Source organism: Pseudophryne corroboree, chromosome 2, assembly GCF_028390025.1.
Source record: "Pseudophryne corroboree isolate aPseCor3 chromosome 2, aPseCor3.hap2, whole genome shotgun sequence".
Classification (NCBI taxonomy): domain Eukaryota; kingdom Metazoa; phylum Chordata; class Amphibia; order Anura; family Myobatrachidae; genus Pseudophryne; species Pseudophryne corroboree.
The window spans coordinates 911,951,602-912,023,690 of NC_086445.1; positions in this window are offsets into that span (position 1 = coordinate 911,951,602).

The window sequence follows — 72,089 nt, forward strand, 5'->3', positions numbered from 1 at the left end:
GCTTGGAAGATATGCTCTGGGGGCCACTGGCTTAACGTGTCCACCTGCCCACAGTTCTGAGGATTCCTGGCCATACCCCTTTGCCCTCCAGACTGCCTTTTCCTGTAGGGAACACAAATTTTGCATTTCGATTAATTGTTGTGTGTTGATCATGTTAAATGTCATCAGTGATGTGATGTTCGTTTGTATGGGGGTGCTTGCTGCTGATTTAGCAGCTTCATCTGCCCGGCTGTTACCAACTGAAATTGGGTCTTGATTGTAAGTGTGTGCTTTGCACTTGATAACAGCCACTCTGTCTGGCTCCTGTATTGCTGTCAGAAGCCTTTTGATGTGGGATGCATGCGCTACAGGTGTGCCAGCTGCCGTCATGAAATTTCTGAGGCTCCATAGGGCCCCGAAATCATGCACTACTCCAAAGTCGTACCTAGAATCTGTGTATATATTAGCTGACTTACCCTTGGCCAATTCACACGCTCTGGTTAGGGCGACCAGCTCAGCAACTTGTGCTGAGTGCGGTGGGCCCAGGGGTTCAGCTTCTATGATACCTTCATCATCTACAACTGCATATCCAGTGCACAAGTCTCCCGATTCTGTCTGTCTGTGGCAACTACCGTCAGTGTAGAAGGTAAAGTCTACTCCTTCCAGTGGGTTGTCACTGATGTCAGGTCTCGCTGTGAAAGTCTGATTCAGGTATTCCATACAATCATGCGTATCAGTGTCTGCACTAAATCCTCCTTCCCCAACATTCTCATCCTCCACCCTTTGTGCCTGTCCAGGCACACTTGGCAAGTAAGTTGCAGGATTTAGTGAGCTGCATCTCTTAATGGTGATGTTTACCGGGGCCATCAGTGATTATTCCCACTTTGTAAACCGAGCAGATGAGACATGTCTGGTTTGGGCTGAGTTCAGTAAGGCTGATACTGCATGAGGTGTATGAATGGTCAGGTCATGTCCTAACACTACGTCCTCGCTTTTACTTACCAGCAAAGCTATCGCTGCAACACTTCGCAAGCAAGTGGGGAGAGACTGCGCTACAGTGTCCAACTGTGCACTGTAGTAACCTACTGGTCTGCTGGCATCATCATGTCTCTGAGTTAAAACCCCTGCCACGCACCCTGCACTTTCTGTACCGTACAATTCAAAGGGCTTCTCATAATCTGGCATACCTAATGCAGGTGCCTGTGATAGGCACTGTTTGAGTCTCTCAAATGCCAGTTCAGACTCATCTGTGTGCGAGATCCGTTCTGGTTTGTTCGAAGAGACCATTTCTTGCAAAGGTAAAGCCAGTATAGAGAACCCTGGAATCCAGTTTTGACAGTACCCACATATTCCAAGGAAAGTGTGGATCTGTTGCTGCGTTTGTGGCAGAGTCATGTCGCGAATCACCTGTATTCTATCAGCAGTGAGGTGTCTAAGTCCTTGAGTCAAGCAATGTTCCAAATATTTGACCCTGGTCTGGCACAACTGCAACTTATCCTTTGAAACCTTGTGTCCCATTTGGGAAAGATGAAACAGAAGCTGTTTCGTGTCTTTCAAGGACGATTCGAGTTAGTCAGAACACAACAATAAGTCATCACAATACTGTATTAGTACTGATCCACTCTCAGGTTGAAAAGATTGTAAACAGTCATGCAAAGCCTGGGAGAAAATACTCGGGCTGTCAATGAAACCTTGGGGGAGACGAGTCCAGGTGTATTGTACTCCCCTGTATGTAAAGGCAAAAAGGTATTGGCTGTCAGGGTGAAGAGGGACAGAAAAGAAAGCAGAACAGAGGTCAATGACAGTGAAGAATTTTGCAGTAGAGAGAATTTGCATGAGGATGACAGCTGGATTGGGCACTACGGGGAATTGGCTCTCAACTATATTGTTTACCCCCCTTAGATCCTGCACTAGCCTGTAACCCCTCCCCCCACTCTTTTTCACAGGGAAGATGGGACTATTGGTGGTGCTGGACGTCCTGACTAGGATGCCCTGCTGTAGCAGCCGCTCTATGACAGGGTACACTCCTAATTCTACCTCTGGCTTCAGAGGATACTGAGGGATTTTTGGAGCTATCCTACCATCTTTTACTTGTACTACTACTGGAGCTACATTCGCCATCAATCCAGTGTCTTGTCCATCTTTGTTTCAAAGGGAACCCGATATTTGTGAGATCATTTCCTCTACCTTTGATGGACACTTGTCTATAACAGTAGAATGCGACATTAGCCTTTGAGGGGTGTCTAATATATCTTGCACTTCTTGAGCGTGGTTCTCAGGTATATCCAAGAAGACACCCTCAGGAGTTCAATATATGACACACCGCATTTTACACAATAAGTCTCTGCTGAGTAGATTAGTCGGAGCCGATGCAGCCAGCAGAAAAGAATGTTTGGTTTGCAAGGGCCCTATCGTAATCTCTGCAGGTCTACTCAAAGGGTATTGTTGCACTGTTCCTGTGGGTGGTCTTCTGTTTGCCGGCGGTCGGGCTCCCGGCGCTCAGTATACCGGCGCCGGGAGCCCGACAGCCGGCATACCGACACTTATTTTCCCTCGTGGGGGTCCACGACCCCCATAGAGGGAGAATAAAATAGTGTGGCGCGCGTGGCGAGCGCAGCGAGCCCGCAAGGGGCTCATTTGCGCTCGCCAAGCTGTCGGTAAGCCGGCGGTCGGGCTCCCGGCGCCGGGATGCTGGTCGCCGGGAGCCCGACCGCCGGCCAGCCGTAGTGAACCCGTTCCTGTTCCTCCCATTTCTCGAATCATTTTTCCCGTGGTTTTTATACCTGATGTGGAATTCAACACTGACCTGACCGCCCCTGTATCTACATGTAATGGTAATGGTATACCAGCTACATCAACCGTGACCTCAGGTTCACTACCAAGGCTAGCAATCAATTTCACTGGCTGCAGACTACAGGTGTGGCCCCACCCTATTGTGTATGAGTACCCTCTCACAGCGCATTGGGAGCTACTTTATGTGAGGGGGGTAGCTGTGGTTTTTCGGAGGCCTGCCAATCTCTCCTTGGTGGGTACCTCCTTGTTTCCCCTCTATGTGGCTCATAATCTCTTCTATATGGTCACTGATCCCAATTATGTGAATTGTAGCGAGGTTCGTTTTCTGGTCTAGGGGGTCGGTATACGTTATGCGTACCTTTATTCCTACAATACTGGGCAAAATGTCCTTCCTTTTTACAAATGTAGCATTTTCTAGGTCTTTTCCCAACCGCAGGGTTCTGGGTTTTCAGCAGATGGGGTTTTGCTGTAAGAGCCTGTATACTTACCGTCATCAGATTATCCCCCTGTAACTCCCTGTGCTTAGTGATATTCCAGTCGTGCTCGATAGCGGACTCTCTCAATGCAGCCACCGAGATACCTCTCCAGTTAGGTAGAGAGGTTTGTACTCTTGATCTCAATGCCTCCTTTAACCCGTCCATTAATACAGTAACAGCTACCTCCCTGTGATGTGCATTATCTTTAATGTCCTCGATCCCAGTGTATCTAGCCATTTCCTGCAGTGCTCGATGGAAATATTCGGATGCCATTTCACCTTCCTTTTGTCTTATGGAGAAAATTTTATTCCATTTGACAACAGTGGGGAAATACACTCCTAGCTGCAGATTGATTTGCTTTACTTTCTCCTGATTGTATTCATCAGTGAGAGGTATGTCTGCATCTAACTTACTGTCTGCTATGAATTTCGTGGTGTCAATATTTGAGGATAAACACACTCGTAGCACTGTTCGCCAATCTTTATTTGTAGGCTCATGGGCGTTACCTAACTCTTTAATGAATCCCTGGCATCCGACTAGATCTTTCCTGGGATCGGGAAATTCAGACATAATTGACCTTAACTCTGCCTGGGACCAGGGACAATGCATAGCAATGTTCCTGATGGGAGTTATTCCCTGAGCGTCAGTTCTCCCGTTGGGAACGGCAATCACCCTGACAGGATTTAATTCAATTATGTCCTTCTGGTTTGATTCTACAATGTGGGGAGCCATTGTTTCTGCATAGTGTATGGTACCGTACTTACCTGTGGACACGACTTCACTTATCCCTCCGCTAGGGGGCCTTGCTACAACTCTTGGTGGTTGGGCTGTGTCCACCTGAGTATTTTATATGGTGGCTGCTAGAGAGAGTGCCGACATCGTGCTGGGATCATCTTCCTGCTCACAATCCTGGGGAAAATTTAAAACAGGATACAACTGGCAAGGGTTAGCGTTAGTATCAATCACATTATTATCCTGTACTAATGCGCCATTGCTTGTATCCACTTTCTCCCCAACAATATATGGTGGTGATGGTGCAGTCGCCATTGTTTTCCCGCTAGATTTGGAACCTGCTGCGTGAGCTAATTCCCTTTGCATCTCCCCCTCTTGCTGCCATAAATGTAAACAGTCTGTATGTCTAATCCTTTGTTTTCTGGATTTTATCAGACATATCCTTATCCTTAAGTTCTGCAATACCTCCGGTTCAAAGCTGCCCACCTTAGGTAATGGTACCCTATCTTTGTCAGTCATACGTAACCATTCATTGCAAAAAGCTTCCGTGTGTGAACCATATTTCTCACACATGATAAACCTTGCAGACCCTCTTGGTCGCAATTCTGACCTTTTCGGTCCTAACTCTTCTGCCTGAACCCTGCACAAACGTCTCTCACTTGAGCAACTGGCTCCCATATTTGTGGGTCTTTTTTAATAACTAAATAAATTCCCACAAACACCAAAATACTCAATGTAAGTAGACGGTGGAAGTATCTCCGAGCGCCTTCCACGCGCTCTCGCCCACGTTGGGCGGTACTACCATACACTGTCGATAGCAAAGGCAGTGTACCCAACTTAGGGCTCCTATCAGACCTTACAGCACCGTAATTTCTTTCGGTGGAAGTTCTGTTGGAATATTTTCCTGAGAGAGGCAGCGAAAAATTCCTTTTCGGTATCTTTCAACTGGAATTGTTTGTAGGGTGAAAAACAGAGAAATTAGATTACTATCCTTCACCCTTTCCAGTGAAGCCCACCAGGGAGATTTCCCGACGTTGTCAAAGAAAAACCCCTTTGTCTATAATATCACGTCTGCTTATGCTCTTCCACAGCGCATATGACACAATGGTATCACGTTGTGCTGTGCAGAACACGCGGACATTCGATGCAATAGCACAGCCTATAGATACTAGTTATCTATATGCCCTACGATTGCTGTAGACCACTTAGCCTAGACCACTCCAGACCACTTAGTTGTAAGGGATCAATAAGACCACTTCAGACCACTTAGTTTTGATCACGCAAGGTAGCGAACCCTACGCCACCGGGCCTCTACTAACCCAGTGTTACCACTCCAGACACTTAGACCACTTAGTTCTTGGGTTCAGCTCCACTCGCTCCGCTTTCACTCACTCAAATACACTTTGGTTTTTCTGTACAGAAAATTTTAATTCATTCAGATAGGCGGCTTTACCCCCAGAGGCAATACAGTTTAAACAAAAGTTTTATACTAATCTGCTTTAGAAACCGGGTCGTTTTGTGCTATTGTAGCATGGCTACTGTCCCACCTTTTAACTAAACGACACTATTGTGTAATTTGTACTTAGCGCCCGCACTCTTACGCACTTTGCGTAAACACGCGACCATGCTTGTCTTTTACGCTGCGTGCGCAGTCCTGTACTTTGTCCGAGACACGTGTACAAAACCGTACGTCCGCAATTCAACAAACCACACAGTTCTATAAATGTGAGCAATGCTAACTATAATCGCTCACAAGCACAACCCACGCTTGTTCTGTATAACCTTTAACGACCGGGCCAGACTTGCATGTTATGCTTTATACTTACTTCCTTAAACACTGTTATTTTAGTTTTAACTATATAGCAACAAATGTATCCGGTTTCACACAGATCTAAATGAATCTAGCAATCTGAGTCCTATGGCAACAATGTGAGAGGGTATGCAAAGTATGGGTGTCTTTTGTTTACGCTTTTTGACACCAAAAAAAACAACAGATTTTTAAATAGCTTTTTTCCTGTTGTATTACGGGTTCTACCAGCACCTCTGCAAACCATACAGAGCAGACGTCATCTAATCAGCACACAAGTAGGGTTTTCAGTGTATACATCGACCACGAAAAGGTTACATAGAATACTTACTGTCCACCCTTTGCTGATAGATTAAGTCTGCTATGACCTGTTAGGCTGTGAGTATCTGGAAAATCAGATGAGCGCCCAATTGTAAACGCTGATTTACATACAGGACTAAAAGCAACACTTTAAAAAGACATTTCATACACTTTAAATGAAGCCGCTGCGGCCGCTATACTTAATCCACAACCTACGTACTTATTACACCATTAGCGTACAGAGTCCCGTACTGTGTACGGACTTTGCGTACAAACGCCGTGCTGGCTGTACAAAGTACACTCAGCGCGTACACACCCAAAGATACACGTGAACCCTTAACAGCTATGCATGCGATAGTAATGCACGGTACCAGATTGAATTTAAAATGCCGGGTTCTGACACCACAACATATTATTACTGAAAGGGGGTTACAATAACAAAGCAATACAAGACAACAGAATAATGGCTACAGTCAATGGTACATACTTGTTTGGATTTCGCCGCGCTACCCAGTCTGGTCCTCGGTCATCTAGATAGATAACTTTTAGAGTCTTGTGTGACCAGGCCTTCAGCTGGCTCTTTTTATACAATCTTCCAAAACTTAACACAATGGATACTGTAATCTCTTTGTCCACTGGACACAGGGATAGTCATTTACAGTACAGGAGAGGTCATAGGTTGGTTTGAATAGGTGGGCGATGTCTGTTCAAGATGCACTTGTGGGTGGTCTCCTCTGGGTTCCCGCTGCATACTTAATGTACAGTAAATACAGTTTATATCTATATTCTGCTCCTGCACATAACTATTCGCAGGAACGTGCGATCTTCTGCAAACCAACACCGGAATATTACCTTTAAAATACCCTACTGCTGGATACCAAACACCACCTTATAACCTTGTTCTGTCCCCTCCTATCCTGTAAAGGTAAATCCCTTTGTTCTGATACCATTTAAACTGTTGTAACTTGCTGGTGTGATGCAGGGAGACTATGTGTACATTGTGCACTATTTGGATTAAATATGTAATGTGTTTTGATAGCTTTTCCATGCGTCCACAACTCTACCGTAAATACTCATACCACGCGCTAATGTGCAGGACCGCTGGAGCGACCATACGCAAATTGCGAATATGCGCACGCACAGCAGAACAAGTACACGCACAGAGGCCATCTGTGTGTAGTTTGTACGTGATGTGTGTACTTCAATATTTTTCAACTTCGACAAGGTTGTAATATCCTTGCCTGATTTTAAACCTGCATTTGTGCTATACAGTCTGCGTAAAATAATCTACATTATAATTAATGCCAGCGTAGGCCATCGTCAATCTAACTTTTTCCTCATCTTTGAAACCTTAGTTTTTATTTCACAGTAACAGTTAAGTTATCTTATCAAAGATGGGATTTCACTTTAGGCTATGTGTTGGTGCTGTGCTGTTGCCAAAGGGTGGATTTGGAGCTGCAGCTAAAATCTCAGTCATTTCTTTGCTCTTCCCCATTATCATAGCAGGAGAGGTCTGTTGCAGGCAGCTAGATGCGGCTGAATCCTCTTTTGATGTGATTACATGATGTTGTAAGTGTTGATAATTCCTTGTCAGATGAGTCTCCGCTATTATGACAGCTGCTAAGTTATCCAGCGCTGCAATATTCCTACCTTCATGCGCTATTAAAAATAAATTATGTATCAGCACTATAAAATACTATCTGGGGTCAATATTTAGAAATCTGTGATTTTATGGAAAATGTACAAAGACTGGAGTCTGTCATTTAGTAGAAAGATTTAATTTGTGAGTTTTAGGTAATTGCGTATACTTATAGGGTAAATTTACTTGCGTAAAGTATAGAGAATTTTTAATCTGTCAATAAGAATAACTAGAGATATTTATAAATCTGACATATCCAATTATTTTTCTCCTACATGCTGTTTTTTGTTTCAGTTTTGAATACATTTTTTTTATATAACGTTGTATAACTGTATGACGATAAATTTTTTATGAAGTTTGATGCCATGTCAAACTTAATCTTAAAAAACAGAACTGTTATTTTCAGCGGCCAATAGTAGTTACTGACCTGACGTATCAAATTCTGTTGATAACACGCCAAATTAACCCTGCCTCACATGCTCGCTGCCTAGGTGACATCCCTGAACTATCTTTTGTATCTCACATACAATCTGTCTATAAATCATGTTACATACATCTACAGTAAGAAGCATTTCCAGACCAGAATATGACCATATCTCACACAAGACGCTGTAAAAACTATAATAAATGTATTTACTGTATCTCCAGCATTATAGTCTGCTTCCACTAAGCAGACTTTCACCCCTACAATCTATTTTGAATGCAGCTGCTAGGCTGATCTTCTCACTAAATGATCATCGTCTGCTGATCCGCTCTGTCATTTCCTCCATTATCTGTATTTTGACGAATTCTATATAAAATACTTTTACTTACACATAAGGGTATTAACCAAACTGCACCAACATAGATCTCTTCGCTTATCTCAAAATATCTCGCAACCTGACCTCTCCGCTCTGCACAAGATCTGCTTCTCCTATCTATGCTCATTACCTGCTCCCATTCACGGTTACAAGATGTTTTTCGGGCTGCACTCACTCAGTGGAATGGCCTCCCACACAATAAGACTTTCCTCTAACATAGTAGGTTGAAAAGAGGCAAAATGCCCATCGTGTTCAACCTGTATTCTGTATTAAGTTGAGTTGATTTTACTGTACCTGCTGAAGAATGTTTTTATGACTAGTTAACAACTATAAGTCATGTTACACCTGGATTAACAACGTCAATAATTTCAATGTTGTAGCCTTGGATATCCTTATCAATCAGAAATTCATTCAATCATTTTTTAAATGCATTTACAGAGTCCACCATTACCACTTTCTTTGGCAAGGAATTCCAAATCCTGATTGCCCTAATGGTAAAGAACCCTTTCCTCCGTTGCGTACGGAATTTTTTTTCCTGCAGCCTCAACGAGTGACCACGTGTTCTAAACAGAGTTCTTTTAATAAATAATTCCTCTGATAACTCTTTGTAGTTCCCCTTTACATATTTGAAGACATTAATAATGTCTCCTCTTAGACGCCTCTTTTCCAGTGTATACATATTCAACCTAGTAAGCCTTTCCTCGTAATCCAGTCCCTCTAGCCCTTTAATCAATTTAGTAGCTCGCCTTTGAACCCTTTTGAGCTCCCTCTCTAGTCTACAAAACTTCAAGCGCTCCCTGAAAACTCACCTATTCAGGCAATCTTATCAGATTCCAGAACCACCTACATAACCTCCATAAGCTATCTTACATAATTACATCCCCTCTGTACAGTCCACACGTGACGTAATGATACATATTTTCTCTTCCTTCACTTTTGCATCCTCCTGACTCAAGCCAACATTCCTGTGTAGCTGGATCATACAGCCCAGCAAGAACCTCTGTAATATTGCAGGACCATTATGCAATATGTAGCACCTATCTTTGTGTATCAATGCCTATTTCCCTATAGATTGTAAGCCCTCGAACAGAGCCTTCTTATGTCTATGTCTGTTTGTTATTACCCAGTGTTGCTTTATTACTGTTTGTTCCCAATTGTAAAGCGCTATGGAATATGCTGCGCTATATAAGTAACTGGTGTTATTATTGATAAAAATCATCATCATCATCGTGACTACTATCTATTTGAACTTAGGTAGGTGCTAAAGTAGGCAGGAACCTATTGGGGCTGCAGCTAAATGCTCACTCAGCAAGGAACACCCCCACTCTATCTTTGATATTTCAGGGAAACTGTTTTCACTGCTGTAGACGTCGCCATTTTGGTAAATTCATGCTCTTCATCATAAAACTGAATAAAATTGCATGAATATGATGTTACAAAATGACATTTATACTTCAGTTTTACACAATGTGGTTCATATTTGACTCGTATTGACATTGGGATACAAACATCTACTGTACTCACTGGTCATCTCTAGACTGGGCTACTGTAGCCTTCACTTACTGGCCTCCCTGTCATCCGCCTCTCTTCACTCCACTCTGTCCTCAATGCTGCTACCTGGCTCATCTTCCTCTTCAAAACCACTATGAATGCCTTCCCGCTCCTACAAGCCCTACATTGGCTCCCCTACCCCTTCAGAACCCAATCCCAATTCAGACTCCTCACACTCACTTACAAAGCCCTCACCCAATCCTCTCCTATTTACATTTCACAGCAGTTAAAAGAATTAGATCTTCAGCACTTCAGATGGTATGGAAAATGTAAGTCCTTTGTCATGGAAGAAAAAGGATGTCTTCAAGTTTTGGAACACTTCTGTAAATGTGACATCACCACCCCTTTATTCTTTTCATCTGCTGCTACACTCTGTCAGTCCCAGCATTGGTTACCTGTATTCTACCTTATCCAATATAAAATACTTCTACTTACTCATAAGGGTATTAACCAAACTACATAAACATACATGTCTTCACTTATCTAAAAATATGTTTGAACCCCCCACTGCCCGTGCAAGATCTGCGTTTCTCAAACACACTCTTTACTTGCTCCCAGTCAATAAGACAGGACTTTCAGGGCTGCAACCAGAGGCATCAGTACGAGGTGGGGGTCAAGGGAGCAGAGGCAAGGGTACGGGGGAGCGCTTACCTCTGGATCCCAGTGTGTGGCTTCACCTTTAAAAGCAGTCTGCTGCCGCAGGGTGCCATGTCCCATCTTCTGTGCTAGCCAGGTATCTCTCTTCACAGGGGTGGTCTTCAGTATGCCGAATGTCGGGATCCCGGCACACAGTATACCGGTGCCGGGATCCCGACACCCGGCATACCGACAGCTATTGTCCCTCGTGGGGGTCCACGACCCCCCTGGAGGGAGAATAAATAGCGTGGCGCGCGTAGCGAGCCACGGTGCCCGCAGCGTGGAGAGTGCAGCGAGCCCGCAAGGGGCTCCTTTGCGCTCGCCACACTGTCGGTATGCCGGCAGTCGGGCTCCCGGCGCCGGTATGCTGGTCGCGGGGAGCCCGGCCGCCGGCATACCATACTACACCCCTTCACAGATGCCTTACTGGGAGGAGGCGTGGCTGTGGTCCAGGGATGTCCATCAGGCTCAGCATGGCCACACCTCCACCCCTGCGTACCCTTAAGAGATTGGCAGCCGGTACGAGGTACCGCCCACCACCTTGCAGCCTCTATTAATTTATGCTGCACCGCTGATCGCTGTACTCGGCAGTGTGGAAGTTCCAGCTGTTACCATGGGGCAAGGAGAGCTGGGAGCGCGATATCACATCATGAGTCACTCCCTGCCCTGGGGCTGCTGTGAAGAGGAGCATGCTGTCACTGTGTGTGCACTTAGGTGAGAGCGGCTGGCTGCTAGTGAACAGGGGCAGGCTGACTGACTGAGAGGCACAGAGTGAAGGAAGTGAAGAGGCAGCTGAGAGACAGGCTGAGAGACACAGTGAAGGAGGGGGCAGGCTGAGAGACACAGAGGGGAGAATGGGGGCAGGCTGAGAGACACAGAGTGAAGGGAGGGGGACAGGCTAAGAGACAGAATTAAAGGGATCAGGCTGAAAAACATAGAGTGAAGGGTGGGGGGGTCTTGCTGAGAGATAGAGTGAATGAGGGAGCCGGCTGAGTAACGTATAGTGAAGTGGCAGGCTGAAAGACACAGAGTTATTGGGGGTGGCAGGCTGAGAGACACAGAGTGAATGTGGGGGCAGGCTAAGAGACACTGATTTAAAGGGGGCAGGCTGAGAGTAGCAGGAGGGAGATGACGGTGTGGCTGAGAGACGCAGGGAGGAATACGATGGTGTGGCTGAGAGACGCACGGGGGAGATGGTGTGGCTGAGAGATGCAGGGGGAGGATGATGGTATGGTTGAGAGACACAGTGGGGAGATGATGGTGTGGCTGTGAGACACAGGGGGAAGATGATAGTGTAGCTGGGAGATGCAGGGGGTAGAAGGTGATACAGGTGGCATGAGTATGGTTGAACCTCTGTTGTATAACAATGACTTTGGTTATATGCCTACACAAACAGGCATCTTCTGGACTCTGTGATTTCCTACATGAATAGTGAATACCGACTGAAGATGCTGTCTTCCCAGGGAGGATACATTTCTTCAGAGGTTTCCCATTGTGAGAAACCACCATATAGGTAAAGTGCATTTGAAATGGAAAGGAATGTTACCAGAGTGACGAGAAATGGGTGTTGTGTCATGTTGACATGCCGCCATTTTCTGTGACCATGCCCCTTGTGACATGTGGTCACGCCCATTGATTGGGGCACCTTTGGTTTCATCCAATCTATACAGTTTACATCTTCATATACATATATTCTCTATCTACACTCACACAACCTGCCAACTCCAACATAGCTGTGTGATCATGTAGGCCATCAAGATCTGGCAAGACGAATATGCAATAGGTAGCACTGATCCTTGTGTATCAAATGTCTAGTTCCCTGTGGAGTTTAAGGTAAGAACCTCTTGCCTCTCTATGAGACTGGGTAATAACAGACTTACAAGTCTGTTATTATCCAGTCTCATTTTATTACTGTTTTGTTCCCATTGTAAGATGCATCGAAATATGTTGTCGCTATAAAAGTAAATATTATTATTATTATTATTATTATTATTATTATATAATTTTGCCAACAAAATATTGTTTTACTAGATCTAGTACCCAGCTGTCCTGAAATTTTGGTAGATTTAGAAGAACATAAATTGTTGTAACACAATGGGAACACGTTAGCATTTTGTCACAACGTGACCTGTGTACGGATAGGAATATACAGTATATAATGAGGTGTCATCCTATGGAAAGTGACAATGGAGGAGGGGGGCAATGGGAGACAGGTTTAAGCTCTGTAACATAAGAGCTGGAGGGGAAATTTATAGATTCTGAAGTGGAGAAGCCTATTCATTTTTATTTGCAGATGTAGAAAGCTTAATTTTTCCCTTCGGTGTAGTATACTAGGATGTATTGTGATATTTTGCACCAACACAACCATTGAATCTTATTAAATTGCTGTTGTATTCTGGGTTAACACTGGAATGGGTTGTGATATCCTAAGGAGCAATAGCCGAGGATGAAACTGTAAAAACACTTACAATGTCTGAGAGACAAAACACAATGAAGAGTCTTGCTGATGATCAGGTTGAATTTCCTAATTTGGCGCTAGAGAAAATGCATTCATTCCACTAATAAGGTATCAGAAGGGACAATAGGTAAACAGCACCTAAACCAAAATAATACATTCATCCACACGTTCCAGTGTCTCAGACAAGTGCACAACCCTGCCGCACCTCATAAACACAAGCTGGCAATGCCTCCTTAGCAGGGATCTCTGCATTATCTCACTGACAAAGTCTTATGGGTTTTCTGTTAGCAATGATCACTTACATCTGAAAGATTCTTTTAAAACACATCTGCTGTTAAAATGCAATTAAGGTATTTGTATTAAAGTAAGAATAAAACTCGGTAAAGAATACTGTTAATAATAAGCCACTCTGGATGTGTCTGCACACAGTAAAATAATCCACAAAGATCATCTTTGGCGACTTTCAAGAAAGTACCCTAACTAATGTGCGGGGGGCATGGTGCCGCATTCTTGGCATTGTGGCTACTCCCGCTACTATTCAAACTGCTATTGTCAGTATTTGGCAGCGTGGGCGGGCATAAGATGCTGTCATTCAATGTGAATCATGTCATTCATTCTCCTCCATTTAAGTCGGGAAGTGAGCAGGCATCAGGAGACTAGCTTACTCTGGACAAATTAGAAAAGAAAAGTACTTACAGCATATCAGTATCTGTGTGTGTAAAGGCCCATACACACTGGGCGATTTTGAGCTGTAAGCAGGTCACTTTTGGTGTGTTTAGCTGCTTTCAGCTCAAAGCCGCCCAGTGTGTATGGACAAGCGATGAACGGTGAGCGCTGATGCGCGCTCCCGCTTCATCGCTGGCAGCCGCCGTTCATCTACTGGTATTACCAGTAGATGGATGGCGGGGTGAGCGGCTTTCCATAGCGTCCTGCTATGGAAAGCCGCTCACCCCCACTGACATCGCTGGGCAGGGGGGGAAGAGCTCAGTGTGTATGCACTGAGCGCTTTTCAGCCCAGCGATGTCGGCGATCATCGCTGTTCAAACACGCTGAGCAAAAACGCCCAGTGTGTATGGACCTTAAGTCTAATGTAAGTGTTAGGTGTATGTATTCAATGCAGAAGCAGCATTACCTTATTTATTATAATATATTAGCAGTGGCATAAGTTTGTCCAGTTGTGCGGAGGCAAGATAAATGTTAGTGCCCCCCCCTAAAGATATATAGATACATAGATAGATAGCTAGATAGAGCTTTAGATACGATAGATAGATAGATAGATAGATAGATAGATAGATAGATAGATAGATAGATAGATAGATAGATAGATAGTTAACTGTACCAGTGCTCCCTCTGGATTATATTGTCCCTGCAGACAGGCACCTGATTTTTCCGCCTTGCCCGCACTGTGATTTGTCTCTTCAGTCAGGGTTGTGGACAGATGATACTTCACACCCACAAACAGTCACTAGAGCACCAACTAGCCTCAGAGTGGGAGCGTCGATGATGTTGTTGGAGCTCTGCTTGGCCCCCATGTCAGGCACCTAGACATTTTTCAAATTTTGTGCAGTGGAGTGCCGGCTAAGGTTGCCCGGCAAATGCTGGGTCCATATGCCCACATTGTCTTGTCTGTCTTTCCTCTTCAGCTCACACTCTTTTTCCTTCCTCTCTCTACCTGATTCCCTTTACTCTCCCTGACTCTGCGCATGTTTATCTGCTTAGTTCAGTTTTTGATCTCTTCCTCATCTTTTTCACCCTCTCCCTCCAGTCTAAACACTCTCTAGGTCATCCCTTCCCAACAACGTTTTCATCTTTTACTTATTATTTCTCTACTTCATATCTCTCTCTTTCTTCCTAGCCGCAATGCTCCAGCGGTAACAGCAGATGTTGAAAGCCGGGTGGAAGCTCTGCATGGTGGTGAGAGCAGCCAGAGGAATAGGATACAGATTGCATCCTCTAACTACTCACATCACATGACTCACGTGTCCTCCATCACGTGACGGCTGCATACGTACTGCAGTTGAGATTCAGCTCATGGGAGTTTGTTTTACCCCAGGTAAGAGCGGTCAGGGGTCACACATACCGCACAGAGCCAGAGACAATGCAGGAAAGGTGCCTCCTTCACGGTAGGAGCCCGGCGGCAGCCGACTCCATTGTCTCCAGCAGTTCCGCCTCTGCTTATAAGTAAAAGCAGAAGTCACAATTATCATTTTTAAGAAAAGGATAATACTGTTTTTCATCTCCACATCTGTTGATCATCCCTTTACATATGTAATGGAAATCATATTTCCTGAAGTAGTGGTTTGGGAATGGAAATAAAGCAGTGTGAATAGATGGCCTTGCTGTGTTTTCATTTCTAGAAGCTGGAGAAGTCTATAATCATCAAATCAGAAAATAGTACTGCTAACATTATATAGCATATTTGCCCCAGGTCTGCAGTACCTGCATGATATACACCTCATGATAGGTGAAGAGTGAGAATGATGTGAGCATGCTATCACTGCAATAGGGCAAAGCGTTTAGTGGTAATATGCAATGTGTACTAGAAATATGGCTAACTGTAAAGGTGCTATAAAATTATAATTACTTTGAAGTCCGTAACAAAATGAACCTGAGGTGCCTTTAGTGGCAGTAAACCTCCTACACTCCCACTCGGTTAATCCCAATGCCCTAGAGGCATAACTGTATTCATGTGCACTGTCTATGTTTATATTGAAGGTGGTTTCTTAAATCATTATGTTAAATGTCAATTGTGATCAAGAAAAAATGTAAGTAATCAACATACTTTATTATATATTTCTTTATATCTTTATTTATTTATTCAATGGTACATTTTTTTCTTTCACTTTTTTTAGTTCACCATCTGTTTTAATTTCTTCTAGTTATTTCTTAAGTAATATTTATTTTAGCAATGAAATACCGCTGAAAATGTAAAACAGTTATCTTAACAAATTACCCATGTGTTCCTCAGACCCCCCACACCCATTACGCATGTGTGGCTCTGCCTCCCGGATTACCTGCTCTGTGGCACAACAACAGACGATTCAATGTGTATGAATAAACATGATACTGAGATGATCCATAGCCTATGTTACTCAGAAGATATAAAGCTTAGTCTGTTGTAAGCCACACCTGGGCTGATCATTACAAAAGGTCTGCTACCTTTAAAAATGTGTTTTTTCAGTAAATCATTGCTCCTGATGCCAGCAAGTGACCAGAAGATAGGTTGAGGGTCTGGGGCTCTGTTAGGAGCCATTTGGAGTCTGTACTACTTGTGATTACCAGAACCTGGAATGTTATGCTGCTATTTTAAAGACTGCCTGTAAAACCTAACCTGCAAACCTGCATGTTCTATGTAACCTGCCTGAGGTGGAAATAAAGTGAGTTGCACTGTGCTCCGTCTGTGTGGTTCTGTCACATTTGGCGCCCGAACAGGGACCACAATTGCTGGACAGCATCCGCAGTAAAACCCTGAAACTTTAACCAGATCCACCCACAGTGGCAGTGAGACACGTTGCAAGATACTATCAGCTGTATAGTGGCCCTGGTGAGTTTTAATTATTTATTTATTCAATTGTAACTTTCTTCTTTGTCATTTTTTATTTCACTATCTGTCTTAATGTCTTCTAGTTATTTCTCAAGTAATACATATTTATTTTAGCAATGAAAAAATGCTGAAAAGCAGTTATCTTAACAAACTACCTATGTGTTGCTCGGCCCCACGTATTACCTGCTCATCAACAACAGATGATTCAATGCATAGATTTTATATATATATATATATATATATACACACACACACACACACACACACACACACACACACACACACACACACACTGCATTTTGTTACCTGCTATTAACACTTCTATTCAAAGCCTTCTTACTTTGCAGCACTTTTTCCACACCTGCCTAAAACTTTTGCACAGGACTGTATATATATTTAAATATGTGGGAGGTACGTGCTGTTTTTCATACTTTCTTTGTATGCTGGATGTAGTAGTCATATCCTGACTTACTAAACTTGTCACACCCTCATGTACACCAATGATGTAATTCCACTAAGCCAGAGTTTCCTAAACTAGGTCATTACAGTGCAGATTTCAAGGATATCATGCTTGAGCACAGGAGACTTAACTAGTACCTCAGTCAATTTAATGTACCCATCCGGGGGTATATTTACTATCGTTTGGTTTGGGATTAAGTTTTATGAATCTTAAAAATCAACTGAAATCGATTATATTGAAACTGAAAAATCACTTAAAAACTATTTACTAAAAATTGATTTTGCATTTAATTTTCAAATTGAATTCGATTTTGATCCATTGGTCCAAATATACAGTATCACATGCACACTAATTAAAGGGGAAGCTCTATTTTTACACTGTTTTATACTGTACATGAAAACCTAACTGATGATTAAAATGTGGGTTTTTAAAAAAAAAAATACTTACAGCTGAAATATTGGCAATAATCTTAGCCTTAATCTGCCTTCTGCCTGCCTTCCACTCTCTGTTCTCACATAGGGGTATATGCAATTGCGGTCGAATTCATGAAAATGTCGAAAAACGGGGCATTTTCGACATAAAAAACCTGTCGAATTGGATTCGACAATGCAATACAGTACTTTTCGTCAAAATACCTGCCGTTTCAGATTCGACTTTTTGCAAATCGACATTTTCAAAATTCGACATGTCTGCAATGGTCAAAATGCGGCTTTTCAACAAAAGTATATTCAATTGAAGAATGTCGATTCGACAACAGTGCTTTTCGACAGTAATTTCGTCAATTTCATTCCGCCTCACTTTGCTGGCGAGAGCTGATTAAATTTTTTTAAAACATATATTTTTTTTAGCTTTTTGGATTGATAATAGCATATCTGTCACAACTGAGGGCCTAAGCTGATGGGAGGAAGCCTCAGTTGTAGGGGCTGAGGTAAAACTAAACTTGGGAGGTTTAATCAGACCCCTAGACATGTAAGTATGGTGTAGGAAGATTGCCCGAAGGCGTGACCATGACAACCAGGATTTAAAAGTCAATAAAAGTTTATTAACAGAACTCCGTATTCACAGCAGTGGTAAATGAATAAAGATAAGCAGTAGATAAAATAAAACAGTTCCTGGATCACTATAAGCTTGGCAAGAGCCACAGGGTACTGGTAGGATAAGGTACAGTTCTTAATGTCCCAGTGATGGAATGTCCTTACCAGACCCGTCCGTAGTAGTGAAAGTAGCCGAGGAACACACCAGCAGATGTAGCACTTGAAGCTGGTAACGCTGTAGCTGAGAAGACTGCTGTGGATGCTGGATGGAACCAGCCAGGTGTTGAAAACACGGAGTGAATGCTGGATGGAACCAGCCAGGTAGATAACACGGAGTGGATGCTGGATGGAACCAGCCAGGTAGTTGAATGAAGCTAGGGAGCGAGGATATAGGAAATGATGGTATGCAGGTACCGATGGTTTGCGGATACCGCTGGTAAGTAGGTATCCGCTGGAGAAGCACCGGCACTTTAAGAAAGCTGAACACTGCTGGAAGCTGACCGCTGGAAGCAGATGGATCTGTAGCTGGAAGCTGGAGTAGTCATGGAAGACTGCAGAGTCAGGCTGCACCGCAAGGTGGTAAGCTGGTGCGGGTCTCTTAGTGGTAACTGGAGACAGGAGCTGGAAACCTGGAACAAATAACCACAGGAGAGAGAGAGACTGGAAACAAGGTTTGACAACCAAAGCACTGACGATTTCCTGGTGCAGTCTCAGTCCCTTTATACCCTTAGGTGTAAAGGGATTGGATGACTTAATTATGCAGATCTCAGCAGAGCTATGGATTTGAGGTCAGGATCATGTGACTGGAACCAAGATGGCTGCGCCCATACCGGCCTATGGAGGGAAAGCTGTTTGTATTCACCACATGGAGATTCCTCTGTAATGGCGGCGGTGAACATAGAGAACGCCGGCTTGCGTCTCAACCTTCAGCATGGACGGCTGCGGCTGCAGTAGGTAAAGAGTGCCACATACCCTGTATGCATTAGGAACATGGAGATGATGCCCGAGACCCCACCGGCAGGTGACGCCATGCCAGTCGACCGGGCATGGAGGAACAATATCCACGGATCAGCAGAGATGAGATATGACGTATGAATGCTTGCATCACAGCTGGGAACCGGGCCTAGGACGCTGGGACAGCCTTAGGAGACACCTGAAAGGTAAATAATGGCGTTCAGATACCCGGATCGTGACAGCACCCCCCCCCCCCCCTTTAGGAGTGGCCCCAGGACACTTCTTAGGCTTCTGAGGAAATTTAGAGTGGAAATTCCCGAACCAAGGCAGGAACATCTGAAGCATTGGTCCAAGAGCGCTCTTCAGGACCATAGCCCTTCCAGTCAATGAGATATTGTAACTGACCATAGCGGAAACGTGAATCCAGAATCTTGGCAACTTCATACTCAACTCCCCATTGAGTCTGGACTTTAGGAGCTGAAGGTAGTGCAGAATGGAATTGATTCAGAATCAGCGGTTTCAGAAGGGAAACATGGAATGTCCTAGGAATTTTCAAGAATGGGGGTAACTGGAGTTTGTAAGCAACAGGATTGATGACTTGTTCAATTTGAAAAGGACCGATGTAACGAGGCGCAAACTTAATGCTGGGAACTCTCAACCTCAAATTCTTCGTAGACAACCACACACGATCACCCACTTTGAGAGCAGGAACTGCCCTACGCTTCTTATCTGCAAACTTCTTGTATCTAGACGATGCTTTGAGCAGAGCCGCTCGCACATTTTTCCAGTTGTTTGAAAACTGGCGTAAGGTGATATCCACTGCTGGTACAGAAGTTACTGGAAGCGGTTGGAATTCCGGAACTTTAGGGTGGAATCCATAGTTGATGAAGAATGGTGTTGAAGAAGATGAGGAATGATATTGATTGTTATGGCTGAACTCGGCCCAGGGAAGGAGTTGAACCCAGTCATCTTGCAAGGAGGACACATAGATGCGGAGGAAGGCCTCCAAGTCCTGATTCACCCTCTCAGTTTGACCATTGGTCTGAGGATGGTAAGCTGTAGAAAACTTTAATTTGACTTGGAAAACTTGACACAAACTTCGCCAGAATTTGGCTACAAATTGTACTCCTCTATCAGAGATGATCTCCTCGGGAAGACCGTGTAGTCGGAAGATCTCTTGAATGAATACTTGAGCCAACTTGGAAGCTGACGGAAAACCGGTGAGAGGAATGAAATGTGCCATCTTGGTAAACCGGTCAACCACTACCCAGATGGTATTAAACTTGTTGCACACAGGCAGGTCTGTAACAAAGTCCATCGACAAATGGGTCCACGGTCGACGGGGAACAGATAATGGAACCAGTTGCCCCGCAGGCGACTGGCGGGATACTTTGTGTTGAGCACACTTTGGGCAAGATGCAATAAACTCCATGACGTCCTTCTTCAGAGTTGGCCACCAATAAGACCTAGAGATAAACTCAAGGGTTTTCTGAATGCCTGTATGTCCGGCAAAGCGGGAAGCATGTGCCCAATGCATGAGCTTCTTCCTTAACACCGGCTTCACAAAACTTTTCCCTGGTGGGGGCGTAGAGTCCATCCTTACCATGGAGAATGCCAACGGATTGATAATAGGATGCTTGTCAGAAGACTCCGACTCATTTTCTTGCTCCCAAGAGCGGGAAAGGGCATCGGCCTTGCGATTCTGAGAGCCCGGACAGAACTGGAGTTTAAAGTCGAACCTGGAAAAGAAAAGTGCCCATCTGGCCTGACGAGTATTAAGACATTGTGCGCCTTTCAAATATAAAAGATTCTTGTGATCGGTAAGTATAGTGACCGAATGAGAAGCTCCCTCCAGCAGGTATCTCCACTCCTCCAGAGCGAGTTTGATTGCCAGCAACTCCTGATCGCCAATGGCATAGTTGCGCTCAGCTGGGGAGAACTTCCGGGAGAAGAAGCTGCAAGGATGTAGATGACCATCTTTAGCTCTCTGGGATAACACCGCCCCTACTCCAACGGAAGAGGCATCCACCTCAAGAATGAAAGGAGAGTTGATGTCGGGCTGTTTCAAAACCAGAGCAGAGATGAATCGTTGCTTTAATAGATGAAAAGCTTGCATAGCTTCTTCAGACCACTTGGACGGATTAGCACCCTTCTTGGTCAACGCAGTGATAGGCGCCACAATGGTGGAAAAGTCTCGTATAAACTTTCTGTAGTAATTGGCGAATCCTAAAAACATCTGGACCCCTTTGAGGGTTACAGGTATCGGCCAATTCTGGATTGCTTGTAGTTTCTCAGGATCCATTTCTAGTCCGGAACCGGACACAATGTAGCCTAAAAACGGAATGGACTTGACTTCAAAAACACACTTCTCTAATTTGCAATAGAGACGATTGACACGAAGACGGGACAGAACTTCCTTTACCCAGAAACGATGTTCCTCTAGATTATTAGCAAAGATAAGTATATCATCTAGATAAACAACAACATGACAATATAAGATGTCTCTGAAGATCTCGTTCACGAAATGCTGGAAGACAGCTGGAGCATTACTTAATCCGAAAGGCATGACGAGGTACTCATAATGTCCATCACGGGTGTTAAAGGCGGTCTTCCACTCGTCACCCTCTCGGATCCGGATGAGGTTGTAGGCACCCCTCAAATCCAATTTCGTGAAGATGGTTGCTCCACTAACTCTATCGAAGAGTTCTGTAATCAAGGGTAAAGGATATCGGTTCTTGACGGTAATGTCGTTCAAGCCTCTGTAGTCGATGCATGGGCGCAGGCCACCGTCTTTCTTCTTAATGAAGAAAAAACCTGCGACAGCTGTGGAGGAAGAAGGTCGGATGAAACCCTTCGCCAGATTCTCCTTAATATATTCTTCCATGGAATGCGTCTCTGGTAAAGACAACGGATAAGTTCGGCCTCGAGGTGGAACCTTCCCTGGAATGAGATTGATTGGACAGTCCCATTCTCTATGAGGATGAAGGATATCAGCAGAAGATTTACTGAACACGTCCGTGTAGTCTTGATACGGATGAGGTGGAATGTCAGACGGCCTGGAGGAGGAAGAACAAACAGGAAGCACTTTGGACAGACAGGTCTCAGTACAGGAAGGACCCCATGCCAGTATTTGCGTAGTCATCCAGTCAATTGATGGGTTATGGAGACAAAGCCATGGAAGGCCCAAAACCACTGGATGTGTGGCTTTTGGAATCACTAGAAAGGAAATAAATTCTGAATGAAGAACTCCTACTCTCAGACGAACTGGTAGAGTTCTTAAAGAAATAACTGCATCAAAAATCTTACTGCCATCCACGGCAGTTAAAGAAATGGACGAGGAAAGTCTCTCAGTGGGTAGGGACCACCGCTTAACATATGCTTCAGTTATGAAATTCCCAGCTGCTCCGGAATCTAGGAGGGCAATGACGTTCTTATAACGTTGAGCAATTTGAAGAGAGACTGGGAGATTACAATCATGAGGAGATGGAGAGGAGAGCATTACTCCTAGCCGGCCCTCTCCTTGGCGAGCTAGGACTTGAAGTTTCCCGGACGTTTGGGACAGGCATTGATTGCATGAGACGGAGCTGCACAGTAAAGACAAAGGGACTCAGAAAGACGTCTTCGACGCTCAGCTGGAGATAGACGGGAACGACCAATTTGCATGGGCTCATCTTTGGATGGAGACGGTTGACGAGGAGGAGGAGCAGAAGATTTTGGAGTAGAAGACCTTCCCCACTCAGTTGCTCTTTCTCTAAACCGTAGATCAACTTTTGTGCAAAGGGATATTATCTCATCCAACTTAGAAGGCAAGTCTCTGGTAGCTAATTCGTCCTTGATGCGTTCTGATAAGCCATGCCAGAATGCAGCATACAGGGCTTCGTCGTTCCATACCAGTTCGGATGCCAGGATCTTGAACTGTATTAGGTACTGTCCCACAGTACGCGTTCCTTGGCGTAAACGGAGAATCTCAGAAGAAGCTGAAGTTACACGGCCTGGCTCGTCGAAGATGCGCCTGAATGTCGTTACAAAGTCAGTATATGAGGACAACAGGGTATCGGATTTCTCCCATAAAGGTGATGCCCAATCAAGGGCTGAGCCACTGAGGAGAGAAATAATATAGGCAATTTTAGTGCGATCACTAGGGAAACTGCCCGGTTGTAACTCGAAATGAATTTCACATTGATTAAGAAATCCCCTGCAAGATCTTGGAGATGCAAGGTTATATATATCAAGTATATATACAGGCGCTGTGATGAGTGTGCTGTTCCTAGCAGCTGAATAAATAAGGGGTAGTCAAACCCTTTCAATAACAAGAGGAAGAAAAAAGATATACAGCGCTCAATGACACAGTGTAATCTAAAAAGGTAAGTATTTAATAATAAGTTTTCTTTAAAAAAGACTTGGACAATTAAAAAACATGCAATTAAGATGCAATGTGTCTCAATAATGACTTCAGGTGGACTTATAAATCTATTAATACTGACACCAACTAGTAAGTTTGGCACTCATCAACATATTTTAAAACCAGCACATATACAGTCAAAATAACGGACCAGATGTATAATAATTCATCCAATTGGATGTGGTTACCAAGTCTGTGTTCCGTTTAAAGAGGCTCCCGTAAGGTACAAGTCCGTGTGGCAACGGCGACAGTTGTTGGGTTCCTGGTTCACAGTTCACTCGGAAACTCCGTGTTCCATTGTATGGGTTCTCCTATGGATGTACTAGGCAATGGCAGTGCCGGTAGGAGTCCTCTGGCAAGCTGCTGTAATTAGTGTGTGACGACTTTCTCAGGGAAAGTCGTCACACACTAATTACAGCAGCTTGCCAGAGGACTCCTACCGGCACTGCCATTGCCTAGTACATCCATAGGAGAACCCATACAATGGAACACGGAGTTCCGAGTGAACTGTGAACCAGGACCCCAACAACTGTCGCCGTTGCCACACGGACTTGTACCTTACGGGAGCCTCTTTAAACGGAACACAGACTTGGTAACCACATCCAATTGGATGAATTATTATACATCTGGTCCGTTATTTTGACTGTATATGTGCTGGTTTTAAAAAATGTTGAGGAGTGCCAAACTTACTAGTTGGTGTCAGTATTAATAGATTTATAAGTCCACCTGAAGTCATTATTGAGACACATTACATCTTAATTGCATGTTTTTTAATTGTCCAAGTCTTTTTTTAAAGAAAACTTATTATTAAATACTTACCTTTTTAGATTACACTGTGTCATTGAGCGCTGTATATCAAGATCTTGGAGAGCCATCAAATTTTGCTGGCGTTGGAAGATGAAGACGTGGAGCAGAAATGGGTAAGGTGAATGGGGTTACAGCTGGTGTCACTGTGGTGGACGCACCGGATGCGCCTGATCCACGGAGGGTCGTTTGGATCCCATCCAGCCGAGTAGAGAGATCCTGGAGACAGCGGATGATGTGGCCTTGTGCAGCCTCCTGATGTTCGAGTCTGGCTGCCAGCTCTTGCATCGGCCTGGCCGCTTGATCCTGGTCTCCGGCTGGATTCATATGGTCAGTGCTTACTGTCCCAGTGATGGAATGTCCTTACCAGACCCGTCCGTAGTAGTGAAAGTAGCCGAGGAACACACCAGCAGATGTAGCACTTGAAGCTGGTAACGCTGTAGCTGAGAAGACTGCTGTGGATGCTGGATGGAACCAGCCAGGTGTTGAAAACACGGAGTGAATGCTGGATGGAACCAGCCAGGTAGATAACACGGAGTGGATGCTGTATGGAACCAGCCAGGTAGTTGAATGAAGCTAGGGAGCGAGGATATAGGAAATGATGGTATGCAGGTACCGATGGTTTGCGGATACCGCTGGTATGTAGGTATCCGCTGGAGAAGCACCGGCACTTTAAGAAAGCTGAACACTGCTGGAAGCTGACCGCTGGAAGCAGATGGATCTGTAGCTGGAAGCTGGAGTAGTCATGGAAGACTGCAGAGTCAGGCTGCACCGCAAGGTGGTAAGCTGGTGTGGATCTCTTAGTGGTAACTGGAGACAGGAGCTGGAAACCTGGAACAAATAACCACAGGAGAGAGAGAGACTGGAAACAAGGTTTGACAACCAAAGCACTGACGATTTCCTGGTGCAGGCTCAGTCCCTTTATACCCTTAGGTGTAAAGGGATTGGATGACTTAATTATGCAGATCTCAGCAGAGCTATGGATTGGAGGTCAGGATCATGTGACTGGAACCAAGATGGCTGCGCCCATACCGGCCTGTGGAGGGAAAGCTGTTTGTATTCACCACATGGAGATTCCTCTGTAATGGCGGCGGTGAACATAGAGAACGCCAGCTTGCGTCTCAACCTTCAGCATGGACGGCCGCGGCTGCAGTAGGTAAAGAGTGCCACATACCCTGTATGCATTAGGAATATGGAGATGATGCCCGAGACCCCGCCGGCAGGTGACGCCATGCCAGTCGCCCGGGCATTGAGGAACAATATCCACGGATCAGCAGAGATGAGATATGACGTATGAATGCTTGCATCACAGCTGGGAACCGGGCCTAGGTCGCTGGGACAGCCTTAGGAGACACCTGAAAGGTAATTAATGGCGTCCAGATACCCGGATCATGACAATATCTATTTATATTTGAAGGGTTTATCTACTTGGTTTGTCAATTTTTGATCCACAAGTATTTTTTAATAGATTTTTAAAAAGAATATTTTTTTCTTCACTCTGCTGAGGGGAATGTACCCATGATTCAACAGTTTTATCCAGGATACACTTCTGCAAAGCCACTCCAGTGTTGGACCAGTTTACCCCACTCTACCATGGATGTCCTACTTATGATGTGGACCTGAACCACCACCATGTTAGAGTCACTCTTTCAGGTGAGATGTATTGGCCACAACTCCATCTTGTCTGAGTAACCTGTGTATATGCGCAGTGTTGCTGGCACCTTTTGTTCTTTCCCAGGGTGGAGGAAACACTCTCAAAATACCTCCTTATTCTCTTCCGCAGGTCTTGTGGAGTATCCTTCCCGAATTGCAGGAACCAGCCTGGATTTGATGGGACCGGACAGTTCCCCTGCTGGGCGACCTACTTGTGATGTGGAGCTGAACCTGCACCATGTAGCAGACAACCCCCCTCAAGTGAGATGTATTGCCCAAAACTCCCTCTTGACCAAGTAACCCCGGCATGTCCAAAGTGCAGCCCTCCGGCATTTGCAAAGCTGCACATTAAATCATGCTCTGACACAGCAATGCTTACGCTGTGTCAGGGAATGCTTGGATGTGTAGTTTCTCAAGTGCCGGAGGGTTGCATTTGGGACAAAGGCCGATGTAACCTGCTTGTACCTTGTCTTTGGATGACACAAATACCTGGAACCTCATACAATTCTCTTCCACAGGTCTTGCGGAGTATCCATCCCAAGTTGCGTGGATGTGAAGGGACCGGACAGTACCCCTGCTGTACCATGGGCGACCTAACACAATACCACTGCATCTCTGAAATGTCATATTTTACATTTTATTTACTAATAATTTAAAGAAATACACACAAAACTTCTCATTTTAAAAATGTATTGAAGACATATAATTGTATTTTATTTTGGATTAAAAAATAAAATGTAATAAAAAAAAAAAGTAGTGTTTGTCCTTCTTTACGTTCTTTTCTTGTGTAGATATCTGTGAAAAAAAAGAAATTCCATATTAAGTAAAGACACAAATGATGTCATGTTCATTCCTTTCCCAAGAACATTAGTGGAACCACACAGTCCAGCATGACCCATTGCTGGACTGTGTTGTTCCCCAAGGTCAGGCGGTCCGAAGTGGCAGAGTGGTGTCAGTGTTAAGCACTTTGACACGGCTGCACTTGTGGAACCACACATTCCAGCATGACCCATTGCTGGACTGTGTTGTTCCCCAAGGGCAGGCTGTCCAAAGTGGCAGAGTCAAGACAGTGGTCAGCACTTTGACACGGCTGCACTTGTGGAACCACACAGTCCAGCATGACCCATTGCTGGACTGTGTTGTTCCCCAAGGGCAGGCGGTCCAAAGTGGTAGAGTGGTGTCAGTGTTCAGCACTTTGACACGTCTACACTTGTGGAACCACGCAGTCCAGCATGACCCATTGCTGGACTGTGTTGTTCCCCAAGGGCAGGCGGACCAAAGTTTCTTGAATATATACATTGAAACATGGCTTTACTCACCTTGGTACGCACAACACGAACTACGTCGTCCACTTCAATTTTCCACCCAATCCTATGAAGAAGCCAAAAATAAACACTAGTGAATAGTAAATTCACAAAACAGTGACAGCCTAATTTACACCAATACAAAAAGGAGTTTGTTTAAAAAAAAAAGTGGTATCAGAATAGCTCTTTGGCCCATCATATATGTAACCACAAGGAGCTTTCATCAGTTACCACATGCGCCCGCATACATGCCCGCGCATGTATGCCTAGACATAAAGCTCCTTGGTAGTATCCGGTCGGGGGTGGGGGAGCCCAACACAAATATAAAATAATAGTAAGAAAAAAAAAACTAATGGGAGGGGGAGAAAGGGAAACATGAAAAACATAAAGAGTAAATAATAAAACAATACGACCGGGCTTATGGTTATTGTCCGTCCGGATCCTCTTCTTCCTCCTGATGGGGCGTCGATGCCCTTGGGCGGCTGTGGAGTGCGTTGACTTGGCCTCGGTGGCCGTGCTGGTGTAGATGATGCGGCCGGTGTTGGTGGTGGAGGCATCTGGTAGGTGGGGTACATCCCTGTAAATCCTTGGTACAGCTTTGACCGTCCATACCAGGATGTGGTGGAGGAAGGGCAGGAGGCGTCCGTGTGGCTTGTGATGGTGGATGTGGTGGTTCACCAGCGTGTTGATGAGCTGGCTCTGGGAGCTTATCGTACATCATCTACAGTGTGGTTGCGATGATCTGGTGGCTGGCTGCCGAATGTCGTTGGCTCTCCGACATGTTGTCAATGCTGTGTGCCAGGCATGATGTGTTATCCACCAGCCTGTTGATGGATGTGGCCAGAACTTGAAGGATGTCCATAGTCTCCCTGTGATCTTCTCGTCTGGTCTTTTGCGTTTCTGCCGTGCTGTCGGCAAGAGCCTTTTGCATTTCAACCAGACCGTCTGCCATCTTCTCCATTGTTTTCTCAATGGCGTCCAGTCTGGTTTCAACGACATTCGTGTAGTTTTCCTGGCGGGCAGTCATCTCTGCTGCCAGTGTGTGTACCCTCTGAACATTTGAGGGATCCTGCCCTTCGTGTACGTCTGCCACCAATTGCATTTGTGCAGCTGAAAAGAAAATTAGAAATTAGTATACACATTCATACATTTGTTTGAAGGCTCACAATTTGATAATTACTCACACAGGGATGTAGAAACAGCGGGCTGCTGCACTTCCACCTCGTTGTCCGATGAATCCTGTAGGAGATCCAGCCTGAAGAAGGGACCAATCCCCGACGCAAGTCCGCTGCTGGTCCGTGGCACCTCTGTTTGCAAAAGAAGAAAATAATAAAATAAAGTTAATAAACTATACAAAAATGGCAACCTCCCCCCCCCCCCAAAAAAAAAAAACCCAAAATAAAAACCTTCTCCATCCTGTGGTGCCGCTCCTGGAGCTTCACTTGTCCTCAATTCTGAAGACTTTACAAGGGTATGGCTGGATACGTCTGCACGGCTGTCTTCAAACCCAAGAAAAGTCACGTCCGTTAACCCTGTTGACTCAATCAGTTCGGGTGATGGGTCCACAAGGGTAGTGTCTTGTTGAGGCTCTTCGGTCACAGTCCCAGAGCTCCTGGAGAGATGACGAGCTGGTGATGGCCTGCGCGCAGGAGATGTAGTTTGGCGCCCAGCTGGTGGTGTGACTTTCTGTGCGCTGACGATGTGTAGCGCGCAGGTGATGATCTGCGCGCTGCTGATGCTTGCTGCGCAGGTGATGGTCCGCACGCTGCTGCCGATGCCTGCTGCGCAGGTGATGGTCCGCGCGCTGCCGATGTCCTGCGCGCAGGTGATGTCCTCTGGGCAGGCGTGTCTGGGGAAAAAGAACAAACACATTAGCAAATAAAAAAATAAAAAAGGATTTAGTACAGCTCATCTGAATGTATTCTTACCATCAGGCCTCCTTTTGGACTGCTTGTCTCCCGCCGCCTTCCGTCTTCTGGGCGGTTCTTCCTCCTCGGGAAAGCCAGCAGGACGGCTTGAGTCCACACCTCCGCAAACTCCTTGGACCATGACAGGGTTCATGCGCCTTTTAATAATGTTCTCCCAGGGTAGCCACTTCAGATTGAGAGCCGGACCACCTCCCGTAGCTGTCTTATATCGGCGCTGAATCCCCATCTTCTTCTTGGTCTGTCTGCGGCAATCACTGTACCACTTCATGCAGTTTCTGGTGCTCCGGCGGTTTCCAGATACTGCAGTGACTTGTCTCACGATGGCATCCCAGATGTTTCGCTTGGTCTTAGCTGCTGTGGTCTGTGCCCTTGGTCCATACAGAATGTCATAGGACCTGTCGAGGCCATCCACTAGGGCACAGTTTTCCGCCTCACTGTATCTGGGTCCACGCGGCTTCTTCTGTCCTGGGTCTTCACCAGAGGCTTCCTCCTCTGACTGATCCTCTGGCTGGCTTCTTGCCTTTAAGGATAAAAAAAAAACATGCATTTAATAAGATCGGTATGTACCTGTGAGCGTGTCAGTATCCCTGGCAGTGCGCAAAGATACCTGTAGGTGTGCATGGCAGTGCGCAAACTAGGGTGTGTCAAGTTGGATGCTATTGTGTCTGCAGGTGTTGACAGTATTTACCTTTCTAGGCCTTTTCTTTTTCTTTTGCTTCTCCCTTTGGTCCCTTGACGACCACGGCTGGTCACTGCATGCCTGGTCGGTCGTATCCTCCTCCTGGGTCGGCTCCCACTCCTCATTGCTGTGCAGGGAAAATTCTTCTGAGGGGTGGGGTGAGGGGGGGGGGGATCGGGGCCGCTTGTCCCTGGACATCTCTGTTGTAAAAAGAAAAATATTTTTTTACAAATTTAACACACATTACATAATTACATGCAACCACACGTCATGCTGCTGGGACCCCAGTGCTCAAGCAGGACCAAACAGAACAACAACAAAACATTTTTTTAATTTTTTTTAAAAAACCTCAGCCAAACAAGCCAAAACCCCCGTACAAGCATCCCTGCACATGCTGGAGGTCAACCAGTGCTAAAGTAGGAGCAATAAAACATGTTTTGGAAACAAACGTCAACACATGTCGGCCACATGGCTGATACCGACACGCTCAAAGTCACCCCAAACAAGCCAAAAAGTACCACCAGCATGTGCAGGGATGCACCAGTGCTAAAATAGGAGCAAAAAAACATGTTTTGGAAACAAACGACAACACATGTCGGCCACATGGCAGATACCGATACGCTCAAAAGTCACCCCAAACAAGCCAAAAATCATCCCTGCACATGCTGGAGGTCAACCAGTGCTAAAGTAGGAGCAAAAAACATGTTTTGGAAACAAACGACAACACATGTCGGCCACACGGCAGATACCGACACACTCAAAAGTCACCCCAAACAAGCCAAAAATCATCCCTGCACATGCTGGAGGTCAACCAGTGCTAAAGTAGGAGCAAAAAACATGTTTTGGAAACAAACGACAACACATGTCGGCCACATGGCAGATACTGACACGCTCAAAAGTCACCCCAAACAAGCCAAAAATCATCCCTGCACATGCTGGAGGTACAACAATGCAAAAGCATGACCCAAAAAACATTTTATGAAAAAAAAAATGTGAAAAACTACCCCCAAACACAAAACTCCAAAAAAAACATGCAGCGATACAAGCAGGACCTGCAGCAATCCAAAAGGACCTATATACACATACCTGCACACATATACATACCCCAAACACCCCAAAGCAATGCCACATGTACACCTCATGGCACCCCCCCACTACACAAACACATACATGCAACGCCAGACCACATGTGGTACTTACCTACAAATGTAGAAATTGCTCCAAAAACGACTCTCCTCCGGGGTAACAGGTATCCTGTCCGTCCTGGATTAAAGCCTGCTGGGTGTACAAACAATACCACAGCAAACAACAACCAATTTGCTAGCTCTGCACCTCCACACACCTCTCTGTAGGTTCACAAAATGGCTGCTGAGCACGCAGCAAACAAGCCATATAAAGGCCTCCAAACGGCGGGAAGTCGAATCCAGGACGCCCACTACTCGACGATTGGTCCGTTATTCGACAAGGGGAGTGTCGTATGAGTTATGTATTGAATATGTCGAATTCATGGTCCCGGGTGGAGGGTTTCGGCTGTCGAGTAGTGTCGAATCCTAAAACGGTCGAAAAAAAAGGCGCAATTCGTCCGGAATTGCATATACCCCATAATCAGTTGTTGGTAACAAAATCCCTGCCTGCTCCCTGTGACTTTTGTCATGGATTGGGTGGCTATAAAGGTAATTTACCCAACAACCATCCCTCTGGCATTTGACTGACCTCAAATTTTGCAGGCAGGGATGATTTGCTGAGGATGTAGGTATCATGGCACGTACTAGGATAGCCAATTACAACACTCATGAATTCTGAGTTTCATTATATTATCTGCCAAAAAGGACAGATATTGTGCTACGCTGCTATCTATTGCACATTCATTGACTAGGTATGGTGCACATTGGTATAAAAATGTGCAGTATTCAACTCAAGAAGGTGCTGATATTGCTCTGATTATTGCTCCTGGTGTCTCTAAATCAGGTGGTAATTTGCATACTGCAAGTGGGTGTACAACATACCATAACATTGGACAGCTATTCTTTCTACAGTCACACTGCTTCACATGCATTTGGGTACTTAAAAAGTAATCACAATCAATTTCTTAGCAATAGAATGGTGTTTAGAAGCTCAAATCGAATATCTAACTTTATTCTATTAATTTGTGGATTTCAAGTTTGATTTTGAGTTCGATTTCAAATTGAACTTTAGTAAATTAGGAGATTCTATATTGGACTATGGGCAAACAGAATTTTTTTTAGAAATTTGATTTCTATTGAGATGTGAGTTGAATTTGGCTTTAGAATCGATTTGACATTCGATTTTGCCATTAGTAAATCTCTTCAATCAAAATCCAATCAAAAAAGAATGGAAATAGAATGCCAAAATCCCTTCTAAATCAAAATCGAGCGATAGTAAATTTTGCACCTGGACTCAAGCATGGAGTCCTTAATACCTGGACTGTAATGGCGGAGTTTGGGAATCCCTGCACTAAGCTATTTTTCCTTAAAATCCATAACTTCTTGAGATAAACAGCATTTTGGTTAAAATGTGGCTTTTCCGTGTGATTTTGGGCCTTCAAACTCCAGATTTGATAAAGACAATATTGCTGGAAAATCATTTCCAAATCACCTCAATCATTTCCAAACCACCAATTTCGAACAAAGTTTAGCTATAACTGTGGAGGAGTTGCAGGGGGGAACACTGGTAGACGAGGATGATCAGGTAGACAGCTGGGTCACAGTTAGAAGGAAGAAGAAGATGGGAAGGGGGAGACAGGACATCTCTGATCTGCCAAACCCCAACAAATTCACCCGATTGGACGAAGATACTGAGGATGGCAGTGAGGAAATGATGGAACCGGAGGAGACTGTTCCCTCTAGCAACCAAAGGAGCGGTCCCCCCGATACTGATGGGAAAAAAGATAGTGAGGTACCTAGTCAGATTGTGGTGGTAGGGGATTCTATTATCAAGAGGACAGACAATCTACTACCGGAACCGTGATCGCCATACAGTCTGTTGTCTTCCGGGTGCTCGGGTACGGCACATCGTGGACTGGGTAGATAGATTGTTGGGAGGGGCTGGTAATGACCTGGCGGTCTTGGTGCATGTTGGCACCAATGACAAAGTTAGTGGTAGGTGGGATGTCCTTAAGAAAGACTATAGGGAATTAGGCAAGAAACTTAAGGCAAGGACATCTAGGGTAATATTCTCCGAAATATTACCAGTGCCACGTGCAAACCCAGGGCAATATTTACTAATATTCGTGTTTGAGTCGGTTTGTGTAGTGTTTAAACTCGTTTTGTATCGGGTGCATTTTCATGCAACTTTTTGAATCCATATACGCAAAGTTACGAAGCAGTCGACTTTATGGTTTTCGTGTTTTCCGATGTCGATGCCAGTCGGTTTTTATTTGACACATTTACGGCCGTCATTGTCGTTTGCGTACGTGTTTTTGTTGTATTTGCAGGTTTTGTTCCTAAGTTAAACGCGGGAGGGTTTTTTTTTTTGCCGCGGTCGCATTTTCGCTTTCAGTTTTGATTTTCATCCCCGTTCGTGATTGGTTGTGTTTCAGATGGTAGGAGTGTCTGTGCGGAACCATATAAATAGGCCCCAAACCGTCCGCACCTCGTGGGTTTAGTTAGTGGTGAGGAGGAGGGAGGTTGTGCTGTGGAGGTAGGTGAATTTGTGGTTTGAAGAGGAGTGGTGGTAGCGATTTATGAGTGTGGTATTGTGTTTGAAAGTTGCCTTGTCATTCTTGTTGTCTTGTATTTTGTGGTTTTGTCTCATTTTTAGTCCAAGTTATTTTTCTTTATAGTCCCTTGTCAGTGTTTGTGTGTGTGTGTGTGTGGGTGTGTGTGTGTGTGTGTGTGTGTGTGTGTGTGAGTTGTGTAGTGGTAGTGGAGGAGTGTGTTGTTTGTCTTTTTTTTTCCCTGTGTTAACTGTTTAGACACACAATTATGTGTGACTCAGAGGTGGAGGGTGTGAGTGAGGGGGAGGAGGTTGGTCAGGTGGAGGAGGTGAATGTTAGTGAGGTTAGTGAGGTGGAGGAGGTGGGTGAGGTTGCTGCAGCAGGCTCAAGTGATAGTGACAGTCAGAGTGCTCCGCAGCCACGCACCACTACTAAGACTGGGCGGAATGTTAAGTTTAGTTTTGCTGAAAATGTGGCATTGGTGCGTGAGCTGATGAAGTATCAGAGGCAGCTATTTGGCCCTGAGTCCGCCAAGGTGCCAACACGGAGGAAGACGGTGTTGTGGGCGAAAGTAGTTGCTGCTGTCAATAGTGAGGGGGTGGTCAAGCGGACGGAGGACACGTGCTGCAAATGGTACTATGACATAAAGCGACGTGTCAAGTCCAAAATGGCCAAGGAGGCCAAGTCGGCTCGGAAAACCGGTGGTGGGCAGCCCTATATTGCAAGTTATCTGGAGTATGAGGAGCCCATGCGCAGTGTAATACCTCCAGAAGTTGTCTCTGCAACCCATGTCCGGGATTCAGATAGGCCCATTAAGAATGGTGAGCATGTGTATTTGCATTTACTTTTTTTTTTTGTAATGTGTGTCATGTGACGTTGCATATTACTCCCATCTTCAAGTGTGTGTCAGCAAATACATTGTTTTGGTTAATGTTTTATATAAAAGCCAATGTAACATCTTACTTTATTGTATGTCATGTGTTTTTCAGACAGATATTTTGCATGTGTAGTTTGGACTTGGTGTGTCTCTGAATTGTCCTGCAATAATATTTTCCTTTTGGTTTTTTTTTTTTTTAAATTGTGACTATGTTTTATATATAAGTGATCCATGTTGAATTTTTAAAAAAAAGTCGTTGTCATGTTAGAGGCTGGAGTACTGGAAAGTGGTTTGTAAACCACTTACATGTGTAATGTCATCTTTAGATAATGTTATTTATTTAATTAAAAAAACATATTTTTTTTTGCTTGTATTTGTACCGTGACACCACACTGCAGTGTAATTTTTTAATAAATTGCTGCATTTTGTTTTTGCTCATATAGTGGTAATGTGTCTTTGGAGTGCCACATCACAGAGCAAATTAGATATTGCATCTGTAATATTTTTCCTTCCAATACAAAATGAAGTTGTGTGTTTTTTTTTTTTTTTAAACCTTTCCTTGAACTTGTGGCCTATGTCAGTGTCCTGTACATGTTTTCCTGTGTTGATGTTGCCATAGTGCATATGTGTTTTGGTCATTGTTATTTTTTATTTTTTTTTATTTCTGGTCCTTATGTTTGTTTTAAATAAAAACCAAGCATTTCTAAAAGAATAAATGTTTATAAACATAATGGGTGGATGTATACACAATAAAATGATTTTTTAATATAATTCATTTTATACAGTGTCTAAAAAAAGCAGTACTACTCGTCGGCCAGTAACTCCTATCACATCTGATGATGATGACGCTGCGGAAGCAGGTAAAGTGTCCATTGTAGTATAGGGTATGCTTGTAAAGGAATGGGCATAACAAAATTGCACTTTCATTAAAAGGTCCATCAAAAGAAGTATGGAGCAGCAGAAGTGGCACTTCTGTAAGACATCACCTCAAAAAACATGTGGCCGAAAAGAAAGCAAGGTCGTAAGTCCCGGCACAAACACAGCAGGCTACCCCGCCACGAAGATTATCGTCCGTATGTTCTGTACCCCCACTCCAAATTTTGGACACACCTCCAAGACGTCATCCACACTCCCCTCATCTTGATTGTGAGTATCAAACTGAAAAAAATGTGTAGAATGTCAGAACATAATCAAAATCAGTCATAACCGCATTAAGTCAAAACACATCCAAAACTAAAATACTTACCGCAGTAAGTAAAAGCTGAAATGGAATCCAAACTAAATGGCCTTGTCCACATCCAGTAAAGATATGTATGTCCACTTGAGCCATACAGTATGACATTGGGTATAAGATGCTGCAACAAAAAAGCATGTTGGTTTGTTTGCAAAAAGTAAGTTTGTTTTTCCAAAAATCTCATGTGTGCTTGAGGTAACATTGCAAAATACATATAAAAACATTACTATGTTTGTTTGAACAAAGCTATAAGGTAACACATTATGTATTCCAATGTGTTTTTATGGTGGAGTATGTGTGAGCTACAATAAAACTAAAGTGTTTGCTTTCACAATTAAGTAACCAGATACATTTGCCTCAAACAGGCATATGTATGTATTTAAGCTATGAGTGATGATGCTGCTAGCCAGAATAGTTGAAAGCAACAGTGAATGACATGTGTTCCATGTGTAGTGATTTTTTTAACATTTCACAAACATATGGATAGCTAACGGAGATTTGTTTAACATTTCAGCTTCGAGTCCTGGGAACAGCATCCCTCCGCAACAACACCAACACAGTGACATGGAGGAGACAAACATCTTAGAAATGCAGCCATTAATGCAAGGAATGAGCCCCCCAGCACCTGTGAGTACACCACCACAGCAAAGCACACCACCATCACAACACAGCCCAACAACACCAGGAACACAAGGCCCTGATCAGGTGTTTTGGACTATGTGGGCTAGACAGCAGGCCACTAATGAAGATTGCCTGCGTAAGCAGACACAAATGTTTGCAAGCCTACCATCTCACCTCAGAAGAATATCAAGAAATCTGAGTAGACAAAATGAGCAAACAACCAGAATAGGCAATACAATGGAACTCATGCGTACAGACATTACACAGGTCATGGGCAACTTACAGTGCATAATGGAAGAACAGCACAGACAACAGCAAAGTTATATGAGCATTTTTCAAAACAATCAAAAGATTAATGAAAGTTTATTCCGAATAGTAGACAATCAAAATGCTGCTACACGTGAACTCAATGCCACCCTCACTAACCTGAATGAAACACTCAGATGCATGCACCAACAGCAAACAAGCAGCAGTTCTGGTACGACTACTCCAAATATCACGCCAGTCTCATCACCACCAAGACGGTCCACCAGAGCACGCCAACATGACAGTGCTAAAGGCAAAGGGCAGGACGAGCAGCCACCCAAAAAAACGTGAAAAAAACAAGTTAGACATTTGTGATAAGTAACTCAAAATAGTTAGCAAGTGTTTTTGTTGCTTAAAAAAATATAACACTTAGCTCCTTGACCCTTTTTTTCAACATCATTAATTATTTGTGATAAGTAACTCAAAATAGTTAGCAAGTGTTTTTGTTGCTTAAAAAAATATAACACTTAGCTCCTTGACCCTTTTTTTCAACATCATTAATTACAAGTGGGCCAAAAAAAAAAAAAATTTAGTACGCACATTTATTCAATAACATTTTTTTTTTGTATTGGAGGAGGGAAATGTTGATGGAGCCACACATACATGTTAGCAGGAAGTAAACTGACCACTTGATTTTTTTCTAATCATTACTCTTTCTAGATTCAAATCATTCTCTTTGCCTGCAGACAATCCAAATTACAATGTTAGTGATACATATCTTAGCTATCTTATCTATACAACATTACAAGAAGAACACAATTGAGTTGCGTAAAAAGCTTGTAATATGTTGCCTTTGTTTTGTTTGAAAAACATTGTCCAAATGAATGTCAGTATTGTTGGGACATGTTTGTGTGTGTTTAAAATTATTAAGCATGTTTTTACACATGATGCTGAAACAAACAAATATGTACTTTTACAACAAAAAACAAAAACTGTGTATAATAATGTATATGTGTGGCAAACTGTGTATTTACTTACACATCATCAAGTTTACAGCATCAAACATTAGGAATTCAATTTTTTCTGATTACAGTAAGTTTGTGAGTCTTAAATATGATGGTGCATCACACATAGGGACACATGTATTCCTCAAGGCTAACATATTATATGTTGAGGAGTGTTTTTTGGGAACACAGGTTCTCAAACTCGGCCCTCAGGAACCCACACAGTGCATGTTTTGCAGGTATACTCACAGAATCACAAGTGACATAATTAGCTCCACCTGTGAACCTTTTAACATATGTCTGTGAGTAATTCATACACCTGTGCTTCTACTGGGTTACGAGAAAAACATGCACTGTGTGTGGTCCTGAGGGCCGAGTTTGTGAACCTGTGCATTAGGACATTACACACAATGATAAAGTGAAATACTAAATGGATGATGTGGGCTTGTAAGAAATTAGCACTGCAAGTTTTCAATCACTTATCCAGACTTAATGCATGCCACTCATAATCTGTTGTTTTGAGATTAAAAATACACACAATACACATGCAACATTTGTTTTTCATATAGCGAGGGTATGTTTGTATGTGTCAAGGAGACAGACACATTCTGAGTAATGGTTTTTGGGAAAAAAGGCAAAACATCTATTTATGATTACACAACAAATGAAATTAGCAAACCAAGCTTACCTTAGAAATAGCGAGTGATGATCTGTTGCCTAACCTGCCTCCCTACATCAGTACTCCAAGTATCACCAGATGTCTCTAATTCCTCTGCTTGCTGGCTGCTTTCTTCCTCCTCCTCCTCCTCCTCCTCCTCAACATGTGGCAGATGTTGTTGCAAACACATGTTATGAAGAAAGCAGCAGCAGAACACAATTTGAGTCACCTTGGAGGGACTATACAACAAAAGGCCACCGGACTTATCCAGACACCGAAACCTAGATTTCAGCACACCAAAACATCTTTCTATAACATTCCGCGTGGACTTATGTGCATTATTGTAATTGTGTTCAGCAGGGGTATCAGGTCGGGACAATGGAGTTAGAAGCCAAGAGAAACAGCCATATCCTCCATCACCTAAAAGACAGATATAGTAACGTGATTCATGTTAAGATACAGCAACACATAAGTAACACACTGTGGGGCAGATGTATTAACCTGAAGAAGGCATAAGGAAGTGAAAAAACAGTGATATGTGCAAAGTAATAAAGGCAGCAGACAATCTGTTCCTAAATGTTAATTTACATATTGGAGCAGATTGGCTGGTGCATTTATCACCTTGCACAGATCACTGGTTTCTCACTTCCTTATGCCTTCTACAGGTTAATACATCTGCACCTGTATTTGGACAAAGTATACGCAGGCCTACACATATCAAATTACATACCCAGCAGCCATCCATCTGGCATTTGTCCGTCCTCAAACTTATCAAAGAGGGATGACTGACTGAGGAAGAAGGAGTCATGGCAGCCCCCAGGGTAACCAGCAACAACACTCATTATTTTGAGATTTGCATCACAAACCACCTGCACATTTGTGGAGTGTTTGAAATGGCGGTTTGTATATATGTGCTGCCTGCCCCTAGGTGGTCTCAGCTGAATGTGTGTGCAATCTATGGCTCCAAGCACATTGGGCATGCCAGCCAGCTCATAGAAATCTACCCTGACGGCATGCCACTGAGACTCCTGGGTAGGGAAGCAGATTGAGGCCTCGATGTGGGGCTGCAAAACAGCCAACACCTGTGTGAACATTTTAAAGAACAATAAACATGAGATTTTAGGACAGAACTGGCCACCGAGAAATTAAAACAAACACAAAACAGAAGAGGTCGTTAGGTATACATCACCTGTGTTAAGATTCTGGAAAATGAGGGCTGTGAGATTCCTATGACATCCCCAGACACAGCCTGAAAGCTGCCAGTAGCCATAAAGTGCAACACAGCCAGGAGTTTGTGCAGGCCTGAGACAGGGCAAGAGCGTGCTGTCTCAGGGTCTAGGCCCAGTTTGACAAGGTCATACAGACGGAAAATGTTGTTACGATTTAGACGGAACATCTGTATGACCTTATCATTGGACAATGCGTTCAAGTTTAAACGCCCCCTAAAAAAATGAGGCCTGCGCAGCCTCCGCGGAACCTGTACAACCTGCTGACCATGTTCAGTTTCTTGGCCCTGGGTACTTACAGGCTGATGTCTGAGTCTGAGGAATCCCACAGCACACAAAAGATCACTGGCCCACAGTCCTGCTGCCATTTCTGAGTGTAGGTGTATTGAAATGGGCCTAACATCCTTTTATAGGCATCCTAATTCAGGTGTGAGTGATTTTTTATTTGCAACACATGTAAACACGACTGAAAAAAGCAGGTCTATTTTTTTGCCGCTTTTTTTAACGAATCGCAAAAAAATACGACCGCATTTGAGCACTCAGAGACAAACACCCAAATACGAATGAATAGTGAATTCCCGTATTCTATGAAATAACAGCCGCGTTTGACCGATGGTCTATTCATTCGTATTTCGGAACGTTGTCATTCAAACCATTACGAATAGACCAGACACTGCCGAGATTGGTGCTTTTTTTTTTTTTTTTTCCAAAAACTGTTTTATTATAGTTTTTTGTCAGGAAAGATGAGTACATGGACAGAGTGATAATTCTGACAGTAAATAGGAGGTCATAACAAATATAGATGAATACTTAATGATATTGGACCGAAACAGACCTGCCCCTAGGTGGTCTCAGCTGAATGTGTGTGCAATCTATGGCTCCAAGCACATTGGGCATGCCAGCCAGCTCATAGAAATCTACCCTGACGGCATGCCACTGAGACTCCTGGGTAGGGAAGCAGATTGAGGCCTCGATGTGGGGCTGCAAAACAGCCAACACCTGTGTGAACATTTTAAAGAACAATAAACATGAGATTTTAGGACAGAACTGGCCACCGAGAAATTAAAACAAACACAAAACAGAAGAGGTCGTTAGGTATACATCACCTGTGTTAAGATTCTGGAAAATGAGGGCTGTGAGATTCCTATGACATCCCCAGACACAGCCTGAAAGCTGCCAGTAGTCATAAAGTGCAACACAGCCAGGAGTTTGTGCAGGCCTGAGACAGGGCGAGAGCGTGCTGTCTCAGGGTCTAGGCCCAGTTTGACAAGGTCATACAGACGGAAAATGTTGTTACGATTTAGACGGAACATCTGTATGACCTTATCATCGGACAATGCGTTCAAGTTTAAACGCCCCCTAAAAAAATGAGGCCTGCGCAGCCTCCGCGGAACCTGTACAACCTGCTGACCATGTTCAGTTTCTTGGCCCTGGGTACTTACAGGCTGATGTCTGAGTCTGAGGAATCCCACAGCACACAAAAGATCACTGGCCCACAGTCCTGCTGCCATTTCTGAGTGTAGGTGTATTGAAATGGGCCTAACATCCTTTTATAGGCATCCTAATTCAGGTGTGAGTGATTTTTTATTTGCAACACATGTAAACACGACTGAAAAAAGCAGGTCTATTTTTTTGCCGCTTTTTTTAACGAATCGCAAAAAAATACGACCGCATTTAAGCACTCAGAGACAAACACCCAAATACGAATGAATAGTGAATTCCCGTATTCTATGAAATAACAGCCGCGTTTGACCGATGGTCTATTCATTCGTATTTCGGAACGTTGTCATTCAAACCATTACGAATAGACCAGACACTGCCGAGATTGGTGCTTTTTTTTTTCTTTTTTCCAAAAACTGTTTTATTATAGTTTTTTGTCAGGAAAGATGAGTACATGGACAGAGTGATAATTCTGACAGTAAATAGGAGGTCATAACAAATATAGACGAATACTCAATGATATTGGACCGAAACAGACCAAGAACAATAGTGTACAACTACACCTGTCTTCGAGAAGGCAGGCACAATGCTTAACAGGAAAAGGGTAAGGGTAGGGATGGATAAAGGGGGTAGGGGGGGAGGGGGGGGGGTGACGCTTCCAGAGTATGCAGGCACATTGATAAACATCATGATGAAGGTAGCAACATGTGCATTAATAAAGCATATTGAAGGCAAAAACTTAAACAATGCAACTGTAATATGAGAGTTGGCCTGAAGCCACAAAAGTTAGGGGGAAGAGGGAGAAAAGAGGAAAATATGGAGGAAAATCAATACAGTTTACCTAAATTAGTGAGATATTACATAGCTCCTAAGACAGGATTGTAGGTGGCACAGAACCAGTAGGGAGGGAGAGACAGATAGACAGAAATTGAAGAGGAAGAGAAGAGACAGAGGAGAGACAAATGGGGCCTGAAGCTCTGAAATTATCTGGCCATTGTCCAGGAAGTGTTTTCAAAGGTCTGAATAAATGTGGCGTGAGTCGATGAGTCTAAGGTGGTGATATAAGGGTCCCACTTCCTATGATAGCTCACAAGACCTGGGTGGTCAGGGAGTTGGACGGTCCTACGGTCTAGGTAGAGGTTTTGTAACATAATTTTTGAAACTTCCCGTAGTGATGGGGCAGAACTAACAGTCCAGTGTTTCAAGATTGTCTTTTTCGCGACCGTAAAGAGCATAGTGAACATGGGGAACAAGGATTTAAGGCCCTTGACGTCATTCCATATTTTGAAGTTTATGCAGAGACACGCCAAGGGGTCGGGTTTCAAGGAGAGCGAGAAATGGCTGTTGATAAACCCAAAAAGCTTATTCCAAAAACGCCTAATCTTGGTACAATTCCAGAGACAGTGAAAGAAATCAGCTCTTGTCCCCCTGCATTTCGGGCATCTGTCAGAGATAGATGGGTCGATGTAGGATTGGATACAGGGAGGGAGGTAGGCTCTGTGTATGGATTTGAGATGTACCTCTTGCAGATAGGCTGATCCCAAGGTAGACATGGTAGAGAGAAAATGTTGGGTGATAGATTCATATGGAGGTATTTCAGGAATATCTGTTTTCCAGGAAGCAATCAGTTTTTGTTTGTAGGGCGTGGCGGGGTCGTTGACTATGAGAGTGTATATGTTTTTCAGTTTGTAGGGATGAGATTCCCAGTATCTAAGGACTTTTGCTAAGGGAGAAGTGGGAATAGGGACATAGGACTCAAGATTCAAGGAAGAGATATAATGCCTAGTTTGTAGGAACATGAAAAAGTGTGAGGAGGGGAGGGAGTACCTGTCTCTCAGCGTGGTAAACTGGGAGGTGTGGCCCCCGGGGTCAAATACCTGGGTGGCTGTACATAGCCCCCTCTCCCGCCAGCGGAGGAAAAGAGAGTTGTGAAGGGATGGGGTGAATGAAGGGTTTCCCCATAGGGTTACATATGGGGAGGCTGTGTGGTCGCTGCGTAGTTTTTTGTGAAGTTTCACCCAGCTAAGGTAAGTGTCTTTGAAGAGAGGGTGTTCCATTATGGAGGGGGGGATACAGGGTCGTTTACAGTGTAATAGAGCACAAGGGGAGAAGGGGTTGAAGATGGAAGAGTCCAGGGCCAGATCAGTATATGTGCTTCGCCCAAACAGCCAGTCTGCAGCGTATCGGAGAAACACCACTAAGGAATAAGAGAGAAGGTCGGGAACGCCTGCTCCACCTACTGCTCGATCCATCACAAGCTTAAGGAAAGCAATTTTAGGTTTCTTCCCTTGCCACAAAAAAAACGGGTCATCGCCTTTCGCAATCTGTGCCCGTCCGTGTCACGTAGGCGTATCGGTAGGGATAGGATAATGTAGAATATTTTCGGGAAGATAACAGACTTAAGGACCGCGATTCTACCCAACAATGAGAGGGGCAAATTAATCCATCCCTCTAATCTGGTAAGTGCATCTTTAATCACTGGGGAGAAATTGAGATCGTAGATCTTAGATAGGTCACAGGGTATGTTAACACCTAAATATTTAAAATGCGACTGAGTAACCTTGAATGGGGAGGTAAGCGTGAGAGAGGAAAAATCTGAAAGGGGGATGTTGATTGGTAGCAATTCAGATTTAGTGACATTGATCCTGTAGCCTGCCGTCACCCCAAAATCCGAGATCAGGTGCATAATTTCAGGTATGGAGGAGAGCGGATTAGAAATAAATAGCAGCATGTCATCCGCGAAGAGAGCGACCTTTAGCTCAATGTCACCAATATGAATGCCGTTATAAGTCTTAGACTGCCTTAGGGCCAAGGCTAGAGGTTCTAGGGCGATGGCGAAGAGGAGGGGAGAGAGGGGGCAGCCCTGTCTCGTGCCCCTTCCTATGGGGAAGGCTTCAGACAGAAACCCATTACAAGAAACATATGAGGTGGGAGTTGAGTAAAGGGCCTTGATGGCATGGATGAAAGAGTCTGGAAAGAGGAAACGACGCATGGTGGCATACAGGTGAGGCCATTCAAGGAGGTCAAAGGCCTTTTCGGCATCTAGGGAGATTATGGCATACCCTTCAGGGGACGCAAGCTTGTTGCAAGTATGGAGGGCCACTATCACTTTCCGTACATTGACTACAGAGTGTCTGCCCGTTATGAACCCAGTCTGGTCTGGGTGAATAATGTGGAGAAGTAGTACCTTGAGGCGTTCCGCTAGTATCTTTGCCAGTAGTTTGTAGTCGAGGTTTAGCAGTGATATCGGGCGATAGGAGCCCGGGAGCGAAAGATCTCTGCCTGGTTTGGGGAGGACTTTAATAACGGCTGAGTTGAAATGCGGGGGAGGGGAGTTCGATGACAGTATTGAGTTGAATACCGCAACGAGGATAGGGGTGATGCGAGGAAGCAGCAGCTTGTAGAAGTCGCCGCTATAACCATCAGGGCTTGGAGCCTTGTTGAGTTTTAATTGCCTATTCGCTTTTTGAACCTCGATGGAGGTGATAGGGGCTTGGAGTGCTGAAATCATATCAGCCCCGAGAGTGGGGTAGGGGAGGCTATTCCAAAAAGGAGGTAGGGAGTGAGTACCAGAGGTAGAAGGAGAAGCAGAGGGAGCGTCAGGAGAAGTAGGAGAGTAGAGATGTTTGTAAAAATTTTGCATGATGTGAGCTATTTGCTTATTGGTGGTGGTTAACGAACCCTGGGGAGTACGGAGGGGGTGAACAGTGGCCGGGGAGTAGGTACCTCGTAGCAAGTTAGAGAGCAGGCGTCCCGTTTTATTTCCGAATCTGTGAAACTTGTAATGGATCGAGAAGAGATATTTGTCACCCATTTCGGTCAGATATTCCTCGAAGTTAGTTTTGGACAAGAGATAAGCTTGTTTTGTGGAGGCAGATGGAGACAGTTTGTAGGTTTGGAATGCCGCAGATAGGGCATCTTGCAGTGAGAGGTAGTGGGTCGAGTATCGCTTGTTAGAGGCTGCGGTGAACGAGATGATCGCCCCCCGGAGCACAGCCTTTGCCGACATCCAAAATAAAGAAGGGTCGGCTTCAATGTGCTCCGAGTTAGACGCGCTAAAATCATCCCACGCAGCCTCCAACATGGTTTTAAACGTGGAGGAGCGGTTAAGTCTGGAGGGAAACTTCCATAGTTTAGAGGAGCCCTGCTCGTCAGGGAGGTGAATTGTGGCGGAGACCAGCGCATGGTCAGAGAGAGAGATGGGAGCTATGCTGCAATCGGTGATGAGGGGGAACAGAGCATGGGAGACAAAGAGGTAGTCTATGCGGGAGAGGGTGCCATGGGCCGCTGAGAGACAGGTGTAATCCCTATCGGTGGGGTGTAAGGCTTGCCATAAATCCACAACCTGCAGTGTTTTTGAGAAGAAAGGAACACCTACCTTGGGGAGGGTCGCAGGGGTTCCGCGTGACAGATTTATCTAGCTAAGCTGAGGAGACCAGATTAAAATCTCCCCCAATTATTAAATTATCGCCCATGAAGGGGGTCAGGAGAGTCATCAATTGTTGAAAGTAGGTCCTAGAATAGGGGGTGGGGGCATAAATATTGGCTAGCGGGAGTTGTTTACCCAGTTTGTGGCAGACGTTATAACATATCGACCTTTGGGATCAGGGGTATTATGTGTAACTTCAAAAGGGAGGGAGCGTCGAATTAAAGTAACTACCCCACGGGCTCTGGAATTGTAAGAAGACAAGGCCATAACAGACCACCCAAACATACCCAGCTTAGCAGTTTCCGCAGTGGTCAGGTGCGTTTCTTGAAGGAATGAAACATCTACTCCACTCTTTTGTATAAACAACAGAAGTTTTCTCCTCTTGGCCGGAGAGTTAATGCCTCCAACATTCCAAGTGGCGCAGCGTAGATCAGGCATGTTTCAAGGAACTAGTGGGAAATGCAAGTAGGCCGCTGTAACATAGAGCCAGCACGTTGCATCGACATCATGTATATCTGGAGAGCATTGGGCAGCGCACAGGGGGAGAGGGAAAGAGAAGGGAGGGAGACTTGAAATGGAAAAGGAGGGGGGTATAGAAACCAATGAGAGAGAAAGTCGGCACCCAAGACGAAGTGCCGCTAGACTTCCTAGACCCATACAAAACATCAGGAAAACATTATTAAGAAATATCCGGGGGGGAGAGCAGGAGCTCCATTCCTCTCCCTCGGGCACATGAGTAAGATAACTGAGGCTCGGAGGCCTCCACACTGTTAACATGTAATAACCACAAGCAAAGAAACAAGTATAGATATGAATTTAGCTATATGACTTCCTAATCCAGTAGGAAGGTTGAGCATAAAAAAGGCACTGTTAAGATGGTCAAAACTTTGCAGAGTCTAAAGGATAAACTGTGGTATTCAGAGGGACTATCTAGCATGCAGGTAATAACATCAGCATATAGAGAGTAGCCAGAGGGGTTCTTTTACGTCAATCTGCAATGTCAGATATATCAGAGTCTTTCGTATGAGCAAGTTCCTGAAGAAACGCCATAGCATCAGAGGGGTTGGAGAAATCCTTAAAAGAAGTACCATCATATATGCGTAGCCTTGCAGGGTACAAAAGGCCAAATTTGCGCCCTTCCGCTACGAGGCGGGAGCAAACTGGGGAGAAAGATTTTCTGGCCCTAGATAGCTCGGCAGAGTAGTCTTGAAATATGTGAAGTTTGTGACCTTCCCAGGATAGGGATTTTGCCTTGCGGGATGGTGACCAAATTTCTGTTTTGTGTAAATAGTTCAGGCAGCGGAACAGGGTAACACGTGGTCTCGGCCTGTTAGGGGTCGGTGTCGGGCCCACCCTATGGACCCTCTCGATAACCATGTCTTGGCAAACCGCCTCTATGCCTAGGAGCGAGGGGAGAGTGTTGCGGACAAAATGGGACAAAGCAGTCCCCTTGATAGATTCAGGGAGGCCAACCAATCTAATGTTATAATGACGCGAGCGATTTTCTAAATCGTCGATCTTGTTCCAAAGCTGATAATTTTCATTGGTAAGGCGTTTAACTGAATGTTGTAGGTCATCAACCTCATGAGAGACTCCAGCAATGCGTTGCTCTGTTTCAGATACCCTGTGTGTGAGTTGCTGCAGCTGGCCAGTGATATCAGCCACTGCTTTAGACAGTAGTGGGGACATTGTGGCTGTAATGGCGTCTACCACATCTTTATATGTAACTGGGGCATCAGAGCCCGGACTTACATGACCGCCTGTGGAATATCCCTCTGCTGCGGGCTTTTTATGTAGAGGGAGAGTGCTCTCTGCAGCGGTGTCCAGCTTCATGGTCTCCGCAGCGCGCCTTTTCTCCTGGCGTGGAGGCTGTGGCGTCTGCGGCGGCTGCTGGGGAGATAGTGCGGGCGGCGTTTTCGGGACCGCGGATCGATCCATCCAGACCTCTGATGAAGCCGGGGGCAGTGTGGAGGGCAATGGAGCCGGAGGGAGGCGTGAAAGCCTTGTAAAAGGTGAGTGCCATGCGGTGAGAGACGGAGCTCAGACACGGAGCTCCTCACTCCATGAAACCGGAACCGGAAGTCCGAGATTGGTGCTTAGTGCATTCCCGGATTGGGACTTAGAAAAAAACACACAAATCGGCCAATCTCGGATTTTTAGTAAATACTGGCCCCAGTGAGGCAGAGGGAGATTAGGGAGGTAAATGTGTGGCTTAGAGACTGGTGTAGGAAGGAGGGGTTTGTGTTCGTGGAATACTGGGCGGACTTCTCAGTCAGGTGCCATCTTTTTTGTCACGATGGATTGCACCTAAATGAGGAGAGGGCAGCGGTGCTGGGGGGCAGGATGGTTAGAAGGTTGGAGGAGCTTTTAAACTAGGAGCCTGGGGGGAAGGTTTAGCTAGAAGCTACGGGTCAGAGAGAATAGTAAGGATGGGGGTAGTGAACAATTTAGCGGTGGAGAAGGGGGGAGCGAAAGATCAGCCAGAAAGGGTATTTGCATGGGTATAGACACCGGAATTACCCACACAGATATTGCCCAAGATATTCCCAATTTATTACCTACTGACGATTATGGTTTAACACTACGGTATATAGAAAATGATGTACATAGCATAAGCGAAGATACTAACATCAGGGGGGGTATAAAAAGTCTTAATAGGTCAAATAGAGATAGTAGTGAGGAAGGCTGTTTTAAGTATCATGGGGTAAAAAGGGAGGGAAGAGAAAAACAGTCGGTAAGGGTAATTCTAGAAAGGCACTTGTAAATATGGATAAGATACCATTAAAACAAACGGGCAAGGGAAATACTGAGCTAAAATGTATGCTTGCGAACGCAAGAAACCTATCAGGTAAAATGGAGAATTGGAATGGCTTGTATCAAAGTCTCAGTATGATATTATAGGTATTACGGAAACATGGTGGGACAACTCTCATGACTGGGTTGCGAATTTGGAGGGACATTCTCTTTTTAGGAGGGATAGGGCTACCAAAAGGGGAGGAGGGGTATGTCTCTTTGTTAAACCATCTTTAAAACCATACTTAATAGATATTATTTACGAGGGGACTGGGGATAACATGGAGTCGCTATGGGTTGAGATCACAAGTAGGGGCACTGAAGCAAAGAAACCAGTCATTGGCACGTGCTACAAGCAACCGGATATTAGCATACATGAGGAGGAACAACTCTTACAGCAAATTGAAAAAGCAGCGGGAACAGGGGACATCCTAATGTTAGGGGATTTTAACTATCCTGATATAAATTGGAGTAACAATTCATGTGTAAAAACTAGGAGCAGCAGGTTTTTAAATACACTGAAGGATCAATACTTGACTCAATTAGTCGAGGACCCAACTACAGGTAAAACTATTCTGGACCTAGTTATTACCAATAATGTGGACATTCGACATCAGTTTCAAGAAACATAGCTATAAGGGATCAACCAAAACATTTAACTTTAGAAAAGCTAACTTCAATATGCTGAGATGGGCACTAAACGACATTGACTGGGAAGTTTTGTTTCATGGTAAAAACACAACGGAAATGTGGGATGCTTTAAAAGGGTTGCTTGATAGCAATATTCACAAATTCATTCCCATGAGCAGTAAACGCAGGAGTACTAAACACAAACCAATGTAGCTTAATAAGGAGGTCAAAGAAGCAATGGCTAATAAGAGGCGTGCGTTCAAAACATTTAAATCTAATGGAGGGAAGGAGTCATTCCAGTATTATAAGGAATGCAATAAAAGATGCAAAAAAGTAATAAGAGAAGCTAAAATTGTAAATGAAAAATAAATCACTATAAAGAGTAAAACCAATCCTAAAAAGTTTTATAAACACATAAATGGTAAAAGGTTAAAGAAGGAGAACATAGGCCCATTAAAAAATGAATTGGGAGCTTTTATAAGCGATGACAAAATAAAAGCGGAAATGCTGAACACTTTTTTGTTCACAGTATTCACCCTTCAGGATCAGACGGTGAGAGTAGTGTATAACGATATTCAAGGTAATGACTCTTGGCTTGATGCTTGTTTAAGTGAGGAAGTAGTCCGGGTGAGACTAAGCAACGTAAAGATTAATAAATCACCAGGCCCAGATGATTTTCATCTGAGGGTTGTTATGGAGCGTAGGTCACAGCTAGCAAAACCCCTGTAATTGATTTTCCATAGTTCAATTAGATCAGGCATGGCACCAAAGGATTGGTGCATAGCTGAGGTTGTGCCTTTATTTAAAAAGGGAACTAAAAATAATCCTGGAAACTATAGACCAGTTAGTTTAACCTCAATAGTGGGTAAAATATTGGAAGGCATTTTGAGGGATAGCATAGAGGATTATCTGCAGGCTACTAAGTTTATTAGTAAAAGCCAGCATGGATTTGTAAAGGACAGATCATGTCAAACCAACTTAATTAGCTTCTACGAGGAAGTGAGCGAGAATCTTGACCAGGGAAAAGCAGTGGATGTGGTATATTTAGATTTTGCAAAAGCCTCCGATACAGTGACTCACAGGAGACAAATGAAGGGAACCTGGCGTAGGATATACTATTTGTACATGGATAAGTAATTGGCTGGATAACAGAGTATAACGAGTAGTGGTCAATGGGATGTTCTCCAGCTGGGCACCAGTAGTCAGCGGAATACCGCAAGGGTCCGTACTTGGCCCCAGTGCCGTTTCTTGCGGCGGGCGTGCCGTGCAACCGTACGGGGCACCCGCCACGGCACTTCCTGAGCACTTTCAAACCCTCCTCCCCTCTCCTCCCGAGTGCCCAGCTCGGGGGGCGGGATTTCGCGGAATGACGCGTTTGCGTCGTGACGTCACGACGCATTCGTGTCATTCTGCGAAACTCCGCCCCCCGAGCTGGGCACTTGGGAGGAGGGAGAAGGGGGAGCCAAAACGGCCAGCGCTGCGCAGACGAGGGAGAGGCGGCTGAAGAGCGGGAAGAACCACTTCAAATGTAAGTCAGCCCCTCTCCCTCTCTCTCTCTCCCTCCCCCCCACCACCACCTGCCGTACTGTGTAAAATGGGGACACTTGTCTGCCGGAATGTGTAAAATAAGGACACTTGTTTGCCGGAATGTGTAAAATGGGGACACCTGTCTGCTGGAATGTGTAAAATGGGGACACTTGCCTGCCGTAATGTGTAAAATGGGGACACTTGCCTGCCGTAATGTGTAAAATGGGGACACTTGCCTGCCGGAATGTGTAAAATGGGGGCACGTGCCTGCCGCAATGTGTAAAATGGGGACACTTGCCTGCCGCAATGTGTAAAATGGGGACACTTGCCTGCCATGCTGTGTAAAATGGGGGCACGTGCCTGCCGCAATGTGTAAAATGGGGACACTTTCCTGCCGCAATGTGTAAAATGTGAACACTTGCCTGCCGTACTGTGTAAAATGGGGGCACGTGCCTGCCGCAATGTGTAAAATGGGGACACTTGCCTACCGTGCTGTGTAAAATGGGGTCGCGTGCCTGGTGTAATGTGTAAAATGAGGACTTTTTTTTTAATCTTGTGGTGGCCGTGATGATGAGATCAGATGAGGCCACACCCATCGTAACAAAGCCACGGCCATTTTAACGAGGTCACGCCCCTTGCCGGGAGCGCACGCGCCTACGGCGCGCGCATACTTTCCCTCTTTCTATCTATGGGGGGGGGGCGCATTTTTTCTTATGTGAATGGGGGGGTGGGGGCGCATTTTTAAATCTCGCACTGGGAGCCAAATTGGCTAGAAATGGCCCTGCTTGGCCCGCTACTGTTCAATATATTTATCAATGATCTAGGAATAGGCCTGGAAAGCACAGTGTCAATCTTTGCAGATGATACTAAACTGTGTAAGGTAATTAATTCAGAAAGCGATGTGGAGTCTCTACAGAATTACTTATTTAAACTTGAAACCTGGGCATCTAAATGGAGAATGAGGTTCAATATAGAAAAATGCAAAGTTTTGCATTTTGGGACAAAAACACACTTGCATCCTATATTCTAAATGGGTAAAATATAGGGTAACTGTGGTGGAAAAAGATTTGGGTGTGCTCATAGATAATAGGCTAAATAACAGTACACAATGGGGGTCATTCCGAGTTGTTCGCTCATTGCCGATTTTCGCAACGGACCGATTAAGGCAAAAATGCGCATGCGCATGGTACGCAGTGCGCATGCGCTAAGTATTTTAGCACAAAACTTAGTAGATTTACTCACGTCCGAACAAAGAATTTTCATCGTTGATGTGATCGGAGTGTGATTGACAGGAAGTGGGTGTTTCTGGGCGGAAACTGACCGTTTTCTGGGAGTGTGCGGAAAAACGCAGGCGTGCCAGGATAAAACGTGGGAGTGTCTGGAGAAACGGGGGAGTGGCTGGCCGAACGCAGGGCGTGTTTGTGACGTCAAACCAGGAACGAAACGGGCTGAGCTGATCGCAGTGTAGGAGTAAGTCTCGAGCTACTCAGAAACTGCTAAGAATTTTCTATTCGCAATTCTGCTAATCTTTCATTCGCAATTCTGCTATGCTAAGATACACTCGCAGAGGGCGGCGGCCTAGTGTGTGCAATGCTGCTAAAAGCAGCTAGCGAGCGAACAACTCGGAATGACCCCCGTGTCAGAATGCAGCAAAGAAAGCAAGTAAAGTGCTTGCGTGCAGTAAACGGGGCATTGAGACAAGGGACGAGGATGTAATCCTGCATCTGTACAAATCATTGGTACATCCGCACCTGGAATGTTGCGTTCAATTCTGGGCACCACATTATAAAAAAGATATTGGGGAACTAGAAAGAGTTCAAAGGCGAGCTACTAAATTGATTAAAGGGTTAGAGACATTGGAGTACGAGGAAAGGCGTACTAGGTTAAATATGTATAAATATACACTAGAAAAGAGGCGACTAAGAGAAGACTTTATTAATATCTTCAAATATGTAAAGGGTCACTGCAAGGAGCTAGCAGGGAATTTGTTTATTAAAAGAACTCTGTATAGGACACGTGGGCACTCGCTGAGGCTAGAGGAGAGAAAATTCCGTACACAACATAGGAAAGGGTTCTTCACGGTAAGGGCAATAAAGATATGGAACTCCCTGCCGGAGAAGGTAATAATGGCAGACTCTGTAAATGCATTTAAAAACGGATTGGAAAATGTATCCAGGGCTATAGCATTTAACATATTGACATTAAATATCTGGGAGTGGTAAGAATCATAGTTGTCAATTGGTACTAAACCATTATTTCAGCAGGTGCATTATAATATGAACAGCTTAACACAGAATAAAGATTGAACCTGATGGGATTTTTGCCTCTTTTCAACCTCACTATCTATGTAACTATGTAACCTTATTCAAACCCAACATGTTGCAAATCTCCAATATGAATTGACACCAAATTATAATATAAATCCCCAGATATATTACGCTAACCCCTCTTTAACCACAGGAAAAACCACCAAAAAGTGGCTTTGGCAGACAAGATTGCGAACATTGCTCACTGCTGGCCTATTAGGTAAGCAAGTGAACCTATAAAATAACTACCCAACACCTCTTACAATTGTAGGTGTGGCAATATGACAGGTTGGCAATGTGCTGGTTGTAAGGAATCATTATAGAGTATATGTTGAGGAACATGGAGAAGTGGGGGCAGGATGGAGGACACACAGCAGCAGATCTTGGATCTTCCGGAGTCACACATGGTCCCTGAAGAAAACAAAGAGGCGGCTGAAGATGACACTTATCTCTTAACATTATTGGAAGTGTAACAGGGATGCTCTATTTTTGCTTCCCCCTCATGATCTGAACCATTATTAAGTGAAATAGTTGGAACCAATGTAGATCATGTGCTGGTTTGTCTGGTCTCTGTGGCAGAGGTGTATCTAGGGGTCCGAGCGCCCCTGGCAAAGTAAGGGACTGGTGCCCTCCATATTTGAAATAGGAAAGGTGCATGTGCAAAAAAGGGACATGATCTTGTGGGAAAGGGGCATGACCATACAATAGTTCCCCAATTCAAATTACGCTACACAGTAGTAACCCTTATACACATCATGCCCACACAGTAGCAGTTCCCTTTACACATTATGCCCACACAGTAATTCTTATAACACTGAGGAGATATCAGCAGTGCCTGGCCTGGCTGAGGACGCAATGCCAACCAAGGCCAGGTAGTATCAAATAGTAGTGGAAATAAGTGCAGTGCAGCGCACAACCCAGTGGTGCAAGTACAAAAGAATGGGCGTGGCCAATGAAAATGGGGGCATGATACACATATGACCCCAATACTGCAGTGCCAGATACACATATGCCCCCAATAGTGCAAGATACACATATGCCCTCACAGTGCCAGATACACATATGCCCTCACAGTGCCAGATACACACATGCCCCCACAGTTCTAGATATGCCCCCACAGTGCCAGATATTCCCCACAGTGCTAGATATGACCCACAGTGCCAGATACACATATTCTCCCACGTTGCCAGATTTGCCCCCACGTTGCCAGATATGTCCTCACAGTGCCAGATACACACATGCCCCCACGATGCCAGATGTGCTGCAACAGTGCTAGATATGCCCCCACATTGCTAGATACATATATGCCCCCACAGTGCTAGATAAGCCGCCACAGTGCCAGATATACCCCCACAGTCATATAGTCATAGTCCCCATCCCCCTCCCAGCACATAGCCATAGTCCCCTCCCAGTAAATAGCCATAGCCCCCACCTCCCCAAGCAATAGCCGTAGTCCCACCAGCACATAGCCGTAGTCTTCACCTCTCCCAACACAGTCATACAGTAGTCCCCACCCCCTCTCATCACATAACAATAGTTCCCTGCCAGCATAGATAGCCATAGTCCCCCTCCCTGCACATAGCTCCTCACCTCCCCAAGCACATAGCCATAGTCCACATCCCCCTCCCAGCACATAGCTGTAGTCCGCCCTTAGCACATTGTAGTAGTCTCCCTCACTCCCAGCACATACATAGCCTCCCCACACAGTACATAGCTCTAGTCCCCACCCCACAACATCCCAGCAGATAGCCGTAGTGTCTGGCAATACCTGCTGTGCCGAGCTGCCTGGGATGGAGGGCGGAGGATCGCTCTGCAGTCAGGAGCTGGCACCGGTGTCGGGCACCACACCAAACTACGTGAAGAAACTGAAAAAAAACTTGCTGCTGGGAGCTCCCAAAAGCAAGGGTTGCTGGGAGTTGTAGTTTATTTTCAGTTTCTTCCCTGTAGTGCATTGCTGTGCCGGACACCGGCACCAGCTCCTGCCTGCTGAGCGATCCTCCACCCTCCATCCCAGGCAATGCACAGGCAGCTCGGCACAGCAGGTATTGCCAGACACTACAGCTTAAGGGATTCCACCCATTGGCCGAGGGTGGCACCGTCAGGCGGCGCCCCCTGCTCAGCTGGCGCCCCTGGCGAGTGCCATCCTGGCCAATGGGTAGATACACCCCTGCTCTGTGGTATTATATAGGCCAGTGGTCTCCAACCTTAATTGGGGTGTGAGCTACTCGAGAAAAATTAAACCTCCTGAGGAGCTACTAAAGTTTGTTAAGACTGGACTCGTGGACAGTGGCATACCTATACATTTTGCACCCTCCTGCTAAAACAGTTTCTGGCGCTGGGCGCCAGCCATGGGCGCTTGCTCCAAAAAGAGTGTGTGGCCTCACTGCAAGGGGCATGGTATTGCAGGAAAATACTATCTTATACCCTAGTTTTGCAACCTGCATGCCCAGACATTGGCCAACACAGGAAAAAATAATCCTGATTCATGCCCATTACATTATTTGCTATTATTCCTCCTTATAGTAATGCCCCTTACACATTATGCCACATAGCGTAATGCCCATGACACTTTATACCACACAGTAATGCCACTTACACAATATGCCACACACCGCAGTGCTCCTGACACATTATTCCACACCATAATGCCCCTGACACATTATGCCTCACACTGCAATGCCCGTGATACATTATGCCTCACACCGTAATGCCCATTGCACATTATACCCCACAGTAAGGCTCCTAATTAATTTTAAATTACCTGCTTATTGTTAGTGGTCTCATGCCAGGAGTGTAATGGTTGTTACCAAGGATTTCATGCTCTGGGTTCCATGCTTGTTGTAAGGGGTGTCATGCTCATTGCCAGGGGTCTTGTTGCCAGTGGTGAAATGTTCGTTGCCAGGGGTGCAATGCTCTATGTGTTATGCTCATTGCCAGGGGTCTTGTTGGCAGGGGTGTAATGCTTCTCATGTCATGCTCGTTGCCAGGGGTCTTTTTGCGTGTCATGCTCGTTGTCAGGGGTCTTGTTGCCAGGGGTCTAATGCTCTTCATGTTATGTTCACTGTCAGGGGTCTAGTTGCCAGGGGTGTAATGCTCTGCATGCCATGCTCGCTGTCAGGCGTCTAGTTGTCAGGGGTGTAATGTTCTGCATGCTATGCTCGCTGTCAGGTGTCTAGTTGCCAGGGGTGAAATGCTCGGTACAGGGCTGTAATGGAAGTGCCAGGAGCACTGGTATCTATAGCGCTGTGCTGCCTGATAGACACTAGAGGTCAAATATGACCTCTAGTGCTTGTCTCCTCCACAGCGTAGGAGTGCTAGGGATCGGAGTCAATTTGCGGACTCCCCCCTGAAGTTGGGCAGCGGTAACAGCCAGCACTGGTTAAGCGACCCAGATTGCGGCTGCAAGCTACGGGTTGGCGACCGTTGATATAGGCTATATAAACAAGACAGCAACATACTGTATGTTGCAATTTTCCAGTTAAGGAGAACTGTTCCCTGATCGCACCTGTAAATGTATTCATTGCAGTGGTCACTTGGACTAGGCTGCTGTCAATGTGTTCTACAGAATTTCAATCCTATTCCGTACATGCTTTGAGGATACCCTATATTTCAGGCCCTTATGCATGTGTTGGGTACAGTCGGCATCCCCCATGCGCACACCTATGTGTGCTACTTAAAACTATTTCTCGTACAGTGTATGGCGCATGTTCTGGAGGTTGCCGATACCTGTTGTTAGGGCTGTAATTAGAGGTGTGTGGGCAAGGCCCTTGGAGAAGGACAGTTGCTGCCCTATGTTACTGCATTTAGCTTGCAGAGTGCCTGGAAAAATACCCTGCAGTCAGCAGATCTGCCCAGAGGGCACACATCCTGCAGCCTGTTGAACTGCCCTGAAACTCCTTAGGACATTTACTGAGGTGATCTTCTTCCTAGTACCAGTGGCCCTGCTCCCTTGGTGTGTGAGCTCGCAGTTATGATGTTGAATATTTGGGGGTGGGGCAGCCACAGGGCACAAAATCGCCCTGATATGGCGCTGCCTGTTGTACAGCATACAGCAATGTGAAGAAATGCTGTATGGATTACAGAGACAAAACGATTGGCTATATGAGCAAATAAGGTCTGTAACACACTAATGGAAGCTAGGAAAATACCTGCAAGAGGATAAATGTTGTACAGTGCATGCAGGTCTTTCCCTTTAAATTGAATAAACACAAAAGTTTAAAAAAAAAAGTGGGGATAGTGATCCTGTTTCAGAGTTGCACGCTAGTCGGCTCTGTGGGGGTAATTCACTAAGGAATGCAATTGCAAAGATGTTTAGGAGGTGATAGCACCTCCTTCCTGCATTTGCAATGCAGTTGCATCTGAGATGAACATTGCGACCATCGGTTTTTCTGCAAAGGCAGGCTGAGTAAGTCTGAGCCTGCTCAGGCTTGCCATCGCAGGTGGCCTTGTGAGGACGAGAAAACTGCTTCCACGACACAATCTTTGGCCACGCCACTCTTGGAAAACTGCGGCAACATGCCCTCATTTCTGGCAAAGCCGGAACCCCGCCCCCATCTCTCCCACCAAATGCCTCTGCCTGTCAATCAGACAAAGGTATTTGCAACACAGTTGTTGGGGCCTCCACCCATAGAATTGACAAAACACACACACATAGACAGAGACCACAACACACACACACACACACACACACACACACACACACACACACACACACACACACACACACACACACACACACACACACACACACACACACACACACACACACACACACACACACACACACACACACACAAACTTAACCAGGGGTCCACCCACAGCAGTGTCACCTGCAGCTCCTCTCTGGCACTATCAGGGCCCCCTTCGAGTCCTCAGTATGGAGACTCTCCCGGCAGGATCCTCACTAGGAGGTCCTTCCACAGGATTTCTTCCTCACTGCCTGCACTGCTCTCAGCCTCTGCCTGCACGGTACTGGCAAGGCCCTCACTGCGAGGTGTCCTTCCTTAATCACTGCTTGTGCTGCTCCGCTGCGCCCAGCCACTCCACTGCTTCTGAATACATACTGCCACTCTTTATGCACTATGCATTCAGTAGCAGCTCTTGGCGGGCTGATGATGTGTGTGGGGACCCCTGTGTGGGGGCTCCAGGATGACTGCCTATTCCGGCCCTGATTGCATGACCCGGGTCCTGCGCATGTGCAGTTTCCCCACCATCGGGAAACTACACAGAAGATTGCTTATGCACACCGTAGTGAATCCCCCCGTATGTACAGTTCTCAAATGCCCATGACCTGGATCCTGCATATGCAATGTTGCGCAACGACAGGCGATTCGGACTATGTATCTCAGCTGTAACTCCACTTGTGGCTGAGTTGGTGTAACTAGGCGACAACTAGGATAAGTGCGCTGTGGGTGTGTTGTGACTACTTTCACAGTGGGCCAATGGGGGCAGCGTGGTCACATACAGTAGACATACCTCCCAATTTTGTGGATCCTGAATGCAGGACCCCTGCGACTGCCCAAAAGGAGGCATTGCATCACCAAAAGGTGGCATGGCTTCACAGGAATGCCATTATCATGAGGCATGCACTTGTTTTCATCACTGCGAGGGCGTGGCCAGCGCTCTCTGAGCTGCTGGCATGCCCCCAGCCCCTCTGTTTCCCATCAATAGACGCACAGCTTCTATTCACCGCTGTCTCGTGGGTGGGACAGCGGGACAGTCCCAATAAATGAGACTGTCCCACGCAAATCGGGACAGTTGGGAGGTATGCAGTAGATGCTGCTGTCTCTGAACGCAGGTGGATATCTGCATTTATTTCCAAGCCCATAATTCTGATATCAGGCCCAGTGTGTCTTTAAAAGACTTCTAAAACATTTTTTCTCATGCAATGGATAATATGACCATATACAAGTAACCGAATGCACTACTGCATTGTCAAACTGCGCTTGAGGATAATAGCTTCTATTGTCTGGTACATAAGTGCATACCACAGCAAATGTAGCAGCAGGACAGCCGGACCACAGGAAATCAGATGGTTTGTATAATGGCAGTCTGACAGATTTACTAAATCTAATGCATGTGAATGTTTGACCATTTTGCAAAGTAATTAATTAACCCATTTACCACCACGGGGCAAGACATTTTATACAGTAGTTCAGCTCCCTGATGCTAACAAACTTGCAACTCTTTGTTACAGACCTGACCACTGGGCTGCTAACTTTGCTGTCCTACGTTCAGATAGTCGTCGCCTCCAGGGGAGTGTAATGTCACGTGCAAGTGTGCGATCCCATGTGTACGCTGAGCTGCAGAAATCCACTTTGTGCAGTCTCTGCGCAGCCCAGGACTTACTCCTACAGTGAGAACAGGCTGACTGGGGTTGGAGCTGACGTCAGACACTCCCTGAAAACGATTGGGCACGCCTGCGTTTTTACAGACACTCCCAATAAACGCTCAGTTACCACCCACAAACGGCTTCCTCCTGTCAATCACCTTGTGAACGCCCGTGCTATCGGATTTTTCGCACCATCCCGTCACTGACCAGCGATGCCCTTTGCTGCTGGCCGACGCATGTGCGCATTGCGGTGCATACGCATGCGCAGTTACTACCTGACCGCCCGCTGTGTGAAAACTCACAGCAGCCATCAGGTCTGAATCCCCCCCTTTGTTTCAGCTATATCAGGCATGTCTGGTTCTCTCTTATATGCCACCAATAGCGCAGTTCTGAATTAGCAGAGTAATTAGACATATTAATCAAGTCCTTTGCTACGTTCTACACATACAAACTCAAGTTTATGTCTTTAAAATGATCTAATAGCAGCAGTATATCTAGTTTTAATGCTGCAAAATAAAGGGATTTCATAGTATGCAGAATTACTTGCTTATTTATTTGTATGAAAAAATGGCAGATAATCTCATCAGCACAAATACAGACTTTATTAAAGATCTATATTTTATGCCAGTCTGTTAAACAGAGAAAATACGGCTTGAATTGGAAGAACTGAAAATCCGCTGCCCCCTTTTTTTGACACTGGTAAATTTTAATTCTCAATGCTGGGAAACAGAAACAATATTTGTTTAACACTGACAGCGGCAATCACTTCTCATTTTATTCTCAGAATGTTTCATGGACTTTGTCAGCCACAGACGGTACTTGAGCAACACCGTATTTCAAGATTTATCGGGATAATCCACTATGAGCAAAATTAACAGATGTTTAAAATCAGTTGGCGCTAGTGACTGTATTGTCTGCCCTTTTATGTGACACAAACAGCCAAAGGGGTTTACTGTATTTACTAAAGGTTGATTTTGATCAATTTTGGATCGATTAAAATCGATCTTAATCGATGTTGGGGTTCCAGGGTTAAATGCACATTTACTTAGATTAATTTTTTTATATAAATTTTTCAATTTTAGTAAATGTGTTTTGGCCCCAGTAAGGGGGAGGGGGCATGGTTTAAAAAAGTTGGCATGACAACACCCATTGATATAAAATTATTTAAAAAAAATTCAATAATTGCGAGGCTGTGAAGTGGCAGCGGGTCCCTTCTCCCCAGCCAGGGCCATCTTTCCAGTGATATTTGGGAATATGATGCTGTCCACTAGAGAGCAAAGACTCTGGCTCAGCCCCAGAGTTTGATTTCAATGTGCAGCGCCATCTTCCCGAAGATATTACCGGGAAGATGGCACCTGCCACAGGTATACTCTAGGGGGAGGGGGGGGGGGCGGCGGCGGCACTGGACTCGGACCTCTTCAGCAACCTGGACCCGAGTAGTTATTAACCCCGCCCCCTCTAGGCACCACTGGGCACATCAGTGCAGGGAGAGAGCAGGAGCTGCTGTTACTTAGCTCAGCTAACCCCAGGGGCGGAACTGCCGGAGACAACGGAGTCTGTTGCCGCCGGGCTTCAGCCCTAAAGGGGGGCACTTCCTCCATTGTCCCCTGACTGTTCTGTGCCCTTCCTACTGTAATAAACAGAGGAACCGCCAACTCGCCGAGTGGAGAGTAGCGTCACTGCCACCTTTTTTTAAGACCCAGACCGGCTTTTTCTTCCACCACCACATGCACTCATATAGCCAGCCAGTGCTCCAGCTGGCCAACTGCGTTCTCCACCCCCTCATGGCTCTCGGCCTCTGCTGCTGCTGCCCAGTGATCCAGGAACCGTCTGCTTTGAAACAAAGAGGAAGTGGCCGAGCTTCAGCCAGTGAGTCACTGGCAGAGGACAGCGATTATCTGCGTTTGTCTTGTTTCTAAGTAGTGTAGTGAGTGGGACTGGAAGTAGGGCATACTGTTTCAGTTACAGTGTATAAATAGTGAGTGCGGCCGGGCTGCCAACTACCTCCTCCCACCAGCACTGAATTCAGGGCTGTGTCCTGGTCCTGGCTGTCTCCCCACTCTCCTGTCCCTGTCACTTGTGTGCTGGCCCTGTCTCCTCTCTCTCCAGGCCCTCCTGTCCCTGTCACCCCTATTTTCTGTCACTGACACCTCTATGCTGGCCCTGTCTCCCCTCTCTCCTGACCCTTCTGTCCTGTCACCCCTGTGGTGGCCTGTCACCTCTGTCCTGTCCCCTCTGTGCCTGCCCTGTCTCCCCTCTCTCCTGGCCCTTCTGTACTGTCCCTGTAACCTCTGTGCTGTCCCTGTCACCCCTGTCCGGTCCCGGTCTCCCCTCTGCCCTGTCCCTGTCACTTCTGTGTGTAACAGGAGATAGGTAATTACTGGTGAAGTTGATGCCGGCTGCAATTGTTGGTAGCTGTTCTGTTCCCTTGAGTTGGATCCTCTTGTTTTAGCTCGGAACTCACTGTTGGAACCCTAGGCAGAGGAACGGAGAAACCCCAGCCATCCTCTAAAGAGTCACTACACATGTGGACAGTGTCTAAAATATACGTTATTGTAAGAACTTACCGTTGATAACGTGATTTCTCTTATGTCCACAGGTATCCACAGGATAACATTGGGATATGGTTGAGCAACAGCAGAAATGGCACCAACATGGTCACAAGCTTTCTGACCTCCCAGGATGCATCGGGGCCTCACCATATAGTCCCGCCCACTGACTCAGTCAAATCAGTTCTTTTCCACAGCGATTTAGGCAGGAGCATCAGGTAGAGACCTGTTTAGGCGATAAGAACACACATGCACACCCTTCCATACAAGAAGGAAGAGGTTTAGTGATTGTCAAGATCCTCAAATCAGGTGCGTCAGGGTGGGATCCCTGTGGAAACCTGTGGACATAAGAGAAATCACGTTATCAATGGTAAGTTCTTACCATAACGTATATTTCTCTGGCTGGGTCCATAGGATTATCCACAAGATAACATTTGGATTCCCAAAGACAATTTTAGTGGTGGGGACGCTCCTGTTTACACAGGAGGACCTTTCGCCCAAAGTCTGCGCCATGAGAGGCAAAAGTATCCAAGGCATAATGTCTGATGTATGTGTTTATGGAAGACCATGTGGCTGCCTTACATATCTGTTCTGCTGTTGTGCTGCCCATGAAGGACCTACCTTACGTGTAGAGTGAGCAGAGACATTAGCCGGAGTAGGGAGATCTGCATGAGAATAAGCTTCTGATAGTACCATTCGGAGCCTCGCCAGCGTCTGTTTACTAGCAGGCCATCCTGTTTTATGAAATCCGTAGAGGCTGAAGAGAGAATCTGTTTTCCTGATGGCACTAGTACGATCTATGTAGATTCTTAAAGCTCGGACTACGTCCAGCGACGTTTCTCCCGCAGATAGTCCCGATACCTGAAAAGCTGGGACTACAATCTCTTCATTCAGGTGAAACTTTGATACCACCTTCGGAAGATAACCAGATCTCGTTCTGAGAACTGCTCTATCTGGAAAAAAATTTAGGAAAGGAGACTTACACGATAACGCTCCCAAATCTGACACTCTTCTGGCTGACGCCATTGCCAGTAGAAAAAGTACTTTAATCGTTAACCACTTAAGATCTGCTCTCTTAAGTGGTTCAAACGGAGGACTCTGGAGGAATTTAAGAACTAAATTCAAATCCCAAGGAGCTGCAGGAGGGACAAATGGAGGTTGAATATGTACAACTCCCTGAAAGAAAGTACGTACATCCTGTAATTCAGCAATCTTTAGCTGAAACCATACAGTCAATGCTGATACTTGAACTCTCAAGGAAGCAACCTTCAGACCTTTATCCAATCCTGCTTGAAGGAAATCCAAAATCCTGGATACTTTAAAAGATCTTGGATTCAAATTTTTTCCAGTACACCAATGAATATAGGCTTGCCATATTCTATGATACACACGAGCTGAAGAAGGCTTTCTTGCTCTAAGCATAGTTTGGATTCATTGTTTTGAAAATCCTCTCGCTTCTAAGATAGAGGTTTCAACAGCCACGCCGTCAAAGACAGGCGATCCAGATGACTGTGGCAACAAAGACCCTGCATTAACAGATCTGGACGTTGAGGGAGCAGTATCGGTGCTTCCACGGACATTCTTAGCAGATCTGTGTACCAAAGCCTTCTTGGCCAAGCTGGAGCTATTAGAATTATCGGTCCCTTTGCTTGCTTTATTTTTCTCACTACTCTGGGTAACAGAGATATTGGAGGGAACAGATATGCCAGATGAAATTTCCATTCTACTGACAGTGCGTCTACAAAGACTGTTCATGGGTCCCTTGTTCTCGATCCGTACCTTGGAACTTTGTTGTTTAGACGAGACGCTATGAGGTCTATATCTGGTAGACCCCATCTGTTCACTAGTGTCTGAAACACTTCTGGGTGTAATGCCCATTCGGTTTCCTGAATGGTGTGTGAGTTCCTCCTTGATGATTGAGGTATGCTACTGCTGTCGTATTGTCTGAGCGGATCTGGACCGGTCTTCCTCGCAGACTGTCCTTTGCCTGAACTAGAGCCATGTAAATGGCCCTTATTTCCAACAGATTTATTGGCAGGCGACTTTCCCTTGTGGTCCATTTTCCCTGGAACCACAGGCTTCCGAGTACCGCACCCCAGCCTTGCAGGCTGGCATCTGTTATCAGGACTTGCCACTCTTTTATCCAAAAGGGTCTCCCCTTGTTTAAATGGTCTGTCTGTAGCCACCACGCTAGAGACCTTTTTACGTTTACTGGAAACTTTATCATCTGCTTTTTTATCGTCTGATGATTTCCGTTCCATTTGGTCAGAATAAGGTGCTGCAATGGTCTGGAGTGGAACTGCGCATATTCCACAATGTAGAAGGTTGATACCATCAGACCCAACAGTCGTATTGCTGCATGGACTGACATTGTCTGGGCGTGCAACGCTTCCTGAGCCATGACCTGCACCTTGACTATCTTTTTCTCTGGTAAGAGAACTTTCTGTAGGTCTGAATCCAATATGGCCCCCAAATGAACCATCCGCTGTGACGGATTCAGGGACGACTTCTCCTGTGTCTCTGTAGACAAACTATTGTCTGTTGAACATGGCTCAAAAGTAAATCTTGCGAATGTGCTAAGATTAACAGGTCGTCGAGATATGGGAATATTCTTATCCCCTGTTTGCGCAGACAAGCTGCCATAACCACCATGATCTTGGTAAACACCCTGGGTGCTGTTGCTAGCCCGAAGGGCAAAGCTTGGAACTGAAAATGTTCCTGGAGGATGGCAAACCTGAGGTAACACTGATGAGACAGTGCTATAGGCACATGTAGGTAAGCATCCCGTACATCCAGAGATACCATGTAATCTCCCGGTTCCATGGCCAACATTATGGAGTGTAACGTCTCCATGTGGAACTTTGGGATCCAAATGTATTTGTTTAACATTTTTAGATTGAGAATTGGTCGATATGACTCATTTGGCTTCTGGATCAGAAATAGATTGGAGTAAAACCCCTGTCCCCTTTGTGATGGAGGTACTGGGACAATCACACCAGACTGCAGTAATTTTTGGACTGCTTCTTGCAGGGCATTGGCCTTCGACTCTATACGAGACAGGCTGGTGCAAAAAAATCTTTGAGGAGGCTGCTTCCTGAATGGGAACCCATACCCCTGAGATACCACCTTCTGCACCCAAGCATCTGTTGTTGACTGTTGCCATATGTGTGCAAAATGAAGGAGTCGGCCCTCAACCCTGGAATCCTCCAGACGGAGGCCGTCTCTTCAGGCTGATGGTTTTTGTTCAGGCTTGGAAGCCGGCTTTTTGCTAGCCCACTGCTTCCTACCCCTGGTTTTGAACTGGGGTTGCTTAGACTCCTCTTTAGCTTTCGCTTTGCTTTGCCAACGAAATGAGCGAAACTTTGAACCCCTGGACTTAGGGTTATAAATAGCCAGAAATCTGACCTTCTTTGATTCAGCCTCTGATTCTAGGATATCAGATAATGGTTTCCCAAACAATATATTACCAACAAAAGGCAATGCTTCCAATTCTTTCTTGGATTCCGCATCTGCTTTCCAGGTACGTAGCCAAACTGCTCTGCAAGCGGCTACTGTCAAGGCTGAAGCTTTAGAAGCAACTGTACCCATATCAATTTCTGCTTCTTCTAAGTATTGGGCAGATTGTCTTAAATGGCTTAAAAGGTAGTCTTGCTCCGAAGTAGGAGAAGAGATGTCATTTTCTAGTTCCTCTATCCATTCGCCCATTGCCTTTGCTACCCAGGCCGAAGCCATAGCAGGTCTTACCACTGCTCCTACTAGAGAAAATACATTTAAAAAAAAAACTATCTACCCTTCTGTCTGTAACATCATTTAGCGAGGTAGATGACAGTGGTAAAGCAGATTTATGCACAAGTCGCAGAACATGTGCATCTACTTTTGGGGGAACTTCTCTTTTCGAACAATCCACAGCTGGAAATGGATAATAAGAATTCCATCTTTTCGGAATCTTATATTTCTTACTGGGCGTCGCCCAAGACTCATCCATCTTTCCGTCAGTTCATCTGATGCTGGGCATTCAGTTTTCACTGATTTTGTTCGTTTAAGCACAGGTGCTTTAGATTTTAACACTGTTTTAGCTGGCTCTTCCAAAGATAGAACAGCCTTCACAGCATTAATAAGTTCAGCTACATCCTCTGAACTAAAACTCTGCGACTGATCATCATACGGAGTATTTGAATATACTGTATCATCATCTGTTGTATCATCCTGTGTAGTCTGCCACATAGACGCATCTGTCTTAGTTTTACCTGTCCCTAGGTTGCTTGTAGAGGCTACTGGAACCAAGCCGTAGGAAGGGAGCTGCATGTATGGGTTAATAGTGTAACCTAACCCTTGAGGTGGTGCTACCGGAGCTAACCTGTCCTCTATTGAAGATAGAGTCTTTGCGAACATATTCCGTGGTGGCTCTGTTGGTGGTTAAACCAACTCCTGTTTTTTACTTTGCTGTAAAGCAAAACAGTTCGCACACAAGCCCTCATAAGTGACTAATTGATCCACATCAATTAACCCTGTCTTACAAGATAAGCATGTTAGGGATGCTTGATAAATTCTCCTCGTCACTTTTGCCGCTCACAGACATGGTAATAATCTGATAAATAACAACACAATTTGTGACTGAAAATCACCTATATATGAGTATATAGAAGTGAGATCAATCTGACCACAGTGCACCTGAATTGAGGGTCAGAACAGGACTGACATTACACAGAAAAGTCAGCACTCATACTAGCAGTCAGTCACATGTTAAAGCATTAGACATTGTCATATGAGAATACAACCCCCATTACAACTTATAAATAAGTAGGAAAATTGTACTTCTGTTTTTAACTGGTTCTTTTTCAACATAACATGCAGAAAACACAGTAAATACACAGATCTCATATGCAATAGGTACTAAAAATTAACAATTCATACTAACAAATAGAGAGAATTTTTAGTACTGTATACCCTTCCTCTGGAGAGCGGGATACAGGGAGACTCACCACACTTCCATATCCAAGCAAATGCGCTCGTGAGACGCTGAGTGGATTCAGACGCTACTGATGTACACTACCGCTCTTGTATAACTGATAACGGACACAGTCGCTCCTGCAGACATGGATGCTCAGCGACTTCCACGTGCATGCAGACGCTAAGGCCTGCGACTCGGTCTAGGCGGGATCTCTAGTGTACACAACCACAGCGTCTAAGCTGCGACCGAGTACCCTCGTGGTAGCGTCTGAGCCGGAAGTGAGGTCATTCAGTTCATGAAACGAGAGATGCGCGGAAACTGGCCATGAACTCGTAGGAGGGGCAGCCAGGAGAGCGTCTGAATCCCCCTGTTGACTTAAACTCTAAGGATCGCGGCCTCTACCTAGTCCTGGCACCTATGATCCCTAGAGCGTAGCGCTGTCGCACTCGAGATATTCAGCGCATCAACACACTGTTTGTAGTCTCCACCAAATTAGTGTAGCTGTGTCCGGACCCCCCTAGTAAGAGGAAATCCATAGACTTTCCGTCCCCCCATGCTCCAGCCACAGCCTGGTTACGTCTGCTGGACCTGCTAGAACATCTGACACAGACGCCCGTCGAGACAGCACTATTACCGCGAAGGTAAGCGTTGTTGCGACTCGGTGGAGAGTTGTTGGAGCGACTCTTTCCAGTATGCGTTTAAGACGCTGTTAAGAAAAGTCGCTCAAAAAAATATAGTAAGTCTATAAAAATAAAATAATAAAAGCTTTAGGCTGCTTTATCTCAGCAGCCCTGTGACCATGGTCCGGCTTCCTGCCGCACCAAGCAAAAAACTGATTTGACTGAGTCAGTGGGCGGGACTATATGGTGAGGCCCCGATGCATACTGGGAGGCCAGAAAGCTCGTGACCATTTTGGTGCCATTTCCGCTGTCGCTTAACCATATCCCAATGTTATCCTGTGGATAATCCTGTGGACCCAGCCAGAGAAAGTTTATTTTGACTGCATCCGAAGATAATCACTGCTATATGAAATAACTAGTTAAACAGTCAAACACAACCAGATATGGCAGATAACAAAGTGAGGAATATCACACAGTGCAATTCAAATTGGAAAGGGTCATACAAAAATATATAGAAGGCTTTATAACACATTTTATGATAGTTGGCACCATGCGTTAGTTTTCAGTTCACTGTACGTTGGGAAGGTAATACCCCTAAGTGTCCACTAGGTGACAGTCTTTGCTATGTCTATGTAATAAACAGAGGAACCGCCAACTCGCCGAGTGGAGAGTAGCGTCACTGCCACCTTTTTTTAAGACCCAGACCGGCTTTTTCTTCCACCACCACATGCACTCATATAGCCAGCCAGTGCTCCAGCTGGCCAACTGCGTTCTCCACCCCCTCATGGTTCTCGGCCTCTGCTGCTGCTGCCCAGTGATCCAGGAACCGTCTGCTTTGAAACAAAGAGGAAGTGGCCGAGCTTCAGCCAGTGAGTCACTGGCAGAGGACAGCGATTATCTGCGTTTGTCCTGTTTCTAAATAGTGTAGAGAGTGGGACTGGAAGTAGGGCATACTGTTTCAGTTACAGTGTATAAATAGTGAGTGCGGCCGGGCTGCCAACTACCTCCTCCCACCAGCACTGAATTCAGGGCTGTGTCCTGGTCCTGTCTCCCCACTCTCCTGTCCCTGTCACTTGTGTGCTGGCCCTGTCTCCTCTCTCTCCAGGCTCTCCTGTCCTGTCCCGTCCCTGTCACCCCTATTTTCTGTCACTGACACCTCTATGCTGGCCCTGTCTCCCCTCTCTCCTGACCCTTCTGTCCTGTCACCCCTGTGGTGGCCTGTCACCTCTGTCCTGTCCCCTCTGTGCCTGCCCTGTCTCCCCTCTCTCCTGGCCCTTCTGTACTGTCCCTGTAACCTCTGTGCTGTCCCTGTCACCCCTGTCCGGTCCCGGTCTCCCCTCTGCCCTGTCCCTGTCACTTCTGTGTGTAACAGGAGATAGGTAATTACTGGTGAAGTTGATGCCGGCTGCAATTGTTGGTAGCTGTTCTGTTCCCTTGAGTTGGATCCTCTTGTTTTAGCCCGGAACTCACTGTTGGAACCCTAGGCAGAGGAACGGAGAAAACCCCAGCCATCCTCTAAAGAGTCACTACACATGTGGACAGAGTCTAAAATATACGTTATTGTAAGAACTTACCGTTGATAACGTGATTTCTCTTATGTCCACAGGTATCCACAGGATAACATTGGGATATGGTTGAGCGACAGCAGAAATGGCACCAACATGGTCACAAGTTTTCTGACCTCCCAGGATGCATCGGGGCCTCACCATATAGTCCCGCCCACTGACTCAGTCAAATCAGTTCTTTTCCACAGCGATTTAGGCAGGAGCATCAGGTAGAGACCTGTTTAGGCGATAAGAACACACATGCACACCCTTCCATACAAGAAGGAAGAGGTTTAGTGATTGTCAAGATCCTCAAATCAGGTGCATCAGGGTGGGATCCCTGTGGATACCTGTGGACATAAGAGAAATCACGTTATCAATGGTAAGTTCTTACCATAACGTATATTTCTCTGGCTGGGTCCATAGGATATCCACAAGATAACATTTGGATTCCCAAAGCCAATTTTAGTGGTGGGGACGCTCCTGTTTACACAGTAGGACTTTTCGCCCAAAGTCTGCGTCATGAGAGGCAAAAGTATCCAAGGCATAATGTCTGATGTATGTGTTTATGGAAGACCATGTGGCTGCCTTACATATCTGTTCTGCTGTTGTGCTGCCCATGAAGGACCTACCTTACGTGTAGAGTGAGCAGAGACATTAGCCGGAGTAGGGAGATCTGCATGAGAATAAGCTTCTGATAGTACCATTCGGAGCCATCTAGCCAGCGTCTGTTTACTAGCAGGCCATCCTGTTTTATGAAATCCGTAGAGGCTGAAGAGAGAATCTGTTTTCCTGATGGCACTAGTACGATCTATGTAGATTCTTAAAGCTCGGACTACGTCCAGTGACGTTTCTCCCGCAGATAGTCCCGATACCTGAAAAGCTGGGACTACAATCTCTTCATTCAGGTGAAACTTTGATACCACCTTCGGAAGATAACCAGATCTCGTTCTGAGAACTGCTCTATCTGGAAAAAAATTTAGGAAAGGAGACTTACACGATAACGCTCCCAAATCTGACACTCTTCTGGCTGACGCCATTGCCAGTAGAAAAAGTACTTTAATCGTTAACCACTTAAGATCTGCTCTCTTAAGTGGTTCAAACGGAGGACTCTGGAGGAATTTAAGAACTAAATTCAAATCCCAAGGAGCTGCAGGAGGGACAAATGGAGGTTGAATATGTACAACTCCCTGAAAGAAAGTACGTACATCCTGTAATTCAGCAATCTTTAGCTGAAACCATACAGTCAATGCTGATACTTAAACTCTCAAGGAAGCTACCTTCAGACCTTTATCCAATCCTGCTTGAAGGAAATCCAAAATCCTGGATACTTTAAAAGATCTTGGATTCAAAATTTTTCCAGTACACCAATGAATATAGGCTTGCCATATTCTATGATACACACGAGCTGAAGAAGGCTTTCTTGCTCTAAGCATAGTTTGGATTCATTGTTTTGAAAATCCTCTCACTTCTAAGATAGAGGTTTCAACAGCCACGCCGTCAAAGACAGGCGATCCAGATGACTGTGGCAACAAAGACCCTGCATTAACAGATCTGGACGTTGAGGGAGCAGTATCGGTGCTTCCACGGACATTCTTAGCAGATCTGTGTACCAATGCCTTCTTGGCCAAGCTGAAGCTATTAGAATTATCGGTCCCTTTGCTTGCTTTATTTTTCTCACTACTCTGGGTAACAGAGATATTGGAGGGAACAGATATGCCAGATGAAATTTCCATTCTACTGACAGTGCGTCTACAAAGACTGTTCCTGGGTCCCTTGTTCTCGATCCGTACCTTGGAACTTTGTTGTTTAGACGAGACGCCATGAGGTCTATCTCTGGTAGACCCCATCTGTTCACTAGTGTCTGAAACACTTCTGGGTGTAATGCCCATTCGGTTTCCTGAATGGTGTGTGAGTTCCTCCTTGATGATTGAGGTATGCTACTGCTGTCGCATTGTCTGAGCGGATCTGGACCGGTCTTCCTTGCAGACTGTCCTTTGCCTGAACTAGAGCCATGTAAATGGCCCTTATTTCCAACAGATTTATTGGCAGGCGACTTTCCCTTGTGGTCCATTTTCCCTGGAACCACAGGCTTCCGAGTACCGCACCCCAGCCTTGCAGGCTGGCATCTGTTGTCAGGACTTGCCACTCTTTTATCCAAAAGGGTCTCCCCTTGTTTAAATGGTCTGTCTGTAGCCACCACGCTAGAGACCTTTTTACGTTTACTGGAAACTTTATCATCTGCTTTTTTATCGTCTGATGATTTCCGTTCCATTTGGTCAGAATAAGGTGCTGCAATGGTCTGGAGTGGAACTGCGCATATTCCACAATGTAGAAGGTTGATACCATCAGACCCAACAGTCGCATTGCTGCATGGACTGACATTGTCTGGGCGTGCAACGCTTCCTGAGCCATGACCTGCACCTTGACTATCTTTTTCTCTGGTAAGAGAACTTTCTGTAGGTCTGAATCCAATATGGCCCCCAAATGAACCATCCGCTGTGACGGATTCAGGGATGACTTCTCCTGTGTCTCTGTAGACAAACTATTGTCTGTTGAACATGGCTCAAAAGTAAATCTTGCGAATGTGCTAAGATTAACAGGTCGTCGAGATATGGGAATATTCTTATCCCCTGTTTGCGCAGACAAGCTGCCATAACCACCATGATCTTGGTAAACACCCTGGGTGCTGTTGCTAGCCCGAAGGGCAAAGCTTGGAACTGAAAATGTTCCTGGAGGAAGGCAAACCTGAGGTAACACTGATGAGACAGTGCTATAGGCACATGTAGGTAAGCATCCCGTACATCCAGAGATACCATGTAATCTCCCGGTTCCATGGCCAACATTATGGAGTGTAACGTCTCCATGTGCAACTTTGGGATCCAAATGTATTTGTTTAACATTTTTAGATTGAGAATTGGTCGATATGACTCATTTGGCTTCTGGATCAGAAATAGATTGGAGTAAAACCCCTGTCCCCTTTGTGATGGAGGTACTGGGACAATCACACCAGACTGCAGTAATTTTTGGACTGCTTCTTGCAGGGCATTGGCCTTCGACTCTATACGAGACAGGCTGGTGCAAAAAAATCTTTGAGGAGGCTGCTTCCTGAATGGGAACCCATACCCCTGAGATACCACCTTCTGCACCCAAGCATCTGTTGTTGACTGTTGCCATATGTGTGCAAAATGAAGGAGTCGACCCTCAACCCTGGAATCCTCCAGACGGAGGCCGTCTCTTCAGGCTGGCTTTTTGCTAGCCCACTGCTTCCTACCCCTGGTTTTGAACTGGGGTTGCTTAGACTCCTCTTTAGCTTTCGCTTTGCTTTGCCAACGAAATGAGCGAAACTTTGAACCCCTGGACTTAGGGTTATAAATAGCCAGAAATCTGACCTTCTTTGATTCAGCCTCTGATTCTAGGATATCAGATAATGGTTTCCCAAACAATATATTACCAGCAAAAGGCAATGCTTCCAATTCTTTCTTGGATTCTGC